The 60,597-nt window shown below is 50.5% G+C and overlaps 5 protein-coding genes and 1 long non-coding RNA gene across 19 annotated transcripts in view; 1 reads left to right on the forward strand and 5 right to left on the reverse strand.

Annotated features, from left to right (window-relative positions):
• KLK8 (kallikrein related peptidase 8) overlaps positions 1 to 6,111 on the reverse strand; it is a 6,889-nt gene extending 778 nt beyond the window's left edge. Inside the window, exons 1-7 of one of the 10 annotated variants that reach the window (XM_054464304.2) lie at positions 5,888 to 5,991; positions 5,430 to 5,492; positions 4,768 to 4,947; positions 4,334 to 4,411; positions 3,659 to 3,818; positions 3,231 to 3,493; positions 994 to 1,127 (exon numbers count right to left, since the gene is read on the reverse strand). In XM_054464304.2, coding sequence (XP_054320279.1) covers positions 994 to 1,127; positions 3,231 to 3,493; positions 3,659 to 3,818; positions 4,334 to 4,403 — 627 coding nt within the window. In that variant the 5' untranslated portion in view covers positions 4,404 to 4,411; positions 4,768 to 4,947; positions 5,430 to 5,492; positions 5,888 to 5,991. Of the gene's footprint in view, positions 1 to 993; positions 1,128 to 3,230; positions 3,494 to 3,658; positions 3,819 to 4,333; positions 4,412 to 4,754; positions 4,948 to 5,406; positions 5,493 to 5,686 lie in introns of those variants that run through there. The other 9 variants (XM_054464296.2, XM_054464297.2, XM_054464300.2 and 6 more) reach the window with 9 other exon arrangements.
• KLK9 (kallikrein related peptidase 9) lies at positions 5,787 to 12,227 on the reverse strand. 2 transcript variants are annotated; one of them, XM_054464308.2, is made up of 5 exons: positions 12,155 to 12,227; positions 11,833 to 11,989; positions 9,067 to 9,335; positions 6,980 to 7,116; positions 5,787 to 6,536 (listed from the first exon to the last, which is right to left on the reverse strand). In XM_054464308.2, the coding sequence occupies exons 1-5, from the start codon at positions 12,195 to 12,197 to the stop codon at positions 6,387 to 6,389; spliced, it is 756 nt and encodes a 251-aa protein (XP_054320283.2). In that variant the 5' UTR covers positions 12,198 to 12,227; the 3' UTR covers positions 5,787 to 6,386. The 2 variants fall into 2 exon arrangements, with proteins under 2 accessions (XP_054320283.2, XP_054320282.2); XM_054464307.2 differs by having other exon boundaries at positions 9,067 to 9,359.
• Positions 12,228 to 15,368: 3,141 nt separating this feature from the next.
• KLK10 (kallikrein related peptidase 10) lies at positions 15,369 to 22,361 on the reverse strand. Of its 2 annotated transcripts, none has more exons than XM_054466045.2 (6): positions 22,243 to 22,361; positions 21,659 to 21,755; positions 19,763 to 19,943; positions 18,568 to 18,842; positions 18,058 to 18,191; positions 15,369 to 17,592 (listed from the first exon to the last, which is right to left on the reverse strand). In XM_054466045.2, the coding sequence occupies exons 2-6, from the start codon at positions 21,744 to 21,746 to the stop codon at positions 17,440 to 17,442; spliced, it is 831 nt and encodes a 276-aa protein (XP_054322020.2). In that variant the 5' UTR covers positions 21,747 to 21,755; positions 22,243 to 22,361; the 3' UTR covers positions 15,369 to 17,439. The 2 variants fall into 2 exon arrangements, with proteins under 2 accessions (XP_054322020.2, XP_054322022.2); XM_054466047.2 differs by having other exon boundaries at positions 21,659 to 21,758.
• A 2,457-nt stretch (positions 22,362 to 24,818) lies between these two features.
• KLK11 (kallikrein related peptidase 11) lies at positions 24,819 to 30,688 on the reverse strand. 2 transcript variants are annotated; one of them, XM_054465528.2, is made up of 6 exons: positions 30,049 to 30,688; positions 28,197 to 28,271; positions 27,242 to 27,398; positions 26,649 to 26,914; positions 25,682 to 25,818; positions 24,819 to 25,277 (listed from the first exon to the last, which is right to left on the reverse strand). In XM_054465528.2, exons 1-6 carry the CDS (start codon positions 30,107 to 30,109, stop codon positions 25,125 to 25,127), a joined length of 849 nt encoding a protein of 282 aa, XP_054321503.2. In that variant the 5' UTR covers positions 30,110 to 30,688; the 3' UTR covers positions 24,819 to 25,124. The 2 variants fall into 2 exon arrangements, with proteins under 2 accessions (XP_054321503.2, XP_054321504.2); XM_054465529.2 differs by lacking the exon at positions 30,049 to 30,688 and adding an exon at positions 29,137 to 29,724.
• LOC134738792 (uncharacterized) lies at positions 28,981 to 30,789 on the forward strand. The gene is made up of 2 exons (XR_010124854.1): positions 28,981 to 29,203; positions 30,022 to 30,789. It is a non-coding gene; the product is annotated as an uncharacterized LOC134738792 (long non-coding RNA).
• A 1,064-nt stretch (positions 30,790 to 31,853) lies between these two features.
• On the reverse strand, positions 31,854 to 41,316 carry KLK12 (kallikrein related peptidase 12). 2 transcript variants are annotated; one of them, XM_054465531.2, is made up of 6 exons: positions 37,313 to 37,771; positions 37,104 to 37,159; positions 36,510 to 36,669; positions 34,421 to 34,680; positions 33,334 to 33,467; positions 31,854 to 32,211 (listed from the first exon to the last, which is right to left on the reverse strand). In XM_054465531.2, the coding sequence occupies exons 2-6, from the start codon at positions 37,138 to 37,140 to the stop codon at positions 32,056 to 32,058; spliced, it is 747 nt and encodes a 248-aa protein (XP_054321506.1). In that variant the 5' UTR covers positions 37,141 to 37,159; positions 37,313 to 37,771; the 3' UTR covers positions 31,854 to 32,055. The 2 variants fall into 2 exon arrangements, with proteins under 2 accessions (XP_054321506.1, XP_054321505.1); XM_054465530.2 differs by lacking the exon at positions 37,313 to 37,771 and adding an exon at positions 41,211 to 41,316 and having other exon boundaries at positions 31,893 to 32,211.
• Between the last annotated feature and the right edge of the window lie 19,281 nt (positions 41,317 to 60,597).

Consider the following 60,597-nt stretch of genomic DNA (forward strand, 5'->3'; position numbering starts at 1 on the left):
AGACAGTAGGGATTACTTGGAGAGGACTGAGCTGAAGTTTCTTCCATTCCTGGCCAATAGTGAAGGCATCATTGATTGCAGTTGCCAAACATAGAAGAAAGGGTCAAGATTCTTGTGGAGACACACACACACACACACACACACACACACACACACACACACACACACACACACACACACCATATCCCCAAGGGACCATGGCTGAAATATTTGTGGAAGAGACCACTGTCCCTATGGAACAATCCAGAGAGACTGGCTTTCATGGCAGTATCGCTGATGGAAATGACTCCATTCTTGGCCAATGGGGAAGAAAGCATTGTCTTTAAGGACCAGTCATTGGCAAAGGTGGTGGGGCTTCCAGGAAGCGGACAAAGCCAGGGGGAAGTGCTAGGAACAACGAAGTTGCAGTTAGAAGGGAGAGTTATATCTATGACAAATCCCAAGAGAAAGGGATTGGAGCTCATTGAGGAGGCACTGAAGTCAATGGCACCATTTACTCCAGCCAACTGGGAAGACACCATTGTCTCCCAAGGAACCAATCACAGGAGAAGGGAACCAGCCTTGGGATTCTAGCCCGGTCTCAAAGAAAAGTGGCTGACCACCGGGCCGGTGGTAAAGTCGGCACAAATTCCACGATGTAATGCTGGGAACCAGAGAGCAGGGAACTCGTCTAACCTCTAGCCTTCGACTCTCTCCTTGCTGGACATCTATGCCACCCTCTATAGCCCCCAACTCTGCATCCCATCCTGTAGGTAAGGGTTCGAAAGAAAACAGCAGCAACAATTCAATGCTCCTAATCCCTATGCGGTGTGACTTTCAGAGAGAGTTTGGCCTTCTCTGAACCTAGCTCCCAATCCGTAGAGATAGGGGCGACCACTCCGGGTGCTAAGTCTTTGGGGTCACTCCCCTTACCACCCCCACCCCCATCCAAGCCTTGAACCTCTAGAGGGCAATGAGGGATGTGTGAGGAGAAGGATTTCAGAAATTGCTTACCTGGCACGTGTCAGCCCCTTTGCTGCTGCCCGCACAGACCATGCCATCTGTGATCTGCCCTGGGTAGGCATCCTCACACTTCTTCTGGGGAAATATTTTTACTTCTGCACAGTTGAGAGTGTCAGGAAAATTCTCTGAGGGGGAAGAGGTTGTAAGTTTCCCTGAGAGAACAGCCCTTTGCCTCCATCCCTGACTGGATCTAACCCCCTTTCTTTCCAGGATGTAATGGGGAGTTTTCCAGCTGCATGGGGGAGTTTTCTGACATTGTGCACAGGGGACATCCTTCTCACCACATTAAATGAAGCTGTACTTGCTGCTATTGTGCTTTCTCCATCTAGAGAGGGGCCCTCAGATCTCACATGTTTTTTCTTGCCCTGAGCCATTTTCAAATCAAGGGGCTGGGGGTTACTTGGAGGTGCCCCTTTTTGATACCTCTGACCCTCTCTTTCCAGTCTTCCTGCCCTCAGACAGCCGGGTCCTCAATCTGTGCTAAATCCTGCTCCTTCCAAGTGTCACCTCCTCCTGGAAGTCTTCCCTGACCACTCAAATTAAAAAATACCATCCCTCCATTACTCCCTATCCTTTTATGCTCCACAATATTTCCTTAAAGCACTTAACTCTACCTAATATTTTATTTTATGTGTATTTGTTTATTGTCTATTTCTCCCACCTAGCTTGCAACTCCCTAACGACAAGGACTTTGTACGGTTTGCTCACAGCTGTATATCCAGCGCCTGCAACAGCACCTGGGGCATACTAGGTGCTCAGTAAATCAGAGTTGAATTAATGATTGAAGGTGGAATTGATCTTTTTTATTAACCTCTTTTGAGGAATAGACTTCTCCAAACCCTCTTTGAGGGGGAAAAACTTCCATCTGGCATCTCTACGTGCCAAAAGCAATATGCTCATAATCTCATTTAATCCTCACAACAGCGCTTTGAAGGAGAGATTCATTCATTCATTTCATTATTTATTCATCCAGCCATCCATTCAACAAATATTTATTGAGCATCTACCATGTAGCAGGCACCATTCTGAGCATTAGGAGAACATAATGAAGAAAACTGATGTAATCTGAACCCTCACGTAGCTAAAAAATCTATTGGTTAATGATTCCCATTCTGCAGATGAGGAAAGTGAGGCTCAGAGATGGAAAGGAATTTGCCCAGGGAGAAGGGGCAGAGCCATAGTTTGAACTGATCTACTTGATTTGCAAGCATGTGTGTTTCCACAGCCGCAAACTGTCTCATCCAAAGCATTCAGAGCAGGAGTGAGGCAGGCAGGGACCTGAATGCTGACTTTGCCACTTCCTGGAGAAGCTCCTTGACTCTCTGAGCTGAGTCCCAATGTTTTCACTGTGAAGGAAGGCGAGGGGCTGTCTGGACTCTGGAGTCCCAAAGGGACAGCTTCATTGGAGGTCCAGATTTTGGGGTCCAGAGTCAAGAGGGAGCTAGGACTGCTGGGTCCTGGGAGAAGAAGGGCCTAGACTCCCAGGTCTGAGGGAAGAGGGGACCAGGGCCCAGGTTTCCTGGGTTCAAGAAGGAGAAAAAGGCCGGGGGCGGTGGCTCATGGTTGTAATCCCAGCAGTTTGGTAGGCCAAGGCGGGCAGATCACTTGAGGTCAGGAGTTCGAGACCAGCCTGGCCAACATGGTGAAACCCTGTCTCTACAACAAATACAAAAATTAGCTCGTGTGGTGGCAGGTGCCAGTAATCCCTGCTACTCTGGAGGCTGAGGCTCGAGAATCGCTTGAGCCCAGGAGGCAGAGATTGTAGTGAGCTGAGATCATGGCACTGCACTCCAGCCTGGGCGATTGAGTGAAACTGTGTCCCCCCGCAAAAAAAAAAAAAAAAAAAAAAAAAAAAGGAGGGAGGTGGGGGAGAAGGTGCTTAGGAGCCTGTTTTCCTGGGCCTCTGAGAAGTCCAAATATCCCAAGTGTGTTAAGATTATATAAAATCCTATACAACCAAGGGTCTCATAGGATAGTGCTCTCTGCCATACAGGAGGGGCTTTTCTAGCCCTGCTTAACAATCTGCTAGTTGGTTCTCTTTCTCTCACCACTCTTGTTAGTAGTCTGATCTTCGAGGCTTCTAATATGACTCCCGCTTGTGAATCTCAACATCATGATCACTTTCCCTTCTTTGTCTCCCTCTGGGGGACCAAGCTTTGCCAATAGCTTGGGTTCCACTGGGCCAACCAGCTCCTCCTCTCCCTCCCATTAGTGGACAAGCCCACTACCTCGGGGACTGGTGACAGTGCCCCAGCCTGAGATGGTGCACTTCTGGCCAGGCTGGGTGCAATGATCTGCCAGGCTGATGGGCTTCACTTTGGACCCCAGGGATGCCTGGTCACGCAGTTGAAGAAGCATCAGATCATGGTTGTGGTCCTCCACATCGCTGCTGTTGTAGCAGGGGTGTGGGATGGACTGAACCACAGGTATTTCTTGCTCTGGGCCATCTTTATTCTGTAGGCTGTGGTCTCCCAGGCGTACTGTGTATTTCCTGTAACGGCGGGGATAGTTTGGGATCCAGGCAGGGGTATTGCCCCCAGCCCCCTCTTCCTTCAGACCCAGGAGTCCAGTCTTCAGCTCTCTCCTTCCGGAGTTGAAACCCCAGCCCCCTCTTTCCTTAAGCCCCAGCCGACCTCTGCCCCCATCATCCACTCACGGTTTTTTACAGTGGGCAGCCGTAAGGACCCAGTTGCCACCTATAAGGACACCGCCACAGAGTAGTTGCTGGCCCTGGAACAAGGCCGCCTGCCAAGGCTGCGAATGGGGTTGGCACTCTTGACCCCCCAGCACCTTGTCCTCCTGTGCCCTGGAGTGTCCTGCAGCAGGAGGGAGAGGGTTGAATCGCCACGCTCTGGGGCAGTGCAAGGACTGGGAAGGCCACTGTGGGTTCAAATGGACACACGGCAAGTTCTCCGCATACAACTTAGTGAGGAGGTCCAGGCATCCACACGCTGCCACACAGGGACACTCATTTCAGCGCACGTGTCATCATACAAAAGTCACACACCCAAGAATGCCCCCACATGCTTCCACATGAGTCTACAGGCCCCGTGTACTCCCAGGTGAATCTATGCCCCCAAGCAAGCAGCCCCCAACAGGATGTAGCTATTCAGACAATTTACAGCATCACGGAAACTACTGCTACCTGCTGCTACCTGTTTCTTGTCTCTATCCACCCTGAGGAAAGCCCACAGAGGCTCCTGCACCGTATCACACTCTTCACATCCGTGCACACGCACCCACATAACCACCGCGACATTCCCACAGACTCCCCAGTGCCACTGCTGCCTTCAGACCCCTCCCCTCCGGAGGCCTCCGCAACCCTCCTCACCTGCCCAGGCTTCCCCCAGCAAGAGCAGGAACATCCACGTCTTGGCTGCACGAGGTCGGGGGCGTCCCATGGTGAGGTCTGGGAGATGGGGAGGGCGGGGCCGGTAAACAGGAAGGAGGAGCCAGAGCTCCCAGTTCTGGATTTTGGCACTGGGGAGGGAGCTGAGAGTATCTGGGGCTGTTCTGGGCTTCTCTGGAGGAAGCGGGAGGCTAGGGGACTGGATTCCTACATTCCAAGGGAGGAGGGAGTCCTGGATGTCTGGGTCTGAGGGGACAGCGAGCTGGGAGCTGGGACTCCTAAATTTGGGAGAGGAGGAAGCCGGGGTCCAGACTGCTGGATCTCGAGAGAGAAGGGCATCTGAGGCTGGGGTCCTGGAATCTGGAGAAGGAGGGTCCGGGGCCTGATGTCTGTGTCTGAGTACCTCTGCACCTCACCTTCCAGAATCCAGGGGCGGGGTCACCTACTGATTCGGACCCAGTGGAGGAGGCCCCAGTACTTCAGTTCTCTCTGCCTGGCACACGTTTCTGGAGACTTTTAACTGGGAATCTCCACCTCCTGCTCCTCCTCCTTCTCCTCCTGCACTAGAGCCTGGGGAGCTTCTGGGAACTGGAACACTGGGTGTGAGTGAGAAGGGGCGGAGGGGACTGAACGTGAAATCTTGAGGGAGGAGGGGCTGGAATCTCAGACTCCTGAGGCTAGGGAGAGGAGGGACTCGGTGCTGAGACTCTAGGATCTGAAACGTAAAGGGCTGGGGGCCAAGATTTTAGTTCTGAGAGGGGAGGAGGCTGGGGGCCTGGATTCCTGGGTCTGAGGGAGGAGAGGCTGGGGGCCTGGACTCCTAAATCTAAGGGAGGAGGGGCTGGGACCTGGGATTTAGGTCTGACTGAGGAGGGGCTGGGGGCCCAGACTCCTGGGTCTGAGGGAGGAGGGAGCTTCTAGGGGCTGAGACTCCTGGGTCTGAGGGAGGAGGAGGCTGCTAGGGGCCAGGACTCCTGGGTCTGAGGGAGGAGGGGCTGGGGGCCTGGATTCCTGGGTGTGAGGGAGGAGAGAGCTGGGGGCTAAATTCTAAGTACTTTAAAAAGGAGAAGCTTGGAACCTGATCTTTTGTGGGAGGAGGCGGCTGCTGCCAGTAACCGGGAACCGAAGAAAGGCAGGTCTTCTAGGGTCAGAAACCAGAGGGTGGATCAGGCCCCGCCCGCTGTCCCCTGAGAGGTCCGGGATCTGGGAGGGCAGGTTTGGGAGGCACTGTGACCTGGTTTCCCCTTCCCCTGGAGGCGGCAAGACCAACCCAAGCAGAACCCAGGAGTCTTGCCGCAATAGGGCTGATGGACAGAGACTTCAGGCAGGACTTACTAGGGGTTTAAGGGGGAGTTGCAAGGCGGTACCGGTTCCCTCATCTGCCCTTCACCGCCCACCCGTTTGCCCTCCACTCATCTCACAGCTCAGGCAGAAAGAAGGTGCGGTTTCCCGCGTTTACTGAAAAATCATCCATTGGCTCTAAAGGTATCCAGACCCTCCCTCAATTTCCCCCCAGGTCCCCGCCAGGATTCAAACCCAGCACACGCCCAGGACGGGGCCACAAGGGGCTGAGCTCTACACTGCCCGAGCTCCACGTGGGCGGAGCTACTGCGCCCCTGACATCACGAGGGGCGGGATCTCTGGTGAAGGAGGCGGGGCCACAAGGGGTGGAGTCCCGAGGGGAAGTCCCATTGGGCAAAATTTCGAGGGGCGGAGCTATTTTGTATAAGTGGTTCCTTGGGGCGGAGCCACAGGCTGTGCAGTTCCGAGAGGGAGGGGATGGCTGTCGGTGACGTCATAGAGACGGGCTCTGAAGGGCGTGTCCCTGCTCCGTTCCGAGGGGGCGCGAATGTGTCTTGCTTGACCTCGTGAGGGGGCGGAGCCTCAGGGGCGGAGTCTCAGTGTCCAGAGGGGAGTCTCAGGGCAGCTGGCGGCAGAGGGCGGGAACCATTGAGGCTGGAACCCTACAAGAACCCCCTACCCCGTGCCCTTCGGTCTCTCTTGGTCTTCCAAGGTGCCCCCGTGGCGCGCAGGCTCAGTTCTCCATGGTTTCTTGGATCCAGTCAAGGTAGTGGCATACGCTGGTGTAGACTGCGGGGCGCCGGGGTCTGGAGCAGGGCTCAGCACCCCCAGACACCACGCCTGCCAAGGTTCCATTGCAAACCAGGGGGCCCCCAGAGTCACCCTGTACGCGAGAGAAGGGCAGAGGAACTGTTAGACCACTCTGTTCATGACAATTACACGGGCCACTTCCTCCTTCCCAGAAAGGCCCCAGCCTCTTCCTCCTCCAACATCCGAGAGTCCCCCATCTCCAGCCTCTCCTTCCTCAGACCCAGGAGTAAAAGCTCAGAGCCCCCACCTCCCCGCAGGACCTAACCTCCTCCTCCCCCAGGACTCAGACTCTGGACGCCCAGCCCACTCCTCCTGCAGATTCAGAAGTCTGGACCTCCAGACCTTTTCTCTTTTACACTAAGGAGTCCAGGCCCTGGTCCCGTCCTCTCCCAGAAACCGGGTATCCCAGTCTCCTTCTCATTTTGATCCAGGAAGGCTGGGGGCCGACCCCTCTGCTCCCCTAAATCCTAGAAAACTTGGCAGAACAGCCTCATTTTCCCCAGAGTAAGGTCTCACCTGGCAGGAACCTCGGCCCCCCTCCCACAGGCCCGCACAGAGCATGCTGTCCGAGATGTGGCCAGGGTATGCCCAGTGACAGAGTTTGTTCTCCAGGATGCTGATGTTGGCACACTGCAGTGTGACTGGAAACAGCGCTGTCAGGGAAGAGAACTGTCAAGGATCTGCAACTGTCTCTGACACACTCAGCACCCCACCACCCTGAGTCCTCCCTGCAGCTTTTCCAAAGGACCCATGGAGCCACATTTAGGACTCTCAAAGATAGAGACAAGAGACGGTGGACAGAGAGACAGTCATAGCACGCAAGAGAAACAAATAGGGACAAGGAGGAAGAGGGCCAAGAAGAGAGAGAGGCTGGCCGGGCACCGTGGCTCACGCCTGTAATCCCAGCATTTTGGAGGCCGAGGCCGGCGGATCGCTTGAGGTCAGGAGTTTGAGACCAGACCAGCCAACATGGTGAAACCCTGTCTCTGCTAAATATACAAAAATTAGCCGGGCATGGTGACAGTCGCCTGTAATCCCAGCTACTCGGGAGGCTGAGGCACGAGAATCACTTGAACCTGGGAGGTGGAGGTTGCAGTGAGCCGAGACTGGTCACTGCACTCCAGCCTGGGAGACAGAGTGAATCAGAGAACTTATCTTGGCTGAAGGGAGCAGCCTCCATTGACTCAGCCCAATGCTTGCTATTTTGGGAATGTGAGTTCTTCAAACTTTTTCAAGTGAATCCAGAAACCTGGCTTTTGTATAAAACTTTCGAAGTTTTAGATATTGGCAGCAACAAATTCAGACTGTTTTTCCGATCCACTGACCCAATTTGGCTAATGGGTCAGTGATCCGTGACTCTGAGAGACATGGTCTTATTCCCATTCTAAAATGAACGCATTTCACATGTAAACATCTCTGGGCCAGGTACAGTGGCTCACACTTGTAATCTCAGCACTTTGGGAAGCCAGGAGTTTGAGACCAGCCTGGACAACATAGCAAGACCTCATCTTTGCTAAAAATAATAAAAATTTTTATCATAAGGCTTAAGTTAAAGGAGGTCCCATCATGGAGCAATGCATGATGGGAAATTCCCACACAGCATCTCTTACCAGAATCCGTGTTTTATTCATGGAGGGAAGAAAATTGGAACAGTATGGATGGTCACTTTTCAGAGGCAATGGAGAGAGGATTCCTGCAGCAGGTGGATTCCAGGATACTATTAGAATGCCCAGAATCTAAGATTCTAGAATTCTCAGATTCTGACACACTATTATCCATGATTCTAGAATCTAGAGGCTCAAGGTTTAGAGTTTTATGAATCCAAGATTCTAATATTCCAGATTCCCCTGGATCAAAAAACTCCAGGATTCTAACATTATCTGAATTAAATCTAAGATTTGACTAGATTTAAAAAAGACTAGAATTTTGGCCGGGCGCTGTGGCTCATGCCTGTAATCCCAGCACTTTGGGAGTCCGAGGCGGGCAGATCACAAGGTCAGGAATTTGAGACCAGCCTGGCCAATATGGTGAAACCTCTGTCTCTACTAAAAATACAAAAAAAGATAATAATAATAATAATAAATAAATAAAAATGACCCGGGTGTGGGATGTAGTGGTGCAAGTCTGTAATCCCAGGTACTTAGGAGGTTGAGGCAAGAGGATCGCTTGAGCCCAGGAGTTCAAAGCTGCAGTGAGCTGTGATCACACCGCTGCACTCCAGCCTGAGCAACAAAGCGAGACCCTGTCTCAAAAACAAACAGATAAACAAACAAACCCTCTGAAATTAGAATGTGTCTTCCGGAAAATGGTGTTATATAATCAATGGGATCTAATGGGATCTTTCCTCCTCCTCCTCCTCCTTTTTTTCTTCTTCTCCTCCTCCTTCTTCTTCCCCTTCTTCGCAGTTCATGAAATAATGGCACATCTTAAAAATGCTAGTATCTTATATTTGATTAAATATATCGATTGGCAGATAGATAGACTGACAGAGAGAGAGAAGAGAGAGAAAAGGAGAAGACAGAGATGAAAAGGCAGAGACAGAGGGATGAGGGAGCCAGATCCCGGGCATGAAGTTTCAGAGAGAGTTCTGGGCCAGGTCATACCCTTGGGGCTGGACACGGCCCCCCAGCCTGAAATGAGACACTGCATGCCTGGGGAGACACAGGTCTGGCTGAGGTTGAGGGGCTGCACAGCAGGACTCAGACGTGCCTGCCTGGGCAGGCGGATCAGCATGATGTCATCATTGTGGTCATTGGCACTGAGGTCCTTGTTGAAGCCAGGGTGGGGGAAGAAGTCCGTAACCCGGAACAGCTGCTCTGGACCCTCCCATTTCCAGAGGTGGTGCTCTCCAAGGCGGACCCACAGATACCTGCTGCGACAGGACTCAGAGGTCAGGCTGCGGGGAAGGTAAAGGTCCTTTCAGCCCCAGCCCTCTTTTCCTGTCCATCAGAGAGCTGTGTGACCCTCCACAAGTCACACACCCTCTCTGCACCCTCATCATCTATGTCTGGCCCAGGGTACTGTGATTTTAAGCCAGGCACACACCTCCTCTGGGTCCCTGCTCCCCACTCTGATGTTTTGTGTGTCTCCATCTTTGTAGCTCTCCCCACAAAGCACCCACTCCTAGTCCCAGGCTGAGTGAGCCACCTTCCTCCATACTCACCTGGAGCCTTGGTGGTGACTTGGGTCCCTAGGAACGGTGTGGGCACGGGGGACCCCACCTACCGCATAACAACAGCCCCACCCCTGCCCCCACAGGTCTGGTGGCTTCTGTGGGAGCGGCTCTGTATGTCTGAGTGGTGTGTGTGTATATGTGTGCATGTGTATGAAAGGGGATGGGATATGGAAAATCCCCAAATTGGGGGTCATCTCTGGCCTCAGCTTTTCCTGTCTATCATATCCTTCACCCTTCAATGCATGTCTTCCTGGTGTCTAACCTTAAGCCCTCGCCACAGTCTCAGTGCACTTGTTCCACTTCTGGTCCATGCCCTAGACAGCTGGGATCCTTTCGGGGTTGACAAGCCCATTCCCCAGCCTCTGACCTCTGACATTAGGCAGCAGGCTAATGACTGCGAATTCAGGGTTGGGGAACCAGAAACATCTGTGTCTGTCTCTCTCTGTCATTCTTGCTGTCTTGGCTCTGGATCTGGAAAAGTAGTCCTCACCCCTACATCCCCTCATCCCCCTACTCTTCCGCTGCTTCTGACTCTCTTCCACCTTCATATCTCTGCATTTCTCCTGCTTCACTTTCGGCTGAAATCTGAACATCGTTCTCCCAGTCTGATGTATAGGCTTAAGTTAAAGGAGGTCCCATCATGGAGCAATGCATGATGGGAAATTCCCACACAGCATCTCTTACCAGAATCAGTGCTTTATTCATGGAGGGAAGAAAATTGGAACAGTATGGATGGTCACTTTTCAGAGGCAATGGAGAGAGGATTCCTGCAGCAGGTGGATTCCAGGATACTATTAGAATGCCCAGAATCTAAGATTCTAGAATTCTCAGATTCTGACACACTATTATCCATGATTCTAGAATCTAGAGGCTCAAGGTTTAGAGTTTTATGAATCCAAGATTCTAACATTCCAGATTCCCCTGGATCAAAAAACTCCAGGATTCTAACATTATCTGAATTAAATCTAAGATTTGAACCTAGAATTTTAATGTTCTGGGACAGAAAGACTAGAATTTTGGCCGGGCGCGGTGGCTCATGCCTGTAATCCCAGCACTTTGGGAGTCCGAGGCTGGCAGATCACAAGGTCAGGAGTTCAAGACCAGCCTGGCCAATATGGTGAAACCCCAGTCTCTACTAAAAATACAAAAAAAAAAAAAAAAATAGCCTGGCATGGTGGCGCATACCTGTAATCCCAGCTTCTCAGGAGGCTGAGGCAGGAGAATTGCTTGAACTCGGGAGGCGGAGGTTGCAGTGAGCTGAGATTGCACCACTGCACTCCAGCTTGGGCGACAGAGGGAGACTCTGTCTCAAAAAAAAAAAAAGACTAGAATGTCATCATGCTATAAATCTATAACCTTAGAAATTTAAGAGTCTGGGATTCAAATAGTTTAAGACTACAGAATTATCGGAATCTCAATATTCTAGGATACTGTGAATCAAAGATTCTAGTACTGTGAGTTTCAATATTCAATGAATCTAGATAGCTCTGAATTTAAGATTCTAGGATCACACTAGCCATTATGGCTATTGAACACTTGAAATGTGGCTAGTCCATTTTGTAACAGGCTATATGTGTAAAATACAGAACAGATTTCAAAGGCTTAGTACCAAAACAAAAGTAAACTGTACCATTCATACTTATTTAAAAATTGATTAAATGTCAAAATAAGTTTTTGGGTATGTCAAGTTAAATCTATTAGAATTAATTTTACTCATTCCTTATTTTTAAAATGTGTCCACTAGAAATTTAAACTTATACACGTGGCTGGCATCATAATTCCTCCGGGCAGTGCTGTCCCAGACTGCTAAGATTCTAATAGTCTGTGAATCTATGATTCTAGAATCTGCTGAGGCTATTGCAGAATTTCATAAATTCAACATTGTAGGATTCTACGATTCTGGATTTCTCTGGGTCAGTCTCGGATTCGAACAGCCTAAGTTTCAAATCTTAGACTCCTCAAATGAGATATTGTCGGTCTCTAGAATTTTAGGATTTGGGAGGCTACCCTTCCTAATTCTAAGAGTTGAACTTGTGGTATCAGAAGTGGGGGCTCTGCGCTTCTGGCCTATAGCACCCCTCACCCTCTCCTGACCCCCAGCCTCCGCCCCCCGCCAGCATGGCCTATAGCACCCCTCACCCTCTCCTGACCCCCAGCCTCCGCCCCCCCAGCGTGGCCAGCCCAGGTCACTCACGGCTTGCGGCAGTGGGCAGCTGTGAGCAGCCAGCGGTCACTGATGAGGGTCGCCCCACAGAAGAGCCGAGTAAGGTGGAAGAGGCCGGCCTGCCAAGGCTGGGAGTTGGGGCGACATTCCTCGGCCCCGATGGCACGGGTGTCTGCCCAGCCATGCCCTGGGGTGGGGACGAGGGACAAAGGGGTCAGCAAAGAGCAGGTTGGGAGGGCAGGGAGAGGATGCTGAGAAGCCTAGAGGGCAGGAGGCAGAAGCCTGGGACGGGAGGGAAGAGCAAGATGACCTTAGTAGAGTTGTGAAGGAGCAGCCAGCCCAGGAGCCTCACCTGCCAGCAGAGAGAGCAGGGCACAGAGGAGTCTCAGCTTCATGACCCCTGGGCACCTGGATCCTGGAACGTGCACCCGGCATCCAGTGCTTCTTTATGGTAAGCCATGCCATCTCCTTCCTCCTTCATGGGGCCGCCCCTGTGATTAATCGGGGTTGGGAAATGTCCCTGGGGGAGGGGGAAGCCCTGGGGCTGTGACAGGGGCCTTGGGAGAGGAGGTAAGTGCAAGGGAACCCCCCTTTTGGATGAACTGGTGGCTTGCTGGGCCAGAGCTTGACTGAATGGAGGAGGAGTGCTGGGGGTGTGGAGAGGTTGTGGGCACCTCCTCTGGGGTCTTCAGAGTGGTAGCCCTCATTCCTCATCACCTTAGGCTACAAGATACAGAATTTTTGTGTCCTGGAAAAGGAGGAAGATCCTTGAGGCCTAAGGTCCTGGGGTGCTGCAGGTTTATTTTGGATAAAGCAGTGGTGTGCAGAGACCAACCTCCCAGGGTAGGCTGGAGGGACGTGCAGGGGGACCCGCCCGGAAAGGAGGCTAGGGGTGGGACACAGAGTCAGGACTCAGACACAAGAGCAAAAGATACAAAGAGAGAGAGGTACAGGCACAGAAGGACCCAAGATGAGAGGAGGAGTGGGAGGAGGAGAGAGAACACGAGAAAGATTGAGGGAAGTCCAGGTGGAGCGAGGCAGAGACCACAGGCAGCTACACAGGTTTACACACCTCGCAGAACCTTCCCTGCCCTGGGGATTTGGGCCTCTTCCCACAAGGACAAGGCCCTCTCCTAGAATGTTGAGAAATCTGGTTCCATCTGGATTAACCCACTCTTGTCACAACCTGCCCCCTTTCGCACAGCTCCACTACCCAAGGACCCAGGTGCCCAACCTTCCAGGTAGCAAGTGCCCTGTGCTCTCTCTTAATACATCCTGATCTTTGCCAAATCCTGAGAACATTTGCTACATATTTTTTTCATCCATCTCCCTGCCCCCTACCCCATTGTCCTTTCCATCACCCCATCCTCCCTGCCTCTCTCCTCATCATTCCTTCTCACCAGGTGGACAGCTTCTGGAGGGCTGGGCCCAGGTCTGACTCATCTCTGTGTCCCCGCATCACCCTGTTCCAGGCGGAACAGGGCTTGCAGAAGTCCTCAGGAGATGTTCATTGAATGAGTGAATGTCTTTCTCCATATCCTTCTTTTCCTGGTGAACTTCCACTCATCCTTCAACACCCAACCTCAATGCTCCCTCCTCCAGGAAATCTCTGAGTTCCTCAGGCAGAGTCCATCTTTGCCTCCCCTGGGCACTTAAAATCCCATCCACTTTCTCCTGCCCACAGGCCTGGTTATGAAGCTGGGTCTGGGCTCCCCTTGAATGTTCTCTCACTATGTCATCATGGTTTGGAGCATGGACTCTGGAACTGAATCATGTGTGTCCAAATCTCAATGATTAGGTGTGATTAGTGATGAGGTGTGTGGCTTTGGGCAAGTCACAAGACCTCTCTCAGTTGCTCCATCTGTTTTTTGTTTGTTTGTTTTCCAAAAAGGAATATTTCTCTGTCACCCAGGCTGAAGTACAGTGGCGCGATCTCAGCTCATTGCAACCTCCGCCTCCCGGGTTCAAGCAATTCTCCTGCCTCGACCTCCCAATTAGCTGGGACTAAAGGCGTGCGCCAAAACGCCTGGCTAATTTCTGTACTTTTAGTAGAGACGGGGTTTCACCATGTTGGCCAGTCTGGTCTCGAACTCTTGTCTTCGTGATCCACCTGCCTCAGCCTCCCAAAGTGCTGGGATTACAGGTGTGAGCCACCGCACCTGGCCTGCTCCTTCTGTTAAGTAGCAGTAATAATGAGGGTTGTTGGGGGGATTAAGCAAATTTACACACATGAAGCACAACAGTGTCTGACACATGGTAAATGTTCAATGTCTCTTCATCCCCTGCAGAAACCTGCGGTGCCTTTATCATAGCTCATTTCACCCTTGCCTGCAGTTGTCTCACTCCCTTTCCAGACAGGGAAGTCCTTGAGATCGGGGACTGGGTATCCACTATGTGCTAAGTGCCACCTTAACTGCTATTAAGAGCATTTTAGACCAGGCGCGGTGGCTCACGCCTGTAATCTCAGCACTTTGGGGCGCCAAGGCGGGTGGGTCACTTGAGGTCAGGAGTTCAAGACCAGCCTGGCCAACATAGTGAAACTCCGACTCTATTAAACAAACAAAAATTAGCCAGGCTTGGTGGCAGGCGGCCTGTAATCCCAGCTACTCGGGAGGCTGAGGCAGGAGAATTGCTTGAACCCAGGAGGCAGAGGTTGCAGTGAGCCTAGATCGTGCCACTGCACTCCAGCCTGGGCAACAGAGCAAGACTCTTAAAAGAAAAATAAAAATAAAAAAAGGAGCATTTTAATAGCTACCTTTATTGACTGTGTTCTCAGTGCCTGGTGTTAGGTAAACTTTGCGTGTATATTATCTCATTTAATTATCCTTTTGTTGTTGTTGTTATTTTTTGTTTTTTGACACAGGGTCTCTGTTGCCAAGGCTGGAGTGCAGTGGCATGATCATAGTTCACTGCAGCCTCAACCTCCTGGACTCAAGTATTCCTCCTGCCTCAGCCTCCTGAGTAGCTAGGACTACAAGGTGTGCACCACCATGCGGGGCTAATTTTTTTTTTTTTTTATTAGAGACGAGGTTTCACTATGTTGCTCAGGCTGATCTTAAACTCCTGAGCTCAAGCATTCCACCCACCTCAGCCTCCTAAAGTTCTGGGATTACAGGTGTGAGCCACTGTGCCCGGCCTATCTCATTTAACTCTCACGAGAGTCTAATTAAGCAGGTGTCTCCATTTCACAGAGTGGAAACTGAGGAAGAGAGAGCATTCAAGTAATTTGCTCAAAGTCATACAGCAAAGTGATTGAAATGCATTTCCTTCTCTACCTGGTGAACTTCTACTTATCCTTTAAACCCCTGCACAAATTTCCCCTCATTGAGAAGCCTTTCCTGACTCTTTCAGGCACAGCCTGTGGACTTGGTGTGGTGCACCCCATACCCCCTTCTGTTACAGCACTGATCTATTTGTGTTATGTGTTCACACAGCAACGGGGGTGACTTCTGTGTGCCGGGCACAATACAGGTGCTTAGAAAATCACAGTGAACAAATATCTGAATCACCGGCCTCACGGAATTTGTGGGGAAGGGTGACGTAGACCATTATCTAGTAAACATAAATGAGATAATTTCAGGTATAATAGGTGCTATTAAAAAAAATAAACAGAGCATCAGGACTGGATGACCAAAAGTGGACTCCTATAGCCTGGGCAATTCAGGACGGCCTCCCGGAGGAGGTGACTTTTGAGTGGAGACCTGAATGACAGGAATGTAAGGCTGGCCTGTCTCCCCGACCTAACTAGCAGCTCCTTGAGGGTAGTGCCTGGTCTGATTCATCTTTGAGGCCTGGCATAAGACGTGGCTCGATAAACATTGTGGAGTGACTAAAGGGATGGGTGAGTTGCCTTTAAAAATGAATCGAGTTTTCAAATTTCCACTGACCTCGCTTCTGATCTTTGGATGACAAACTCAGCTGATATGCCTGACTGACATTTCCTGGGTGTGCTAATGGAGGCAGAATAGGAAAGATGCCACGGAAGGGAGCTGTGTACCAGACTCTGTGCTCAGACCTTGTACATCAACCTCCTGTAGGCTTTGCAGGGGGAGGGACCTTGTGATCACCCTTACGTATGTCCCCAGCACCCAGCACTGGGCCTGGCACATAATAGATGCTCCATAAATTGGTAACTGAAAGGACAAACAAACAAACAAACAAACAAAAAAACCCCATGCTGGGCAATTTCTGTTGTGCCTATATTCAGCTAGCTTATGTTACTGCTTCAAAGTTCAGGATAAGCTGAGACACTCAAACTTCTTTTTTTGAGATAGAGTTTCGCTCTTTCATCCAGGCTGGAGTGCAATGGTGCAGTTTCAGCTCACTGCAACCTCCGCCCCCCAGGTTCAAGTGATTCTTCTGCCTCAGCCTCCCAAGTAGATGGGATTATAGGCGCCTGCCACCACGCCTGGCTAGGTTTTGTATTTTCAGTAGAGATGGGATTTCGCCATTTTGGCCAGGCTGGTCTCGAACTCCTGACCTCAGATGATCTGCTTTCCTCGGCCTCCCAAAGTGCTAGGATTACAGGCGTGAGCCACCACACCCAGCGGACACTCAAACTTCTATTAGCTTTACCTGGATTCTGTGTATTAACTCCCCTCCCCTCCCCCAATTTCAGGGAGAGTCAAACAATTCCTCCTCCCAAGTTTTCAGGACGAAAATCTCACAGCCAATTAATAACAGACAAACCAAAGATTTTCCCCTAAATGTCAGAGGGAGGTTTCTTGGCACAAACTGGGCAGTTGAGGTGGCAAGAGTTCCCCAATCTTCACTACCCCCTCCGCCCTCTGGTCTTAGAGGTTGGGATGGAAGCAAGGTGAGGTCCCTTGAGATCCAGTGGCCCCATGAAGGCAGAGAAGGTGCTATATGACTCAGGGGCAGCCTAGCCCCTGCCAAGACAGGAGGAACTGGTGTTGGGTGGAACCAGAAGTGGGAAACAGTGGGAGATGAGAAGGAAGTGGTTAAAAGATGGTTCCTGGGTCTTGAAACTAGGGTGGAGAAAATGATTCTTCCATCATCCCTAAGGGATGGGGATGGAAGGTTGGGATTGGGGGCTACCCTGTGCACTTCTTTCCTGGACACATGCTCTCACCGGGATGTGGTCAGATCATGACAATAGGTAACCTTTAGTCAGAGCTCACCACCCACTGTGTTAAGCCTTACATGACAATCACCATGAAGATTTACATACACATGTTATATCATAGTCTCCTCACAACATGTCTAAGAGGTAGGCATGTCATTGTTCCCATTTTGCAGATGAGGAAACTGAGGTTCAGAGAGGGCACTTGGCTTGCCCAAAGTCACACAGCGGGGAGTGGCAGAGGAAGTCAGGTTGGGTGACCCCAGTAACTGCTCTCAGAGGCTGGGCGATGACCAGCTTCTTTGCTTCTCTGGAATAAACCTTTGCCACCACTTCCTGCATTTCAGCTTCAGTTCAGGCAGAGAATGGGGATGGGTGGGGGAATGAGGCGAGAGGGGAGATGTTTAGATGTGTGGAGGGCGGCAGAGGTTTGAGCAGTGCAGACAAGGGGAGAGTTCAGCCGACTGGGGAGGAAGAGGATGGACGTCAGAGCCTCTGGGCATCTGGATCAGTTGGAGCATAACATCTGGATCAGCTGGAGCGTAGCATCTGGATCAGTTGGAGCGTATGACTTTATTGATCCAGGACATGTATTTGCAGATCTGGGTGTAAACAGCTGGATGCTGGGCAGAACCACAGGGGTAAACACCCCACGAGAGGATGCCTTGGAGGGTCTCGTCACAGACCAGGGGGCCTCCAGAGTCACTCTGGGGGTGGCAGGAAGGAGAGATCAAATAAATGTGCCAACGTGAGAGCTGTCACTTTGGGATCTGGGGCAGTGGTGGGGAAGGAAGGGATTGGGTTGGGATAAAGACGAGGATCGGATGGGGTTGGAATTAGGTATGAGACTGGAAGGTAGGAATGGAGGTGGACTTCAGGTTATGGGAGGTTGGGCTGGGGGATGAGAATGAAGACGCAGTGAGACTGGGGTTGGGATTGTAGTTCATGGAAGGTGAGGGGATGAAGATGGGCTTGGAGATGGGAATGGGGTGGGGTTAGGATGGAAATGGGATTGAGGATAGGGATGAGGAGGAGGTTAGGTCTGGGTAAGAGTTGGGGTCAAGGATGGGTTTGGGAATGGAGTTGGGGAGTGGGCACAGGGGCTGCCCTTTTTCCATAACCTCCCTGTCCTCCCTCCCAGGAGTCAGAGACTCTCCCTGTTCAGACCCTACCTGGCAAGGGTCCTGGCCCCGGTCCAGTCCGGCACATATCATGTTGTTGGTGACCACGCCAGGGTAGAAGACCTCACACTCTTTAGGGCTCAGGATAGTGACATTGGAGCAGGTCAGGCCCTTGTTGTACTTCACTGAAGGGAGAATATGCCAGTAATCCCTGGGTCCAGCCCCCAATCCTTGGGGAGCCAGGAGTCCAGATGCAAGACTGTTTCTATCTAAGCCCCAGCCCCTCCTCCTTCAGACTCAAGAATCCTGGCCCCAGCCCCTCCCCACTTAGACCCAGGAGTCCAGGCCCCCAGCCCCTCCTCCCCTCAGACTCACAGACCCAGGCATCCAGGACCACAGCCACTCCTCCCCTCAGACTCACAGACCCAGGCATCCAGGACCACAGCCCCTCCTCCCTCAGATCCAGGAGTCCAGTCCCCAGCCCATCCTTCCTCAGACCCAGGGGTTCAGGCCCTCAGCCCCCTCCTCCTGAGGTTCCGGCCTCAGAGCCCCAGCTCTTGCCTCTCCGGGCAGCCGTGGTGCCCCAGCCGGCCACCTGGCACTGGTCTCCGGGCTGGGCACAGTGGTAGGGAAGCTGCAGGGCCCGGACGCGGGGCCCCGGCACTACGGGCCTGGCCAGCTTCAGCAACATAAGGTCATGCTCATCCGTTCGCCTTGGCAGGATGGGGCCTGAGCCCTGGTGGTACTTGGGATGGACAAAAGAGCGAGTGGTCCGGCGGAGCTGCTCGCCCTGAAGAAGCAGCAGGTGGTCATCCCCTACTCGAGCCCACAGTGGCCTGGGGGAAGGAAGAGGCATGTGAAGGCAAACCCTTCATAGGGACTGGGAAAGGGGGCGGGCAGTGGCGTGAGGGCAGATACCAGGGCCGGGAGATAGGAGGGGTCTGAGGGAAGAGGGCCTTGGGGGAGAAGGGGACCTCAGTGGACATGGGGAGGAGGAATCAGTTGTTTGAGCTCTGAGGATCTGCAGGAATTGAGGAGGGCTGGGGGCCTGGACACCTAGGTAAGCCTTTCACATTTTCTTTTTTGTTGAAACAGAGTTTCGTTCTTGTCACCCAGGCTAGAATGCAATGGCGCAATCTCAGCTCACTGCAACCCCCACCTCCCAGGTTCAAGCAATTCTCCTGCCTCAGCCTCCTGAGTAGCTGGGATTACAGGCACCTGCCACCACACCCAGCCTTTTTAAATTTTTTTTTTTTTTATTTTTAGTTGAGAAAGGTTTTCACCATGTTGGCCAGGCTGGTCTTGAACTCCTGACCTCAGGTGATCCACCCGCCTCGGGCTCCCAAAGTGCTGGGATTACAGGCGTGAGCCACCGAGCCCGGCCCTACTCCACATTTTCTCTGTGGTAATACCCAGCCCTTCCTCCTTCATTGGGGACTCACGAAGTGAACCTTTTCCTTTAGTTCTAAGTTCCTGACCACACCGGACCCTGGCTTCTATCCGTTGCAGGCAACCACCTCCTCCTAGAGCTCAAGGAGAATCAGCGGGACAGGGGTGACAGGCCCAGAAATGAGGAGAAGGACCACACCGCCCCCTGGCGGCCACAGCGCAAGCCCGGTCTCTCCTCCTGCTGGAAGGACACCAGGGACCGCACCTCCAGCTGTGGGAGTTCCGAGAGCCCCCGCCTTGCCCGCTCCTCCCTGGAGGCCGCCTCCACAGCCCCCCGTGGCGTCCTCGGGGATGGATCTCCTCCTACTTGTTTCCGCAGTGCGCGGCCGTCAGCACCCAACTCTGGTCCACCAGGACACCCGCGCAGTGGAACGAGAGGCCGTTGAAGAGCGAGACCTGCCAGGGCTGCGAGCCGCGCGCGCACGGGGCGCCATAGGCTTCGGGGTCCAAGCGCGTGTCGTTTTGGGGGAGCAGCACCGCCTCTGCGGCTGGAGAAAGAAAGGGGACGGGATCAGAGCACCAAGGGCAGGGGCTGGGTTTGGGGTCGGAGCTGGGCTTTGGGACTGGACTGCGTTCGGGGACGGGGGACGCAGCCAGAACGCGAGGGTGGTAGGGAAATATTGGGGGTTTCGCGTGCACCGAAGGGAATGGGAGGAGAAGAAGCGCGTGAAAGTGGAAGGAAGCTGGGATAGGGTAGCGTGGAGTAATGAGACAGAATAGGGTGGGTCTGGAGGGCAGGGACTGAACGCAGCGCGCCTGGAGAGCTGGCTAGAACGCCGCTGGTCCATAGAGGGGCGGGGATTGAACGCGGCGGGGAGGTAAAGGAGCGGGGATAGAACTCGGGGATGGGGGAGAAGAAGGGGTGGGAATAACAAAACGGGATTGAAAACCGGGAGAGGGGTGGGGCGCAGTGGTTTACGCCTGTAATCCCAGCACTTTAGGAAGCCGAGGCGGTTGGAACGCTTGAGTTCGGGAATTCAAGACCAGCCTGGGCAACACAGCGAGACCCAGTCTCTACAAAAACAAACAAACAAACAAACAACAACAACAAAATAGTCAGTCGCGGAGGCATGCGCCGGTAGTCACAGCTACCTGGGAGGCTGAGGTGGGAGGATCGCGTGAGCCCAGGAGGTGGAGGTTGCAATGAGCCGAGATTGGGCCACTGCACTCCAGTCTGGGCGACAGAGTGAGACGCTGTCTCAAAAAAAAAAAAATAAAAATAAGCCGGATGTGGTGGTGCATGCCTGTGGTACCAGCTACTCCGGAGGCTGAGTATCGCTTGAGCCCAGGAGGTCGAGGCTGCAGTGAGCTCTGATTGGGCCACTGTACTCCAGCCACGGAGACAGAGCACGGCCCTGTCTCAAAAAAAAAAAAAAAAAAAAAAAAAAAAAAAAAAAAAGAAAAGAAAAGAAAGAAAGAAAGAAGAAAAAATAAGAGAGAAAGTAAAAGCGAGAAAGAAAGAGAAAAAGAAAGAAAGAAAGAAAGAAAAAGAAAAGGGAAAGAGAAAAAAAGTGAGGGGAGAGAGCAAAAAGCGGTAAGGCAAGACTCAGGATAAAACACGGTAGTGTGGCCGAGCGTGGTGGCTCACGCCTGTAATCCCAGCACTTTGGGAGGCCGAGGCGGGCGAATCACGAGATTAGGAGATCGAGACCATCCTGGCTAACACGGTGAAAACCCATCTCTACTAAAAATACAAAAAATTAGCAGGGCGTGGCGGCGGGCGCCTGTAGTCCCACCTACTCGGGAGGCTGAGGCAGGAGAATGGTGTAAACCCGGGAGGCAGAGCTTGCAGTGAGCCGAGATCGAGTCACTGCACTCCAGCCTGGGCGACAGAGCGAGACTCCGTCTCAAAAAACAAACAAACAAAAAAACAAAAAAACCCAAAAAGCATGGTAGTGTAAAATGGGGCGGGGCCAGGATGGGGCGGCGTAAGAGGAGGAGAAAGAACGCGGCGAAGAGTCCACGGAAGAGCGAGGATCCGGGTGGCAGAAATCGGACGGGGCCTGAGTGGGGCGGGACACCCAGGGGCCGAGCCAGAAGACGGGCCCCAGATGATTTGGGGGCGGACCCTGCTCCGGAGCTCTGGGTGGGTGCTGGGGTCTCTGGGGAGGAGAGGTGCGCGGGGCTTGGTGACAAGAACACATTCTCCTCCCGCCTGTGCCTCCCACCGGCGCCTCTCGCCGCCCTCTGCCCCCCACCTCACCCCAGAGTTGCGCCATCAGCAGCGGCAGCAGCTTCGCCAGAGCCCGGGCGCCAGAGGCGGCGGAGAGGTGGAGGTGCGGGGCTCTCATGGCCAGGATCTGCTGGGGTGTGTGCGGGGGCGGGTTAAAACAGATGCTCCGTTAGAGACCCCCACCTCGCCGTGCTCCTCCGCCTAGCCTGGGCCACCCCAGCCCGCAAGCGCCCTTTTGACCTGCCGCCGATAACCCCAGGGGCTGGCAGACGGGAGATTCGGGCTGGAACAGCGGTAATGGGTACAATTACCCTAATGACGCCCCTCGCGGCATCCTCCCGTCCTCCCTGTGCCCGAGGGGAGCGCTCTCCGCGCCCCAGCTACCCCGGCTGCAGCCACGCCGCGCCCGAGGTTTCCCCCTCCTTCACGCGCGGGGTGGGGATCCAAGGCTCCGAGCCAGTGGGAGCCTCTTTCTCAACCTCACAGCGGGGGGACTTCCGCGTCCCGCAGGTGGAGAAACCGAGGCTCTAAGCCGGCTCCTGTGGCCCGGGGGTCCCCACCCATCCTCTCGCAATCCACCCCAACCCGGGTGGGTGGGGTGCAGCTAGCTTCACCTGGGAGTCGCCGATAGGAAGGAGGGAGGGGACCCAGACGTGCTTCTGCCCTGCCTGTGGTCCGCCGCTGGTATCCTCTGCCCAGGGACCCCTGGCCGGACCTTCCCTTTTAACCCAAGGAGTCCGGAAGCTTCTCCACCCTCCCCTACCCCCACCCCCGGGCTCCCTCCCTTTCCCTCTGTCTAATTGTACCGTGGGTGAGGCTGGCACTCCTGGGTCCCAGATTCCTGCTCTGGGAGGGGCCCTGGAATACAGGCTTCTCCCAGTGCCCGAAACACCCCCTTTTCATCCCTTTTGGAAATGGCTTCCGTGGGGATTCCCCGGGTCCAGGTGCCAAGAAGGCTTCCCAGGTGCGGGGAGAGGGTTCATGTCCCCAGGAAGGCTAGGGGTGGCGGGATGAGAGGCCACAGAGCAAGAGGAAATCAACGGGAAGTGCATACCTAGAGTGACAATGTGAGAAGCCAGACTGTGGAAGAGGAAGGAGGAAGGCCTAGAGATAAAGCGGGTTGAGTAGGAGGGACAGAGGCTGGCTTGGAAAGGGAGATTGTAACAAACCAAGGCTAAAAGAGGCAGAGACAGGGAGAGAGAGAGAGAGGGAGGGAGGCGCCGAGGCTAAGACAAACAGAAACAAGGAAAGAGGGAAACCCACGCCCACTCTGTGGCTATGAGTGAGCTCTGTGTGTCCCAGTGTGCGTGTTGGGGGGCTGTGGCTCTGCCTCATACCCATGTGTGGCCATCTCACACCCTCCCTGCCATCTGTGTGCCACCAGTTGACACACAGTCCCCTGAATCACAGGAGGTCAAAGCTGCGAGGGGCATCAGCATCACCTCAGCCAACTCCCTCATCTCAGGTGAGGAGTGAGAGGCTCAGAGAGGGCAGAGACTCACAGGAGGTCACACAGCAAGTCCACTTAACAACCAGAAGGCCTTGGTTCCACTCTGGGCTCCTATTGCTCATGCCAGCCACTTCTCCTGCGAAGTGAGCAGACCGTCCCAAAAGATCCTGAGCTGGCCGGGCGCGGTGGCTCACGCCTGTAATCCCAGCACTTTGGGAGGCTGAGGCGGGCAGATCACGAGGTCAGGAGTTCGCGACCAGCCTGGCCAACATAGTGAAACCCCATCTCTACTAAAAAGACACAAAAATTAGCTGGGGATGTTGGGGCGGGCCTGTAGTCCCAGCTACTAGGGAGGCTGAGGCAGGAGAATCACTTGAACCGGGGAGGCAGAAGTTGCAGTGAGCCGAGATCACACCACTGCACTCCAGCCTGGGTGACAGAGCAAGACTCTGTCTCAAAGAAAAAAAAAAAGATCCTGAGTTCTGGATTTTCTCCGTGGGACATCCTCTTCAGAGGCCGTCTAACTCAGTGCTGCTCAGCTGAACTTTCTGCAGTGATGTTTTATATGCACTAGTTAATCCAGCCACCATCAGCCATGTGTGACTATCCAGCCTTAGAAATATCACAAGTGAGACAGAAGAGTTACATTTCTGGCTTTATGTAATTTTAATTGGAAGAGCCAGGTGCGGTTAGTGGCTACCATATTGGCCAGCAGAGGTCTCCACTACCTAATTACCTATCATGGAAGTTGGAGAAAAACAATGATAAGCTCCATTGGTTAGGTCTTAGTATGTGCAGGCTGACTGACTTCTTTACTTACTGTGTTATACTTTTGCATGCACCGTTTTACAGGAAAGGAAACACACAGAGCCTTACTCTAGGAACATCACTTGGTAATTAAGAGATCGCCTTGCTTCAGATCCTTGCTCTCTCAGCCACGTGACTGTGAGCAAGTGACTTTGCTTCTCTGTGTCTGTTTCTTCATCTATAAAATAGGTATGAAAACAGTACCGACCTCATAGGGTTTTGTGAGGACTAAGTTGATACATTTAAAAGTGCTTGGAGGCCAGGCACAGCGACTCATGCCTGTAATCCCAGCACTTTTGGAGGCTGAGGAGGACAGATTGCTTGAGCCCAGGAGTTTGAGACTAGCCGGGGCAACATACTGAGACCTCTGCCTCTACGAAAAATACAAAAATTAGCTGGGCTTCATGGCATGTGCCTGTAGTCCCAGCTACTCTGGAGGCTGAGGCAGGACAATCACTTGAGCCCAGGAAACTGAGATTGCTGTGAGCTGTGATTGTTACTGCGCTCCAGCCTGGGCAACAGAGCAAGACTGTCTCATAAATAGATTAATTAATTTAATTTTATTTAATTAATAAATAAAAGCCGGGTGGGCACGGTGGCTCACGTCTGTAATCCCAGGAGTTTGGGAGGCCAAGGCGGGCAGATCATCTGAGGTCAGGAGTTTGAGACCAGCCTGGCCAACATGGTGAAGCCCCATCTCTACTAAAAAATACAAAAATTAGCCGGATGTGGTGGTAGGCACCTGTAATCCCAGCTATTCAGGAGGCTGAGGCAGGAGAATTGCTTGAACCCAGGAGGTGGAGGTTGCAGTGAGCAGAGATAGCGCCACTGTACTCCAGCCTGGGTGACAGAGCAAGACTCTGTCAAAAAATAAAATAAAATAAAAGCCTTTGGATCAGGGTCTAGCACATAGTAAGCACTCAGTAGATTCACTCATTTAGCAAATGTTTATTGAAACCTTGATATATGGCCAGGAGCTGTCTTTGGGGCTGGGGATACAACAGAGAACAAACCAGGTGTTATCATTCCTAGAGTCACAATAGTTCAAGGCAGAATTTGAATCCAGGTCTCACTGATTTCGAACCCCAGGTTGATTAAGTGACAGCATCTCCTGTAGTCCAGGAGGTCCAAAGAATGTTCATAGAGGGTCTTGGCTTAGGGTTTCTTATTAACAGAGTGAACAGGAACAAAACACCAAGTGGAAATGGAGGGTGTTGGGCTGTGGTGGGTGGGTCCAGTCTAATTGTTCTTCATCGTCTCCTGGATCCAGTCCACATATTTGCAGACTTTCGTGTAGACACCAGGCTTTCGGGTGATCGCACACGGATCCTGGCCCCAGGAGATAATGCCTTGAAGAGAATCGTTACAGACCAGAGGGCCCCCGGAGTCACCCTGGGCACGGGGAGAGAGAACATTGGTCAGAGAAAGTGTTGAGCATGGTGTTAGCCAGGGAGGAGATGGGGACGGTGCTTAGGAGTGGGGCCCAGACAGGATGGGTAGGCACCGGGAAAGCTGATAGGTTTAGCGATAAGGCTGGGATTATGGGTGGGATAAAGGATGGGGTTAGGCTCAAAAATGAGTTTGGGGATGGTTGGAGCTGGAAATGGTGTGGAAACAGGGATGGAGCTGAAGTTTGTGCTGAGGTCAGAAACGGGAACAGGGGAAGAGATGGATTGGGAGTTGCAGGGGGCGGCTGGTTGAGGTTGGGGATGAAGTTGTGGATGTCGGTAAAGATGTCATTGAAGCTGGGGATGGCGATGGGGCTGTGGTTGGAGACCCAAGCCCTGCCCACTGACCTGGCAGGAGTCCTTGCCCCCTTCCTGAACGCTGGCGCACACCATGGTGTCTGTGATGTTGCCGGGGTAGGCGTTCTCACACTTCTGGTGCTCAATGATGGTGATGTTGGCGCATCGCAAGGTGTGAGGCAGGCGTACTGTGGAAACAGCGTGAGGGGCTGTGGGAATGAGCCCCCTGCCACCTCCCCTAATGTAGTGCTTGCTGTGACCCCGCCTCTGGGGGAATCCCCGTCCTTAGATGCAGCCAACTCACCTCTCTTCTTGTAACGATAGCAACAGCAATGCAGCAATGCCATCCAGCTTTTTTTTTTTTTTTTTTTTTTGAGACAGAGTCTTGCTCTGTTGCCCAGGCTGGAGTGCAGTGGCATGATCTTGGCTCACTGCAACCTCCGTCTCCCAAGTTTAAGCGATTCTCTTGCCTCAGCCTCCCGAGTAGCTGGGATTACAGGCACACACAACCACGCCCAGCTAATTCTCGTATTTTTAGTAGAGATGGGATTTCACCATGTTGGCCAGGCTGGTATCAAAGTCCCGACCTCAGGTGATCTGCCCACCTCGGCCTCCCAAAGTGCTGGGATTACAGGCGTGAGCCACCATGCCCAGCCTTCTAGCCAATAAATGATTTATGCCAGTTGCTTGATATACATTATCTCTAATCCAATCCTGACAGGTGGGTATAATTATTCTCATTTTATAGAGAAGAAAATCAAGATTCAGAGAGGTGAAGCTGCTTGCCTAAGGTCTTACAACAGGAGGTTATGGATGTATGACTGCATATCCCGTCCGTCTGACTCCTAGGCCCCAACTTTTGTCCCCACCCTCCCCTGTCCTGACGTTTTCCACACATCCTCTCAACTTATCCCACCATCGTCACTGTGAACCGCATCTCTGATCCCCTGAACCCTTCCACAATCCTGACCACCCCCTCCTCACCACCCCCTGCCAGGTTCCCCTCTGGAGCTCCTACACTGGGGGCTGGATGTGCTGCCCCAGCCGGAAATGAGGCAGCTGGTGCCAGAAGTGACACAGTGTGAGGAGAGGGTGAGGGGTTGCACAGCCCAGGTGATGGAGACTGGCGATGCCATCTTCACCAGCATGATGTCATTGCGGTGGTCTTTGTTGGGGAGGCTGTTGTTGAAGCCGGGGTGGGGGAAGGACTCAGTGGCTGTCCGGGTCTGCTCACAGCCCTCCTCCTTCTGGAGGTTGTGTTCCCCCAGGTGAACTATGTAGTGGCTGAGGTGGGAGAGACAGCAGTTGGAGGAAGAAAGGTCGGGGGAGACATGGGTGGGAGAGGTGAGTGACACCTTTGAGGATGAAGAAACATCGCTTTGCTTCCCACCTCTTCCACATCTCCCACCGAAGCCCCCTTCCCAGCCATAGCCCCATCCCAACCCCTTTCATCCCCCCACCTTCAATCCCAACTCGAGCCCAGCAACCTTGCTGACACTACGCATCCACGTCTCTAATCCCCTTTCCCACACCCCTATCCCTGAGCTTCTCTCCATCCATGTCCCCATTCCCAGCCCCCCTCCCCGGCACCGCCCCAGCCCCCGCACCCACGGCTTGCGGCAGTGGGCTGCTGTCAGGAGCCATCTGGGGGAGATGAGGGTTGCCCCACAGAGCAGCCGCGTCTTCTCGAACAGGGCTGCCTGCCAGGGCTGGGAATGAGGCTTGCACTCGGACCCCTTGATGATCCTGGTCTCTCCCCCTACGAGCCCTGGAGGGGTGAGAGCAAAAGGAGGGGCTCAGGAAGGAGAGGCGGTAGACCAGGAGGACTCCCAGAAATCGAGGTGGGGAGGAGAGAAAGAGAGTGGGTGGTCTGGACCCTGGTCTGGTATCCCTCTGGGTTGCCCTGGATGCTGGGGTCGGGTATTAAAGGATGAAAATACTTCCACAGGGTTGGATGCAGTGGTTCACGCCTGTAATCTCAGCACTTTGGGAGGCTAAGGTGGGAGGATTACTTGAGCTCAGGACTTCAAGATCAGCCTAGGCAAACATAGTGAGACCCCCTCCCCCATCTCTACAAACAATTAAACAATTAGCCTGGCTTAGTGGCAGGTGCCTGTGGTCCCAGCTACCGGGGAAGCCGAGATGGCTTAAGGATCACTTAAACCCGGAAAGTCAAGACTGCAGTGAGCCATGTTGGCACCACTGCACTCCAGCCTGGACAACAGAGCGAGACCTTGTCTCTGGGGAAAAAAAAAAAAAAAGGATATACTTCCATACTGGTTGGTCAGTAGCCCCTGTCCTGTGTGCTTTGATGACTGCTCCCCCAACTCCGGCTTCCTCGGCCCCTCCACGGGGCCCTTTAGGACCCCCTTGACCTCTCCTCCTTTGGCATTTAAAGGGATTATCTGGAAGGGCATCCAGGCCCTCAGGACGGCTGCTACCAGTTCAGGTGCCTTATGGGTTGTTCTGTAATTTGGAATCAGCCCTGTCACTGTCCAGACACAGAGGGTTAGGAGATCCCAGAGATTCAAGAGGGAGGCTCCTGCCCTGCCCCACCCCTGCGTACCTGTCGCCAGAGCAAGCATGATTAACTGCAGAATCCTCATGGCCTGGAGGGGGGAGGAGCGGGCCCCAGGTTCCTCTGGGAACAAGGAGGGACATGGGGCCGCATCACTTTACGGGGAAATCGGGGGGCTGGCTCATGCCCTCTCCTCTCTCCCTCACCTGCTCCCGCTCCCCACTTGGGAGAAACAAGGTTGGGGAAATCCCCTGTTTCTCACAGCACTCGGATCTCCAAACACTTAAAATATATCTTAGGTGTCTAGGGTGGCCTTGGAGAGGGCCTGGTCACAGCTAGAAGCTTCCGAGATACCAAGAACCACGTGGAAGTTGTTGGGAGGGGCTTTGAGCCGTCAAGCCATGGGCCGGCCCCCTTCAAGTCAGCCATGGGACCTCCCCGGCACATGTCAGAGGATGTTTTCCTTCTTGCCTTGAGAGCTGGCCAGGCCCCAGCAGCTTGGGGTGGAAGGACAAGGGGAACCAGACCCCGTTCCGTAGCCACCCCTTTTTCGTTGTCTTCGCAGCAGAGCAATATGGAGCCTTTGAGGTCTGCTGGGGGGGAGTAGGGGGCTCAACCCCAGACAATGTCTGGGACCCCCATCACCCGGCTTGCTGAACCCCTGTCTGCCAAATCCCTGCCCTTTTGAAGGACAGCCAAGCAAAGCTGGGCGGGGCTGGTCGAGGGGAGGGCCAGTACCCTCAGCTGCCCTGGCCAGTGGGGGTGGGAGCAGAGGGCGGGCTCAGCAGCTGAAGTCATGGAGATTAGAGGTAACTGAGGCTGGGGACAGCCATCGGAGGTGAGAGCTGTAGAGAGAGGCCAGGAACCCCCAACCAAGCAGAGAAGGACAGAGCAGAGGGAGAAATGGGCGCCCGAGTGGGACAGATGTCCTTGGGGAGGGCTGACACCTGGATGGGGAGGGACGGCTTCCCTTTCCTCCTGGACTCACGGGCTCTGGGGCTGGGGCTCTGGGGGCCCAGTGGCGGCGGAGGCGGCAGTGGCGGCAGCTACAGCAGGTAGGCTGGGTTGGAGCGCCAGGTGCCAGGCACCAGGCAGGCAGGCTGGCAGGCGGGCGGCCCCGGGCGGGCCCAGGATGACTGGCCTCCAAGCCCTGCCTTAATGCCCCGGGGCGGGGTGTGTGTGAGGGCCCTCCCCGAGGCCTCTGAGGCACTGGCTACCTGCCTGTGCCGCCTCTCCAAGCCCCTCTTCTCCCTGCGTCTTGGCCTCCCTCTGTCTGTCTGTCTGCAGCCTTCCTTTCCCTGCCCTGAGTCTCTGAATCTGTGTCTCGCTCTGTGTGTCATTCCCTGTCATTCAGTAATTCTGATTTTGTGTGATTTTTCTCTTTCTGTCCCTACGTGTCTGTCTGCCTTTCTCTGCCCTCGTCCCTGTCTCCATCTCCGCTCTTCTCTCTCTGTCTGGCTCTGTGTGGCCCTTTCTTTAATTCCTTCTATCTTTGTGTCTCTCAGTCAGTCTCTCTGACTGCATCTCTGGCAATTTGTCTCGAAATCCCTCTCCTTCCATCTAATCTCCAGCTCTCTTTTTCCTCCCGTCCCAGGCACTCCCTCTCCACAGCCCCAGCCCAGGTGGGCCCCTGGCCTCCCCTAGGCCGCTCCCTTCTCCTTTGCAAGGAGGGGGGGGTGTGCTGGGGTGTCACACAGGTGGGGCTGCTGCCAGGCACGGGGCAGGACCGGAGGGTGGGGGAGGCAGGTCAGGGCCTGTGGAAGCCGAGTCCAGGAAAGGGAACGGAGCCCTCGGCTACGCTCCACCCCAGGGCTCCTCTGGGGCCTTGCTTCTCTGCTGACCCTTCCCCTGCCCGCTTCTCCGTGCCTCCCAGGCAGCCCGAGTCCAGCTGTTCACTTACTGGCTGCTGTGAGACCTCTGCCCGATGACTTCCAGTCCTGCAGCCACCTCAACCTCTGCATCTGCGGAACCCGAGCGCGGATTCCTGCTTCTCCCAGCTTGTTTGTTTTCAGTTAGGTCCCTTCCCTTGGCTTTCCTCCCCTCTCTCCCCTAACCAGATGTGGAGTAAGGCAGGGGAGGGCCTAGGTTCTGACAGCAGCCAGCCCTGGCCTCAAACCTAGGTGCTTCCTCTTCCTGCTACTATGACTACCCTTATGACGTGGGGACAAGGGACTCCACCCCTGTGAGGCTCAGTTTCTTCATCTGAGAGATGGGGGTGACAGATCTGCGTGCAGGGGAGGTTGGGATCAGGCTTCCAAGAGGGTCCATTTGGAAAGAGCAGACTGCAGGGGAGCTCAGCAAATGTGCCTCCGCTGGTATGATCACCCCTCACTCCCTCCCTCCTCCAGTTCCCCTTCAGTGCATTTGGGGAGATGTTCTCTCCTCGCCTCCTGAGTCCCAGTGGAGACAGACTCCAAGGGGTGGGCAGGAGGATTAAAGACGTCGGCTGAGCTCTCCTGCTTTCCAAGGCTGCACTCCACCCTTCGTCTTATTAGAACAAAGCCACGTCCCACATTAAAGATACAATGTATGCTTCATTACAAGATACAATGTATGCTTCACTACAAGAAAGTAAACTGCAGTTGGCTAGTGGAAAGAATGTTACGTTTTATGGACATTGGATTAAATGGTCATAAATGTTGACTTTGCAGCTTTCATCTGGTATTTTGGAGCTAAGAATTTTCTTTTTCTTTCTCGGGTCTTTTGTGGACCCTTGAAAAGCTTATAAGCTCTGGGCACTATTTCTATCGTGCCGGATGAAGAAACATGTGTCTTATTTATATTGCTGGGTTTTTGTTTTTGAGACAAGGTCTCACTTTATTGCCCAGGCTGGAGTGCAGTGGCATGATCTCGGCTCTTTGCAGCCTCCACCTCCCCGGCTCGGGTGATCCTCCCACCTCAGCTTCCCAAGTAGCTGGGACTACAGGTGCGCACCACCACACCCAGCTAATTTTTTGTATTTTTGTAGTGACAAGGTTTCACCATGTTGCCAGGCTGATCTCGAAATCTGAGCTCAAGCCATCCTCCCAGCTCGGCCTCCCAAAGTGCTGGGATTACAGGTGTGGGCCACTGCACCCGGCCTATATTATTATAAGTAACTTTTTCTACTCCATTTCTGAGTAACTACTCAGGGAAGACCCTCATCCTATTTGAGCTCTGGGTTTTTTGTTTGTTGTTTTTGAGATGAAGTCTCGCTCTGTCCCCCAGGCTGGAGTGCAATGGTTCAATCTCGGCTCGCTGCAGCCTCTGCCTCATGGATTCATACTATTCTCCTGTCTCAGCCTCCCGAGTAGCTGGGATTACAGGCATGCGCCACCATGCCTGGCTAATTTTTGCATTTTTAGTAGAGATGGGGTTTAACCATGTTGACCAGGCTGGTCTCGAGCTCCTGACCTCAGGTGATCCACCTGCCTCAGCTTCCCAAAGTGCTGGGATTACAGGTGTGTGCCACCATGCCCTGCTAATTTTTTTTTTTTTTTTGTATTTTTGTAGAGATGGGGTTTCACCGTGTTGGCCAGGCTGGTCTTGAACTCCTGATCTCAAGTCATCCACCCGCCTCAGCCTCCCAAAGTGCTGGGATTACAGGTGTGAGCCACTGCGCCTGGCCTTATTTGAGCTCTGTTTCTACTCCTATGAGATAGGGAAACTGCTGAGTCCTTCTTCCAGTCTCAACCAGCATGAGAACTTCAAATGGACAGACATGGCCCCTCCTTCATTTATATTTATTCCAGACTATTGCACACTTCTCTCACCCCGCTCGTGGGTCTTAGAAGGGCTGGCAGGAGTTAAAATTCCAAGAAGTTCTCAGGCCAACAAGAGTGGAGCTGGGGGAAGTGATGGAGGAGACATTGGTGCTCTGAGGGCCAGAGTGGTACCCAAGCTAAGGGGTGGAGGTGGAGGAAACAGGTCAGTTGTTCCTCATGATCATCCGGATCCAGTCCACATACTTGCAAATATAGGTGTAGACTCCAGGGATGCCATCTTGTCCACAGGGCCCCACAGACCCCCAGGACACCAGACCTTGAAGGACTCCCCCACACACCAGGGGACCCCCAGAATCACCCTGGAAGGGAAGAGAAGTACTGTCTGAACAATGGAGACATCTTATTTCTGTTTTCCTCCCCAACCGTCCAACCCAGTCCTGGGCCTTGGGGAGGGCTCCAAGTCTGGTCATCAGACAAAAGAGTATAATCACTTTCCTGGAGGACAATGGCAACGGCTAACCAAAAGAGAAGAGCCGCTGTCTCTAGGGGCCAATCCCAGGGGAGGAGGGTGGGACTCCATAAAGGGTAGAGGTTCTCTCAAGGACAATGCCTGGGGTTCTGACCAATGAGGGGAGAGAGTGTCATCAAAAATGACCAGTCCCAGGGAAGGTGGGCAGGACTCCATCAAAAGCACAGAGTTCTCTCAATGACAATGGCTGGGGCCCTGACCAATGAGGGGAGAGACCGCCATCCTCAAATCTCTCTCAGTCTGGGACACCACCAACTGGAGGATGGTATGGGAAAGACTTAGAGCCCCAGAAACAGCTGGTTCCCTGTCTGGGCTCCCAGTCCTCTCTGTCTGTTTTGCTGCCTCTCTCTGTAACCCCTGCCCCATCTTTCTTTCTCTGTTCCCTTCCCCCCCTTCTCTCCCTGCCCCTCCCCCTCCTCCATTCCCCAGTCCTCCCTTTTACTCCCTGTCTCTCTCCCTCCCTTATCCTGGGCCTCTCCTCCATCATTTATTATTATTATTATTATTATTATTATTATTATTATTTTGTTTTGAGACAGAGTCTGGCTCTGTCACCCAGGCTGGAGTGCAGTGGCGCCATCTCAGCTCACTGCAACCTCCGCCTCCCGGCATCAAGCGATTCTCCTGCCTCAGCCTTCCGAGTAGCTGGGGCCATAGGCTTGCACCACCACCCCCGGCTAATTTTGGTATTTTTAGTAGATTCAGGGTCTCACCATGTTGGCTAGGCTCGTCTTGAACTCCTGACCTCAAGTGATCCGCCCGCCTCGGCCTCCCAAAGTGCTGGGATTACAGGTGTGAGCCTCCGCGCCCAGCCTCTCCCTTCCTTTTTGACCCCATCTCTCTCCAGCATTCCCTTTCCCTGATTCATCCTCCATCAGTTCCCCTCCTGCTTCCAGCGCCTCCCCTTCACTTGCTGTCCTGGTGACCACGCGTGCTGCCTGCACTGGCTCACCTGGCAGGCATCCTGCCCCGGGACGCCGCCTGCGCACACCATGTTGCTCGTGATTCTCCCGGGATACACATCATGGCAGGTGGCATGGGAGACGATGGAGAGGTTGAGGCACTGGAGCAGATCCGGGAATGGGTCTGGAGAGAGAACATGCGTGCGGCAGGGTCCCCTAAATCTCCCCACTTTGAGGCCACGTTCCTCTTCCCTGGACGTGGCCCATCCAAGTCAATACCCCTGCCCCTCACCAACCTGCGCTACAATCCCAAAACCTCCAAGTTACATATTTATGTCTTAATTTCATATGAATTGTGACCCCAGATGATTGATGGTCTCTTTGATCTTTGACATTTGACTTTGAGTGGCATAACTCAAGAACTTTCTTCTCTCTCCAGCCTCAGAGACAACGAATCCAGACCTGACCCTCTTCAATGCCAGCTACTGTGATCTTTGACCTTCTGTCTTATTACCTCATGATCCCAGCTTGATCTCATATCTTCTGTCTCCTGACCCCATGTCCCTGTCTTTACCTTAACCTCCAACCTCAGCTCTGCACCTTCCAAACCTCGCTGCTTCCAACGCCAGTGTCCCCTGATCCTAGTTTATTCGGCCTCAGCCTCCATGACCCCAAACTTCGGGCCCCACACCCCAAACGCTATGACCTCCAATCTCAGATATGTGATTTCGGATAGAATCCCAGTTTCCATCCTCAGATTCTGACCAGATTGTACAACCTCTGGATCCCATGACCTTAATTCTACAGTGACCTCTAACCCCAGACCCATGACCCACAATGCCATATCCCATATATATATATATGTCTTTTGCGCCAGTGTGGTGACCCCTGACACACTCTGACCTCTGACCATGTCTCTGACCTCTGATCCCTGACTTCATACCCAGTCCTTTAACCCCTTTGACTCCCAAGACCCCAATCCACTATAATCTCTGACTCCAAACCATGATCCTGGTGTCCCATCCCACACCCTGACCCTTTACCCATCCTTCCTCTGAGGTCATGATTCGACCTCTCGCCCTGCATCCCAGACTTGTACCCATCCTGACCCCTGACCCCTGGCCCCGGGCCCCTTACTCCATGGGTGGTTGGTGATGCCCCAGCCTGAGATGTGGCACTCGGTGCCAGCGGTTGCACAGTCGTTGGGCAGGGGCAGGGGTTGAACGCTGCTGGTTATGCGGACGGGCAGGCGCAGCCGCAGAAGCCGGAGGTCGTGCTCATGGCTCGTCGAGGCTCCCAGGTAGCCGGGGTGGGTCACAGAGAAGCTGCTGCGCCGGATCTGCTCGGTCCAGTCGAGCTGGCTGAGGCTGTGTTCCCCCAGGCGCACCCAGTACCTGCTGCCGGTGGCGATGGCTGAGCGGTTGGCAGGCAGGCAGCCCCCACCTTGCACCCCTCCATGGACACTCCCAGGCACTCCTGCCGCTCCCCACTGCTCTGCCTCTCACTGTCTGTCCTCTCACTCGTGCCTCTCATTCTCCAAGTGTCTCTCACAGGCTCTTATTCCCAACCTCCATCACCCTCTTTCCATCTTGGGTGTTCCCTGTTTCTCCTCCCATGTCCCTGCATCTGTGTCTCTCTCTCCTTTTTTTTTTTTTTTTTTTTTCAAGACCGAGTCTCGCTCTGTCACCGAGGCTGGAGTGCAGTGGCACCATCTTGGCTCACTACAACCTCCGCCTCCCGGGTTCAAGCAATTCCCCTGCCTCAGCCTCCCAAGTAGCTGGGATTACAGGAGCATGCCACCATGCCCAGCTAATTTTTGTATTTTTAGTAGAGATGAGGTTTCACCATGTGTGTCAGGCTGGTCTCAAACTCCTGACCTCAAGTGATCTGCCCGCCTCGGCCTCCCAAAGTGCTGGGATTACAGGTGTGAGCCACCACGCCGGGCCTCTCTTTCTGATTCTCTCGGCTGGTGAAGCCCACGAAGGCAGGGACATCAGTGGGCCTTGTTCACTGCCTTATTCCCACCTCCTGGAATGGAGCATGTGCCATCCACGCTGCTGACTGAATGAGTGGGATGCTGACTCTGCATCCTGCTGCTGGCCCTCTCTCTCCCTGAGTCTCTGTTTCTTTGCATCTGAGCTCCCCTTTCACAAAAAAAGTTCCAGGCCAGGTACAGTGGCTCACACCTGTAATCCCGGCACTTTGGGGGAGGTCAAGGCAGGAAGATCGCTTGAGCTGAGGAGTTTGAGACTAGCCTGGGTAACATAGCAAAACCCTGTCTCTACAAAAAACATTTAAAAATTAGCCAGGGGTGGTGGCGCAGGCCTGTAGTCTTAGCTCCTTGGGAGGCTGAGGTGTGAGGATCACTTGAGCCCAGGTGGTTGAGGCTGTAATGAGCCAAGATAGCATCACTGCACTCCAGTCTGGATGACAGAAAGAGCAAGACTCTGTCTCCAAAAAAAAAAAAAAAAAAAAAAAAGAAAGAAAGAAAGAAAAAGAAAAAAATTCCAGAACATCAGTCCACTGAGGCCCAGAGAGGTGCCAGGCATAGATTCTGAGGTTGCACAAAGAGTTTAGGTCATGTTGGCCAGGCGCAGTGGCTCACACCTGTAATCCCAGCACTTTGGGAGGCCAAGGCGGGCAGGTCATTTGAGGCCAGGAGTTCGAGAGCAGCCTGGCCAACATGGCAAAACCCCGTCTCTACAAAAAATACAAAAATTAGCCGGGCATGGTGGCGGGTGCCTGTAATCCCAGCTACTCAGGAGGCTGGGGCAGGAGAATCACTTGAACCTGGGATGCAGAGACAGCAGTGAGCTGTGATCACACCATTGCACAGCAGCCTGGGCAACAGAGCGAGACCCTGTCTCAAAAAAAGAAAAAAAAGAAAAAGAAGAGCTTGGGTCAGACCTGGGCCCCGGGCCCAGACTGGGTCAAGGAATGGCTGGGGTGTGTGGCAGATGTCATATAGGAAAGAAAGGGTACATGCAGGAATGGGAGAGGGCAGGTTCCAGGACCCTTCCCGGCCCAACACACCTCACCCTGCCCAGCACCACCCCAGGCCCACTGCTAAGGAAGTTCCACTCCTGGTCTAACCTCAGACTTTCTTGTTGCAGGACCAGCTTCTTCCCAGTGGGCACCACTCTCCCTTGTGATCCTACCCCCAGCGCTTGCCTTCCCATAGTCCTCCCTTAGCCCACCCCAGCAAGGGACTCAGCCTGGGGCTTACCTGCCGCTGCAGTGAGCCGCTGTGAGGACCCACTTGCGGTCTATAAGGACACCCCCGCAGCGCAGGCTGGTGCCCTCAAACAGCCCCACCTGCCACGGCTGTGAGTTACGCCCACACTCGGTGCCATTGAAAATCTTCGGTGTGGCTGCCTGGCTGAGTCCTGGGGACAGACAGGGCCATGGGTCAGAGAGAGGAAGAAAAGATACAGAGATGGAGACACACACACACACACACAGAGAGAAACAGGCAGGAGAGAGAGAGGAGAAAGAGAGAGAAAGAGAGAGAGACCCAGTGATAGAAAAAGACCATGAAACATCAAAGAGACCCAGGGAGAAAGATGCTTACACATAGGAGGGAAATGGAGAGACAGAGATTCAGAGAGGGACAGAAGGGAAGAGGGATCAAAAGATAGGGGAGACTGAGGTGAGCAGTGCCCTGAGAGCTGCAGGTAAATGGAGGCACAGAGAAAGCCCCTCTCCTCCTCACCACCAGGCTGGGGGCCAGAGCTGAGATGGGGAGGGGGGTGGGGCCTCCTCATGGGGGTGGAGGGATCCAGTCGCAGTCCTGCCCTCTCCGTGCTCCGGGAGAACTCACCAAGAACACACAGGAGCAAAAAGATGCTGGGCCCCATGGTGGGTCACCTCCGAAGTCTGGGGGAAAAAGGGGAATCTCAGAGGTCACGCTTTCCCCGTGCCCCCACCTCTGCCCCTCTGCTTCTCTTTGAAGGTCACCAAGGGGATGACCTGCTTGTCCTCTCTCTACCTGCTCCCCTGTGTGTCACTCCCTCATTGGCAGTCGCTTACCTCCTTCTCACCTTGTCTCTTTGTCTGCCAGATCCTCTACGTGGCTGTCACTGTTCGGCCTGTCCGCGTCGCTGCTATCTCTCCGTCCACCTACCTGCTTGTCGTCTCATCTGCTGGCCACTCCGCCAGCCAACTCTACTACTCTGCACCTGGTTCCTCAGCCACCTGTCATGTTGCTCAACCGGTCCCTTTCCTTCCATCTGTCGCTCCAGACAGACCACTGACAAAGCTCTTAACTCTCTTTGTCCTGGCCCATCCAATTTCCGGGTTAAGGGAAGGGGACCAGGAAGACAGGGGTGGGGGCGTCCTCTTAATTCTCCAGAAACTCTTCTCACCTAATCACACTTAATTGAGCTTTACAGCTAAACGGAGTGGGGAAGTAGGAAAGGACCCAGGGTGGGAAGACCCAGCCCCACTCCCTCTCTCCTCTGCAAGCCCATAAGCAGCCCCGGGACTTATGACTCAAGGTGACTAGGGAGCTGGGTTCTAATCCTGACTCCAGTGACAAAGGAGGGTGGGGAGACCTTGGACACCTGGGGCCCATCCCCATGCAGTGCAGGGGAGGGACAGGGGGAAGGAGAGGCTGTGAAAGCAGGAGAGTGGACGGGAGGGGCAGGAAGCCCAAGCTAGAAAGAGTCCCAGAAAGAGAACAAGAGATGAAGGAACAGACTTCCAAATAGTTGATCAGGCAGGGGTAGAAGAGAGTTTCTGAACTGGGTTCATATATATACATATGAAGTGGATCAATCTAATTCCATAAAGTTTTTCTTTGCATAAGAACTTCTATTGCTTAAATAAAACCCAGAGAAAAAGAAACAGACACAGGGAAGGAGAAATGGTAGAAAGAGAGAGAGAGAGAGAATGAATCATAGGACAAGGGAACTTTGTGCTGTTTTTTATTTTTCGTTTTGAGATGGAGTCTCACTCTGTCGCCCAGGTTGGAGTGCAGGGGTGTGAAATCCACTCACTGCAACCTCCACCTCCTGGGTTCAAGCTATTCTTGTGCCTCAGCCTCCTGAGTACCTGGGATTACAGGCATGTGCCACCATGTCCGGCTAATTTTTGTATTTTTAGTAGAGACGGGGTTTCACCATGTGGGCAAGGCTGGTCTTGAACTCCTGGCCTCAAGCAACCTGCCTGCCTTGGCCTCCCAAAGTGCTGGGATTACAGGTGTGAGCCACCATACCCGGCCTCTGTGCTGGTTTATCTGAGTTTTTGCTTCATCTAGGAGGAATGGAAGGAGAGAAAGAAGGAGAGAGAGAGGGGACAGAGAGAGAAAATGAGAACAAAAAGGGAATTAGACTCAGAGGAAGGGGGATTGAGAAACCAAGAGAAAAGCAGTCAGGGCCAGGCGCGGTGGCTCACGCCTGTAATCCCAACACTTTGGGAGGCCGAGTTGGGCAGGTCACTTGAGGCTAGGAGTTCAAGACCAGCCTGGCCAATATGGTGAAACCCTGTCTCTACTAAAAATACAAAAATTAGCTGAGTGTGGTGGTGCGTGCTTGTAATCCCAGCTGCTCGGGAAGCTGAGGCAGGAGAATCCCTTGAACTCGGGAGGCAGAGGTTGCAGCGAGCCAAGATTGTGACACTGCACTCCAGCCTGGGAGGCAGAGCAAGACTCCATTTCAAAAAAAAAGAAAAAGAAAAGCGGTCAGACAGACAGAGCCCACAAACAAACAAAAAAACCCAGAACAAAACAGAGGAGAGCAAACTCCCACCCTATGACTGTCTTTTAGTCGTTCAATTTCTCTCTGGGTCTCCAGTCTCTGTCCGTGTCTCATTTTCCGAATCACAGAACCTTAGCTTTGGTTTGCTCTTAGAAACGACCTGACTGCTTTAACACATCATTGGTCAGCGCGATTGGCGTTGATAACGCTGGTCCCTACAAGCCTCCTGCTGGCTGTTAAGAGCTTTCCTTCTTTGGACAGAGAGGATAAAAAAGCACCATGACTGTCCTTTCTCTGGAAATGACACACTTCACATGCTCACAGCACAAAAACGCCACTTCTTCCTTTTTCTAGTGTCAAGTTTTGCAATAAACCTCAACTGAATAAGCAAAGAAACAAAAACAAAAGTACCAACAACTACCCAACTCAACCTCTCTCTCTTTTTTTTTTTTGTAGATTTTTAAGAGAATCAGGTTTACTGATGTGGAATTTATATTCAATAAAATTGAATACAAAAAATAAGGCAGGGTCCCTGATTTTAAGGAGCATTCATGCAAATTAAAAATTACCATGTATATAGTTAGTGACAATGTATTGTGTACTTGAAAATTACTGACAGAGTAGGGTTTAAGTGTTCTCACTACAAGTAAATACAAGTATGGGGCCGGGCATGGTGGCTTGTGGCTATAATCCTAGCACTTTGAGAGGTTGAGATGGGAGGATGGATTGAGGCCAGGAGATAGAGGCCAGCCTGGGTAACATAGTGAGACCCTGTTTCTATAAACAAAAACTAAAAAAATTAACCAGGCATTATGGTGACACAGGCCTGTAGTCTTAGACGTGTGGGAGGCTGAGGTGGGAGGATCACTTGACCCCAGGAGTTTGAGGCTGCAGTGAGCTATGATTGTGCCACTGCACTCCAGCCTGGGTGACAGAGTGAGACCCTGTCTCAAAGAAAAAGACTAAATGTAAGCATATGAGACAATGCATATATGAATGAGCTTGATTTAACCATTCCACAATGTTATATATTTCAAATTTTTGTGTTGTGCACCATAAATATATACAATTTTAGTGTTGATTTAAAAACAAACATGTCATTTTTATTTGAAAAATTTCACCCTTCAGGTTCAGTTGCGTCTCAAAAGATGAAGTCAGTCACCCAAAGTGGCAGCACTGGAGGCTGAACCACTCCAGAGCCTGTATTCTTTATCATTATCCAAATATACGAATGAACAAATAAACGACTAACTGAACTAGTAAGTACAGACACGAGTAGCTGAACATATATTTAAATTTAAATTATATGTTTATTTTTAAATTAACACATCAAAATTGTATATATTTAGGGTGCACATCACAAAATTTTGAAATCTCTAACATTATGGAGTGGCTAAATCACGTTAATTCATATATGCATTGTCTCATTGGATCAATGTTTCTACAGGTTTAAAAGAAAGAGAATAGCTTTTGGAATCATACAGACCTAAGCTGAGACCTGAACTTATCTCCCATGATTCTCCGGAAGAGAATGGGCCACTCTCTTTTCCTAACCTCAGTTTTTCACCCATCTGGAAAATGGGGCCAGGAGGAGGCGAAATGCCCATTGCGTCAGAGATGCAACAAGGCAATCAAGATGAACAAGGAAATCAGAGATGGATGGGAATATTAAGTAGATAAGTATAGACACCACCGAAATGGCTCTTATCAGTTTATTTCCGTATAAAGAAGGAATTTGCAAAGCTGACTTAGATGATAGAATCTTTTTTTAGAGAGACAGGATCTCACTCTGTCACTCAGGCTGGAGTGCAGCAGCGCAATCATAGCTCACTGCAGCCTCGACCTCCCGGGCTCAAGTGATCCTCCCACCTCAGTCTCCTGAGTAGCTGGGACTACAGGCATGCACTACCATGCCTGGCTAATTTTTTAATTTATTTGTAGAGACGAGGTCTCACCATGTTGCCCAGGCTGGTCTCAAACTCCTGTGCTCAAGCGATCCTCCTGTCTCAGCCTCCCAAAGTGCTGGAATTACAGGAGTGAGACACTGTGGCATGAAGAAGTAACAGTGACAGCTTGTCCTTTGTTCTGTCTCCATCTTTTTCTCTCTCTCTCTCTCTCTCTCTCTCTCCATGTCTCTGTCTGTCTCATGTATTCATTCATTTACTCATTCTTGTTTGGATGCTCAGAGACCTCCCTGTTTTCCAATCTAGTGGCCACCCCTCTGCTCTCACCTTACTGACTTCTGAGATGGGGTCTCACCGTGTCGCCTAGGCTGGACTGCAGTATGCAATCACGGCTTATTGCAACCCTGAACTCCTGGTCTCAAGTCATCCTCTTGCCTTGACCTCCCAAAGTGTTGGGGTTACAGACATGAGCCATCATACAACAAGCCATTATGATGCTCTGTGAGGCCTGTAGCCTGGATCCAGTGAGGGAGGTGAAAATTCCATTGAATGCCTTGTTCAAGAACTCAGCATTGAGCTTCCTAAGAGGTGAAATGAGTACCTTGTTCACTATCAATAATGTATGGAACTCCACAGGGAAAAAGGAGAGGCTTGCATTGTGTTTTTGGTATGTGCAGAGACATGCCTGAACTTGATTAATATTTGGAGTATCTGTGAGGCAAGAGATTCCCAGAGTTCGTTACCCCAAAGGGGGCTACCATAAATGAGGAATTATTAGTGCTGCCATTGGGCAGAACCACATGGCCAGATCATTGGCAACGGCTCAAGAATCTTTCGAAATGTGTACACGTGGCCGATTGTTGACCTGGGCATCTGGTGCTAAGACGGCTGCCTGAAGCTCAGCTAATTTTGCTGACCCGTTCTTGGTCAGGGACACCCTAAGTAAGGGATGAGAGGCAGCTACTCTCCAGAAAGCTCCATCCTCTGTGATGGTGGCATCATCACCCACAAAGTGTATGAATTCCCCTTGCTATTCACTCAGTTATTCCCACGGGGCTCCCTAGGTAGCTAAGGGGGCCAGGAAAGAGGTGATCTCCTCCAGCACCATGGAATCTGGCAAGAAACTGGGGATAGGGAGGCCGCCCTCTGCTGCAGGTGAGATATACTGGGAGGCTCAGGCTGGCTGCCTCCTGTGTTAAGAAGGCGTCACAGCCATGCTGAGCATGTGGGGTGCTGCTTCCAGGACCCAAGGCATAACGGGCAGCTGGGTACACAGGGACACAGGCTCAGGCTCTCCTATGTTTCCAGGAAAACCCAATATGGGACCAGCAATTGCCTTTCTAATGACATATAGCGTGGGTCCAAGAGGGGCAGTCTCTTGCATCAGAAACTCATGGAGGCTGGGCACAGTGGCTCCCACCTGTAATCCCAGCACTTTGGGAAGCCGAGGCAGGAGGATCACCTGAGGTCAGGAGTTTGAGACCAGCCTGGCCAATATGGCAAAACCCTGACTCTGCTAAAAATACAAAAATTAGCTGGGCGTGGTGGTGTGTACCTGTAGTCCCAGCTACTAGGGAGGCTGAGGCAGGAGAATCGCTTGAACCCGGGGGCAGAGGTTGCAGGGAGTCGAGATCGCACCACTGCACTCCAGCCTGGGCGACAGAGCGAGACTCTGTCTCAAAAAAAAAAAGAGAAAGAAAAAAGAAACTCATGGAAATCTATGGTTGTTTTGGATAATCCAGAGACCCCAGGAAGCATGAGAAGGGTTGCTAAAGCCTCTATAGTAAAGGAGTCCGTAGGAGGTTGGGAGGTGGAGCCCAAATGGGGGTACCTGTTGTGATGCAATTTGGGCAGATTCTAGAGCTTTTGGGTGAAGAGGGGCCCATTCAAATTGGACTGATTTGAAAGTAGCAACATAAATGGGCTTAAGTAAAATTTGTCGGCCAAGCATGGTGGCTCACACCTATAATCTCAACACTGGGAGGCTCAGGCTGGAGGATCGCTTGAGCCCAAGATATTAAGACCAGCATAGGCTGGGCGTGGTGGCTCATGCCACTGGGAGGCCGAGGCGGGTGGATCACGAGGTCAGAAGATAGAGACCATCCTGGCTAACATGGTAAAATTTTGTCTCTACTAAAAATACAAAAAAAATAAAAATAAAAAATTAGCTGGGCGTGGTGGTGGGCGCCTGTAGTCCCATCTACTCGGGAGGCCGAGGCAGAAGAATGGCATGAATGTGGAAGGTGGAGTTGCAGTGAGCCAAGATTGTACCACTGCACTCCAGCCTGGGCACTCCAGCCTGCACTCCCATCTCAAAAAAAAAAAAAAGAGGAAAAAAAAAAAAAAAGACCAGCATAGGCAACATAGTGAGACCTCATCGCTACAAAAAGTAAAAAAAAGTTAGCCTGGTGGAGTGGCATATCTGTGGTCCCAGCTACTTGGGAGGCTGAGGTGGGAGGATCGCTTGAGCCCAGGGGTTGAGGCTGCAGTGAACCATGATCACACCACTGCACTCTAGTTTGGGTCACAGAGCAAGACCCTGTCTCTCTTTAAAAAAAAAAATAATAACTTTTATTAAAAAATAAAATAAAATAAATTTGTAGATGAGGGATATGTTGCCTCCAGAACTCAATGAGGCCTAAAATGTTTTGCGTTTGTTTTAATGCTGTGGGTGCTAAAAGACTCAATAGCTGTTTCCTGGCAGTGTCTCAGCTGGAGGGGTCCTCACTTTACCAAATGATTTTTAGAAATTTAACCAAGGTGGGGCCGGGTGTGGTGGCTCACGTCTGTAATCCCAGCACTAGGCCGAGGTGGGCAGATCACTTGAGACCAGGAGTTCGAGACAAGCCTGGTCAACATGGTGAAACCCCTTCTCTACTAAAAATACAAAAATTAGCCAGTTATGGTGGCGGGCACCTGTAATTCCAGCTACTCGAGAGGCTGAGGCAGGAGAATCACTTGAACCTAGGAGGCAGAGGTTGCAGTGAGCTGAGATCGAGCCACTGCACTCCAGCCTGGGAGACAGAGTGAGACTCCGTCTCAAAAAATAAAAGAAAAAAAAAAGAAATTCAACAAAGGTAGGAGGCCTCATACTCTGTGTGGGGCACTGACTGGCCCATCCCATTGTGTGAGTTCCTCTTGAGTATTTGTGAATCTAGAATGTGTGTATCCCATGGCTTCCTTTGGACAAGGGTGTTTGTCACCATATGACGTCATGCCTGTGCTTTTGGAGAAATGTGGATGGAGCTGGGGTTTTGCCTGTGTTGCATCTCAGAACGTGATATCCCAGAGTCTGGAACTCCGGCATGCTGAGTGCTTTGAGCTGAAGGAGATTGAAAGACCTCAGGAACAAGAGGTTCTCTCGGACCTTCTCCTGCCTTCCTCTCCCCTTACTTCTCCTTTGAAGCAGTCACAGACACTAGAATTCCTTTTCCCCTGAAGACCCGCATGTGACAGGTGTCCTGCAGAGGAAGGAATGCAACACAGAGAGGCCCAGAAGAATCTCAACAAACGGGACCTGCTGGGATCCCCCCCTCAATTTATGACCAAGAGATCACACCTGTTTTTGGTTTTTGTTCGTTTGTTGAGTTGGTTGGATTTGTTTGAGATAGAGTCTCACTCTGTTGCCCAGGCTGAAGTGCAGTGGCACAATCTCAGCTCACTGCAACCTCCGCCTCCTGGGTTCAAGCAATTCTTCTGCCTCAGCCTACTGAGTAGCTGGAATTACAGGCACCCGCCACCACACCCAGCTAATTTTTGTATTTTTAGTAGAGATGGGGCTTCACCATATTGACCAGGCTGGTCTCGAACTCCTGACCTCATGATCCACCTGCCTTGGCCTCCCAAGATCGTACCTGTTTTTTCACATCACATGTCTACATGCCAACGCCTTCTTCATTGAACCTCAAAATGACACAGTTTTCCCTGAGTTTTTGGGTCTTCATTTCTGAAGGCTTTCATGTCACATAAAACTGTTAAATCCACTTGTTATGCTTTTCTCTCATTAACCTGTCTTTTGTTATAGGGGTGCTGGCCATGGACTTTGAAAAGGGTAAGAAAAAGGTATTGCCAGCCAAGCACGGTGACTCCTGTCTGTAATCCCAGCACTTCGGGAGGCCGAGGCAGTTAGATCACCTGAGGTCAGGAGTTTGAGACCAGCCTGGCTAACATGGTGAAACCCCGTCTCTACTAAAAATACAAAAATTAGCCGGGTGTGGTGGTGGGCACCTGTAATCCCAGCTACTTGGGAGGCTGAGGCAGGGGAATTGCTTGAACCCAGGTGGCGGATGTTGCAGTGAGTGGAGATTGCGCCACTGCACTCCAGCCTGGGTGACTGAGCAAGACTCCATCTCAAAAAAAAAAAAAAAAGGTATTGCACCTTTTCACTACTGCACCTGCAGTAGTGGCCAGGATTCAAGGTTCCCCAGGGACAGCCGGGTCAGCGTATTGTATCCTTTCCACGGTGAAGGCTAGCTGCAGCTGAGAGGCTGTTGAAATAGCCTTGGAACAGAGCATATTAGCCAAACCCAATGACAGTAACATATTTACCAGTTGCTGATTCTATGGAAAGTAATACTGAGTATGAGGGCCTTAATGGGTATGTGATATTTTGTTTTGTTTTTGACACAGGGTCTTGCTTTGTCGCTCAGGTTGGAGTGCAGTGGTGCAATTATAGCTCACTGCAGCCTTGATCTGAGCTCAAGCAATCCTCTTGCCTCAGCCTTTCAAGGAGTCGGGACCACAGATGCACACTACCCTAGGCTGGTCTTGAACTCCTGAGCTCAAGCAATCCTTGATCCTCTCACCTTGGCCTCCTAGAGTGCTAGGATTACAAATGTGAGCCGCCTCACTGGGCTGGTCCATGATGTTCTGAAATACATATACATTGTGGAATGACTAAGTTGAGCTAATTAACATATGCATCCCTCACATTCTTATTTTGTGTGCATGTGGTGAGAACACTTAAAATCTACTCTCTTAGCAATTTTTGAGCCCTGTAGTCCCCGCTTATCCAGGGAAAATACATTCCAAGATCATGGAGAGTACCTATCGTAAAATTTAATTTATAAATTAGGTGTAGTAAGAGATGAACCACAATAATGAATAATAATACAATAAAACAATTATAACCATGCACTGTAATAAAATTATGTGTTATGTGGTCTCTCTCTCTCAAAATATCTTATTGTACTGTATTGTACCCACCTATTGTGGGACTGCGGTTGACCACAGGTACCTGCACTGCAGAAAGGGAAACCTCAAATAAGGAGGGACTGCTGTCTATGGTACATTGTTATTAACTAGAGTTACCATGTTGTATTAATACAGTAAATCTCTTAAACTTATTCCTCCTGCACTACAGGTGCACACCACCATGTCTGGCTAATTTTTCAGATTTTTAGTAGAGATGAGGGTCTCACTATGTTACCCAGACTGGTCTCAAACTCCTGGGCTTAACCAATCCTCCCACTTTGGCCTCCTAAAGTGCTGGGATGATAGGTGTGAGCCACTGTGCCTGGCCATCAACTTCCTTTTTTTTTTTTTTGAGATGGAGTCTCGCTCTGTTGCCCAGGCTGGAGAGTGCAATGGCGCAATCTCGGCTCACTGCAAGCTCCACCTCCTGGGTTCACGCCATTCTCCTGCCTCAGCCTCCTGAGCAGCTGGGACTACAGGCGCCCGCCACCATGCCTGGCTAATTTTTTTTTGCATGTTTAGTGAAGATGGGGTTTCACCATGTTAGCCAGGATGGTCTCGATCTCCTGACCTCGTGATCTGCCCGCCTCGGCCTCCCAAAGTGCTGGGATGACAGGCATGAGCCACCAAGCCCGGCTAGCCATCAACTTCTTATAAAGTTAGATGTATGCTGTCCAGGCACAGTGGCTCACGCCTGTCATCCCAGCACTTTGGGAGGCCAAGGCAGGTGGATCACCTGAGGTCAGGAGTTCAAGACCAGCCTGGCCAACATGGTAAAACCCTGTCTCTACTAAAAATACAAAAAAGTGTCTGGGCATGGTGGCAGGCACCTGTAATCCCAGCTACTCAGGAGGATGAGGCAGGAGAATCGCTTGAACCTGGGAGGCAGAGGTTGCAGTAAGCCTAGATCATGCCACTTCATTCCAGCCTGGGCAACAGGAGCGAAACTCTGTCTCACACACACACACACACACAAAATGTTAACTATATGCTTATCATACAATTCAGCAATTCTGCTTCGAGGTGTCTTCCCAAGAGAAAGGAAAACATATGTCCACACGATGATTTGTACATGAATATTCATAGCAGCCTTATTTATAATTGCTGGAAACTGAAAGCAACCCAAATATACAACTGGTGAATGGATAAACAAGTTGTGGTATTCCATACTATGGAATACTGCTCAGCAATAGAAAGGAATGAACTTAGGGCCAGGCACAGTGGCTCACGCCTGTAATCCCAGCACTTTGGGAGGCCAAGGTGGGCGGATCACCTGAGGTCGTGAGTTCGAGACCAGCCTGACCAACATAGAGAAACCCCGTCTCTACTAAAAATACAAAATTAGCTGGGCATGGTGGTGCATGCCTGTAGTCCCAGCTACTTGGGAGGCTGAGATGGGAGAACCGCTTGAACCCGGGAGGTGGAGGTTGTGGTGAGCCGAGATCGTGCCATTGTACTCCAGCCTGGGCAATAAGAGTGAAAGTCCATCTCAAAAATAAAAAAAATAAAAGGAAGAAAGGAAGAAAAGAAACGAATGAACATAAACTTTTCATAGAGATGGTGGTCTCACGATGTTGTCCCGGCTGCTAAGCAGTTAATCTAAACCTGACCCATCTCAGAAAAAAAAGAAAAAAAGGAAGAAAGAAAAGAAAGGAATGAACATAAACTTTTCATGGAGATGGTGGTCTCATGATGCTGTCCAGGCTGCCAAGCAGTTAATCTAAACCTGACTTAACCCCTGGGGTCCTTAAACCCAATCAAGCCACCATTGCCATGGGGAAGGCCCCTAACCATGATAATACTGATTTGAGGCTCTCTGGAGGAAAAAAAAAAGTCGAGTATAAATATAAACAGGGTAGAGAGGACCCAATCTCACTCCAAAATATATCCAGTAAGCATTTAAAAAAAAGGTTAAAAAATTTCAGCATTGTATGGGTATACCACAACTTGTTTATCCATTCACCAGTTGTTGTATATTTAGGTTGCTTCCAGTTTCTGGCAATGATAAATAAGGTTGCTATGAATATTCATGTACAAATAATTGTGTGGACATGTTTTCCTTTCTCTTGGGAAGACACCTCAGAGTGGGATTGCTGGATTGTATGATAAGCATATGTTTAACTTTATAAGAAGTTGATAATACTGATTTGAGGCTCTCTGGAGGAAAAAAAAATCGAGTATAAATATAAACAGGGTAGAGAGGACCCAATCTCACTCCAAAATATATCCAGTAAGCATTAAAAACAAAAGATTAAAAAATTTCAGCATTGTATGGGTATACCACAACTTGTTTATCCATTCACCGGTTGTTGTATATTTTGGTTGCTTCCAGTTTCTGTCAATGATAAATAAGGCTGCTATGAATATTCATGTACAAATCATTGTGTGGACATGTTTTCCTTTCTCTTGGGAAGACACCTCAGAGTGAGATTGCTGGATTGTATGATAAGCATATGTTTAACTTTATAAGAAGTTGGTAATACTGATATGAGGCTCTCTGGAGGAGAAAAAATAGAGTATAAATATAAATAGGGTAGAGAGGACCTACTCCCACTCCAAAATGTATTCAGTAACCATCAAAAAAAAAAAAAAAAAGATAAAAAGATTGCAGCGTAGTATGGAATACCACAACTTGTTTATGCATTCACCAGTTGTATATTTGGATTGCTTCCAGTTTCTGGCAATTACAAATAAGGCTGCTATGAACATTCATGTACAAAGCATCATGTGGACATGTTTTTCTTTCTCTTGGGAAGACATCTTGAAGTGGGATTGCTGGATTGTACGATAAGCATAGGTTTAACTTTATAACAAGTTGCTGGCCGGGTGCAGTGGCTCACATCTATCATCCTGGCACTTTAGGAGGCCAAGGTGGGAGGATCGCTTGAGCCCAGGAGTTTGAAACCACTCTGGGCAACATAGTGAGACCCCATCTCCACAAAACATTTGAAAAATCAGCCGGTCATGGTGGTGTGCACCTGTAGTCCCAGCTACTCAGGAGGCTGAGGTAGGAGGATCACTTGAGCCCAGGAGATTGAGGCTGCAGTGCGACGTGACTGAGCCACTGCACTCCAGCTTGGACAACAGAGGGAGATCCTGTATCAAAACACTCCCCGCAAACGAAAAAACCTGCTGGTCCCAGAGCGCTCCCTGGAACAGAGAGCTAATGCCTGCTTGAGACCAAGCAATAGTCACAGAATGAGATCCTTCCTCTGAGAGCTGATGGTGTCATTAGGATGCGTGACTCAATTCAAGACACATAGAGAGGTCTGGGCCCAGATGCATGAACCAGGGCCACTGGAAACAGGGTTGCAGCTTCTTACTCCCGTTCCTAAACACCAGCTCTTGAAACTTCTGACTTAAGCCGGTTAAATCTGTAACAGAGGGTTCAGTAGGTCTCAGCAAATGCAGCATCCAGCTCAAAGAGCATGCCCCCCAGCCGGAGGCAGTGCAGTGAGCAGAAGGCAAGAGGAGAAAGACCCTGGTGCTGGTGCTGGTGCTGGTGGTGGTCATCACCTAGACCCCTGCTCACAGCACCGACTCTGCAGTCACCCCACAGAGGCAGAACAGGACCCTTCGGTGAGTGTGTGGCATCATCGGTCTTGACATCCGAACCAAATTTCGGATGGGGAGATCCATCCCATTTTTGCAGATGGCCACAGCATCAACCTTCAAGGCCCAACTAACTCCAAAGTCCCCTCCTCCAGAAAGCCTGACCTGGGTTTCTTGCCTCCTCATTGCTCCTATGAACTGTCTGCTTCTCTCTTTTTATCACTTAACTTCTTAGAATGGAAACTTGGGCTTGCTCATGGAAAAGCCAGACCGTAAAATATTTTAAAGAGGTTTATTCTGAGCCAGTAGGAGTGGTCATGGCCTGAGGAACACAATCTCAAGAGGTCCTGAGCAAGTGCACACTGAGTAGTTGGATTACAGTTTGGTTTTATGCATTTTAGGGAGGCAGGAGTTACTGGCAAAGTCATAGATCAATATATGGAAGGCATACATTGGTTTGGCCTGAAAAGGCAGGAGATCTTGAAACATGGGCTTACAGGTTATAGGTGAGTTCAGAGTTTCTTTGTTTTCTTTCTTTTCTTTTTTTTTTTTAGATGGGAGTTTCACTGTATTGCCCAAGCTGGAGTGCAGTGGCGCGATCTCGGCTCACTGCAACCTCTGCCTCCCGGGTTCAAGCGATTCTCCTGCCTCAGCCTCTGAGTAGCTGGGACTACAGGCCCCTGCCACCACGCCCAGCTAATTTTTGTATTTTTAGTAGAGACGGGGTTTTACCATGTTGGCCAGGATGGTCTCGAATTCCTGACCTTGTTATCCGCCCGCCTTGGCCTCTCAAAGTGCTGAGATTACAGGCATGAGCCACCGCGCCCGGCCTCAGACATTCTTTAATTTGCAATTGGTTAAGGGAGTAAAGCTGTGTCTAAAAATTCGGAGTCGGCAGAAAGGAGTGTTTATAGTTAACATAAGGAAATCTGTTAACCAAACCACCAGGTCAGAGCGACCTGCACGGTGCATGACTTAACCCTTACCTGGCATGGCCTCAGGTCCTGTGTATAACCTGGTATCTTGCTGTCACAAAGAGTTTGTCTCCTCAGCCGTAATCTCTATTTTAACATTAATGCTGGTCAGTTGTGCCTAAACCCCAAAAGATAGAGAGTACAATGAGGCATGTCTGACCTCCCTTCTCATCATGGCAGGGAATTAAGTTTTAAAGTTTTTTCTGGGGTCCCATTGGCCAAAAGGGGGTCCTTTCAGTTGGTGAGGGGCTTAGAATTTTTATTTATTTATTTATTGAGACAAGGCTGGAGTGCCATGGCGTGAACACAGCTCACTACAGCCTCAACCTCCGAGGTTCGGGCGACACTCTGCCTCAGCCTCCCGAGTCGCTGGGACTACAAGCACTCGCCATCACACCTGGAAAATTTTTTTTATTTTTTGTAGAGACAGGGTCTTGCTATGTTGTCCAGGCTGGTTTCAAACACCTGGGCTCAAGCGATCCACTCACCTCCGCCTCCCAAAGTGCTGTGATTACAGGTGTGAGCCACGGTGCCGTTATCTCATTTAATTGTCTTCACAATCCTGCTAAATAATTTTCATGCTCTCTGCTCCAGAATGAGGAAAACCAAAGCCTCTCAAATCACAAGGGACCGCCCTGAAGCTCCTCTAACCAGCCAGGGAAGAGCTGGAACTTGAGCTCAGGCCGCATAATTCTCCTCCGCCAAAGGGGAAAGACTGAGCTCAATTCAGTGGCTTCCAACCTGCTCCAGCATGAGGCCTCCATTTTCCCTTTGGAAATGATTGCCTAGGGTGGTCTCAAACTCCTGAGCTCAAGTGATTTTCCTCGCCTCAGCCTCCCCAAGTGCTGGGATTACAGGGGTGAGATACCACGTCTGGCCTAGGTTTTTATTTTTAGTTTACAGGTGTTAACGCAAACTAAATATGGCCTGAGAAGGACTGCGTACTTCTATATTTGAGTCCTTGTGGATGAACTGTAACCTAGCTTAATAGGCAGGCAGCATCGAAAACCTAACTTAGTAGTATGCACCTGTTACATCGGCTAAGTCTTGGCCAATCCCAGCAGCCATACTTCACTGCTGAGTGTTCAAACTGTGTTCAAATAAGACATATGCCGAGCTGTAACCAATCCAGCCATTCTGTACCTCACTACCAATTTCTGTACATCGTCTCTCTCTGTCTCTTTTTTTTTCTGTCTATAAGTCTTCTTCCACCACGTGGCTGCGCTGGAGTCTCTCTGAATCTGCTGTGATTCTGGGGGCTGCTCGATTCGGGAATTGTTCATTGCTCAATTAAACTCCTTTAAATTTAATTCGGCAGAAGTTTTCCTTTTATCACAGGCTTATATTCCCTACTGCCCTCAATAGCCTGGAAAGTTCCACGGGTACCCATCTACAAAGCCTCACCCTGGGGCAGTGGCTGAGCTTGGCCTGACCCTCCAGGCTAACAAGGTGAAGTCAGTGGGGCCATCGAAGATGCCGTTCCATTAACCAGGATAGGGTTAAATCACCAGCGATTTTCCTTAGTGTAGGCCCATTCTTCTGTAAGATGGAGAGGATGACATTCTACCCAGCTGACGCCTTGGGAGAATGGAATAAAAGGACTTCCAGTGCTGTGCCAACCTGGACAAATGCCAGAAAGCCTGGTTCGTCTTTCGACAAAATCCACCTTGATTCCCCATTTTGCTTTTCTCCCTCTTTTTCTTTCTTTCTCTCTCTCTTTCTTTCTTTTCTTTCTTTCTTTCTTCTTCTTTTTCTTTCTTTCTTTCTTTCTTTCTCTTTCTTTCTTCCTCTGTGTCTCTTCTTTCTTCTTTCTTCCTCTCTCTTTCTTTCTTTCTCTTTCTCTCTTGCTTTCTTTCTTGCTTGCTTTTTTTGAGACAGAGTCTCACTCTGTAGCCTAATCTGGAGTGCAGTGGCTCAATCTTGGCTCACTGCAAGCTTCGCTTCTGGGGCTCAAGCGAATCTCCTGTCTCAGCCTTCCAGGTAGCTGGGACTAGAGGCATGTGCCACCACGCTTGGTTAATTTTTTTGTATTTTTAGTAGAGACGGGGTTTCACCACGTTGCCCTGGGTGGTCTCGAACTCCTGAGCTCAGGGAGTCCACCCGCCTTGGCCTCCCAAAGTGCTGGGATTACAGGCTTGAGCCACTGCACCGGCTGTAACCCCTTTTTCAAGCCTTCTCCATCTCCTGGCTCCACCAGTTCTCTCCAAATTCTTCCCAGTGCAGGCTTCCATTGTTATTAAAATTCCCCTGGGCAAAAACAGGAAAAGGAGGGCAGGTGGCTGAGAAATCCCAGAAGAGGGAGGAGGGAGGGAACGCTGAGTAGCTCACCACCTGGCTGGCCTTTCTGAGTCGAGATGTTGTTGATAGTCAGAATCTCCAGCCCAGCTATGTCATTATTTTCTGTTCCATAGGAAGGATTTGGGTGGCTGCCTCCTACTCTCCAAAATCCACAGCTGTCACTCAAGGCAGCTTTCCTGGCACTGGGACCTTGGAGACAGCCTCGTAGTTACACTAATAATAACAGCAACAACAATAATGAAAATAATGACAGCTACCGCTTATTGAGTTCTCACTGTGCAAGGCGTTCTTCTGAGCTTTTCACAGGAGCTCAATTAATCCTCTCAAATGCATTCTGCAGTCAGTGCTGTTCTTTTTTATTTTAAAAAGTTTATGAATACATTTGGGTAGTCCCTAATTCTCCGGTGGAAAGAGTTGAATTCGTTGGGGTGGCATATTTTCATTAGTGATTTGGAGAGGATCCCTCTTTTGTTTTCCTTATTTATTTTGTTCCCTTTTATTTCCCTTCCCTTCTGCTATTGTCTTTATCATTGTGTACATTTTGCCATTATCTTTGTTAATGTGTATCCTTTGCTATTGTTTTTATTATTGTGAATCCTTTGCAATTATTTTTGCTATCTTGTCTCCTTTGCTATTATCCTCATTATTGTGTCTTTTGCTGTTGTATTTATTATTGCATAGCCTTTTATTAAGTTGAAATTCACAAATCATAAAATTAGCCATTTAAAGTGGACAGTTCAGTGGCATTTAGTACATTCACAACGTTATGGATCTTTTTATTAGTATATGTCCTTACAAATTGTGTGTTGTTTTGTGTGCATTTTAAATTTATATCAATGGTATTGTGGTACGTAGCTTATTCTTTTCTTCCCCCCGCCCCCCATGCAGAACTGTACTTTTTCTGGCTGGGCGCTGTGGCTTACGCCTGTAATCCTAGCACTTTTGGAGGCTGAGGCAGGCAGATTGCTTGAGGTCAGGAGTTCAAGACCAGCCTGGCCAACATGGTAAAACCTCATCGCTACTGAAAAAAAAAAAAGCATAAAAAATACAAAAATTAGCTGGGCATGGTGGTGCCTGTAGTCTCAGCTACTTGGAAGGCTGAGGCAGAATAATTAATTGTACCTCGGAGGTGAAGGTTGCAGTGAGCCAAGATCATGCCACTGCACTCCAGCCTGGGCCACAGAGCGAGACTCTGTCTTGAAAAAAAAAGAACTATGCTTTTTCATTTTCTAGTAAGACATTATTTACATAAAATAAAATTCATCCACTTTAAATGTTCAGTTCGGTGAATTTTGGAAATCGGATGGAATCATGTAACCACCTCCATAATCCAAACATAAACCAGCCCCTCCCTGTCTCCCTCCCTCACTGCCCTCATCCTTAAGCTGCCTGCCCTGTGCCCCTTTTGCAAAAACTCCCCGCAGGTGACACTGACGGGCACTCTGCCTCTATGGTTTTGCCTTTTTTAGAATGTTGTATACAGGTTTGTCTTCTTTTACTAGCATAATACATTTCAGATTCGTCCATGTTTTTGCGCTGATAAATACACTCATGGGAAAGACATTGTTTTGAACCAAGCTCTTGGACTAGGCCCTAGCAGACCAGGCCAAACCAGAATGGAGTCCCTTGTGCTAATTGTCATGTAATCAAACTGTTTTTGAAAATAACAAACAAACAAACAACCAGGAGGTTTACAGTAAGGAATCAGAAGGGGCCTAGTTGACCTGAGCTGGCAGGATAAGAGAGTTCCCTCTGTTTTAACCCTATAAAAAACATAACATTGGAAAGACCAATCCACATATTATTCCCTATTTCTGTTTCCTTCATCCCTTTTATGCCTATAAAGCCAAACTCTGCTCAGCTCACGGGAACACCATTCTATTTTGTGGAATGAGATGCTGCCCATTTCTAGAATTGCAACTCAAAGTTGATTAGATCTTGAAACTAAATGTGTTGTAATTTAGTCTTTTGACTGCATATCAAGAGTTCATTCCTTTCTATTGCTGAGCTGTATTCCATAGTATGGGTATACCACAACTTGTTTGACCATTCACCAGTTGTTGTATATTTGGGTTGCTTCCAGTTTCTGGCTATTATAATACAAATAAGGCTGATACAAACATTTATGTATCAATCATTGTGTGGACGTATGTTTTCATTTCTCTTGGGAAGACACCTCAGAGTGGGGATTGCTGGATTGTATGATAAGCATAAGTTTAACTTTATAAGAAGTTGCGGCTGGGTGCAGGTGGCTCACACCTGTAATCCCAGCACTTTGGGAGGCCGAGAAGGGCAGATCACTTGAGGTCAGAAGTTCTAGACCAGCCTGACCAACATGGTGAAACCCCGTCTCTGCTAAAAATACAAAAGTTAGCCAGGCATGGTGGTGGGCGCCTGTAATCCCAGCTATTCAGGAAGTTGGTGGGAGAATCGCCTGAACCCAGGAGGTAGAGGTTGCAGTGAGCCAAAATAAATAGCACCACTGTACTCCAGCCTGGGCAACAGAGCAAGATTCTATCTCAAAAGAAAAAAAAAAAGTTGCTGGCCGGGCACTGTGGCTCATGCCTGTAATCCCAGCACTTTAGGGCGCCAAGGCAGGAGGATCGGTTGAGCCCAGGAGTTTGAGACCAGCCTGGACAACATGGTGAGACCCCCATCTCTACAAAAAATTTGAAAAATTAGCCAGGTATGATGGTGTATGCCTGTAGTCCCAACTACTTGGGAGGCTGAGGTGGGAGGATGGCATGAGCCCAGGAGGTTGAGACTGCAGTGAGTTATAATTGTGCTACTGCACTCTAGCCTGGGTGATGGAGTGAGACCCTGTCTCAAAAACACACAAGCAGCAGCAACAACAACAACAAAAAGAAGTTGTCAAATGTTTTCTAAAGTGGTTGTACCATTTTGCATTGCCACCAGTAGTGTGGTTCCAGTTCAAGTTGGCCCATATCTTTCTCAACACTTAGTATTGTCAGTTTTTTAAATTTTCACCATTGTAGTTGGTAGCACTATACCTTTAAGATTTGATTCCTATTGCTGTCTCTAGTTTGTTGCTTTTAACTGCTGCAAAGTCCTCCATGGGGGAATCCACCACATTCTATCATCCACTCCCCCATTAATAGGTAACCAGGTTTCTTCTAATTTCCACCACAGCAAAATACTCTGTGACAGAGAGCTTATATCTCTGCCCCTTTGTGATGTGCATAATTATTGCCTTTGTGTAGACATCCAGAAGTGGAACTACTGGGTCTTAGGATGTACATATACTTAATTCAGCCAAGCAATGCCAAATTAGTTTCCGAAATAACCACACCAATGTACATTCACACCAGCTGTGCACAAGCATTCCTTTGTTTCCACATCTCTGCTAATACTTGGGGTTACTTAACTTTGAAATTTTCTTAAATCCATCTAACAAATGTAAAGCAATTGTTATTTGTATTTGTGTTTCTTGGATACCTAATGAGTGTGAGCATATTTTGTATGAGTTTTTTGGGTTTCCTTCTTTATAAATCTGTTCATATCCTTTGCTCATTATTCTCATCTTTTTTGCAGGACTTCCTTGCATATTTGGGTCAATATGTCAATCTTAAGTCAATAGTACAGACTGCAAATGTCACCTCTCAAGCTGTTACATGTTGATTTACCTTGTCCATTGTGTCTTTTGATGAACAGAAATCTTTAACTTTGATGTAATGAAATTAAACGTTATTTTGCCTTTAGATTTGTCTTTCTGAAGTTTTAAAAAATCCTTCCTCAGGCCAGGCACAGTGGCTCACGCCTGCAATCTCCGCACTTTGGGAGGCTGAGGTGGGCAGATTGCTTGAGCCCAGGAGTTTGAGACCAGACTGGGCAACATGGCGAAACTCTGTCTCTACAAAAAATACAAAAAATAGGTGGGTGTGGTGGCATGCACCTGTAGTCCCAGCTACTTGGCAGGCTGAGAGATGGGAGGATCACTAGAGCCCAGGAAGTTGAGGCTGCAGTGAGCTGTGATTGCATCACTGTACTCCAGCCTGGGTGACAGAGTGAGACCCTGTTTTTTAAAAAAAAAAAAAAGAAGAAGAAGAAGAGGAGGAGGAGGAAGAAAAGTCCTTCCTCATCCCCAAATCACAAAAATGTTATCTGCCATTATCTTCTTCTTTTTTTTTTTTTTTTTGAAACGGAGTCTCGCTCTGTCCCCCAGGCTGGAGTGCAGTGGTGCGATCTCCGCTCACTGCAAGCCCTGCCTCCCGGGTTCACGCCATTCTCCTGCCTCAGCCTCCTGAGCAGCTGGGACTACAGGCGCCCGCCCGCCACCACGCCTGGCTAATATTTTGTATTTTTAGTAAAGACGGGGTTTCACCGTGTGAGCCAGGATGGTCTCAATCTCCTGACCTCGTGATCCGCCCGCCTTGGCCTCCCAAAGTGCTGGGATTACAGGTGTGAGCCACCGCGCCCGGCCTCTACCATTATCTTCTATTAACTTTGTAGTTTGACCTTCTGCTTTTAGGTCTTAAAGCCATTTGGTGTTAAGCACCATTGTTATACGTACTTGAGTAATGGGAAAACTGAGGCACACAGAAGGTGAGTAATTTGAAGACTATACAGTTCAACAAGTGACAGAGCTAGTATTCAAACCGAGGCAGCCTGGCTCCCGAAACTGTGTTCCGTAGCTACTATGTCATGCTGCTTCTCCATTGACCAGGATCAGTGATTCAGAAGTTGCTGTGTGCAGAGCCTATAAATGCCAATCTTTCACTCTGTCCTCCCAACAGCCCTGAGCAGTAGGGCCTGTTATTACCAGATTAAAGAACTGAGGTTCCCAAAAGATAAAGTGGCAAAACCAGATCTTTCAGACTCCACCCTTTGTGTTTTTGAACACTAAACTATAGTCTCCCCTGAAATAACCAGGAATCACGCAGGAATCATCCTCAACATTCACCCTCACCCCCACAGATACAGTTGATCCTCATTATTCATGAAATTTGTATTTTCAAATTTACGTGCTTGATAAAATCTGCGGGTAGCCCCCAAACCGATACTCTTGGGACTTTTGCAGCTGTTTGCAAATATGCACGGAGTGGTGAACAATTTGAATTGCCCGAGGTGCATGCTCCCAGCTGAGGTCAATTAAGGCCATGCGCTGCCTTATTTCAGCTCTTATTCTGTAAACAAGTGTTCTTTTTGTGGTCTAGTTAGTGCCATGTTTTGCACATTTTTGTTGATTTCGCTGTTTAAAATGCCCCCTCAGGACAGTGGTAAAGTGCCGTCTAGTGTCCTAAGTGCAAGAAGGCTGTGATGTGCCTTATGGGAAAACACACAAGGCTGGGTGCAGTGGCTCATGCCTATAATCCCAATACACCGGGAGGACAAGGTGGGAGGATCACTTGAGTCCAGGAGTTGGAGACCAGTCTGGGCAAGACAGTGAGACCCCATCTCTACAAAAATAAAAAAAAAATTAGCTGGGCATGGTGGTACACGCCTGTAGTCCCAGCAACTCAGGAGCTAAGGCGGGAGGATCACTTGAGCCTAGGAGTTCAGAGCTGCACTGAGCTACGATTGCACCACTGTACTCCAGCCTGGGCAACAGAGCAAGATCCTGTCTCAAAAAGATAAAATGTATAAAATAAATTTTGAAAAATTTAAAAGGAAAATACACATGTTAGAGAAGCTTCATTCAGGCATGAGTTACACTGCCATCAGCTGTGAGTTCAATGCATATATATTAAGTTGTCTTTAAAGAGAAACACACCTAAAACAAGGTTATACATTGATCAGGTGACAAAAAGATTGTGACCAGAGGCTCGAAGGAACTTAACCCTATATTTCCCCCTAGAAGCAATGCTTTAATAGTTGCTAATTCAGTGTTAGAGGTGACTTTATAGAACATAACTACTGTGAATAATAGGATTGATTGTATTGCTAAGTTTCCTCAATGTGACTGCAAAACTCTCATTCTAATCCATCTTCATCTCTGTGGGCTGAGCCATCGTCTTACCCACTGATTACTGCAGTAGGCTTCAGGTTCATCTCCTCGCTTCCAATATTCCCTCCTGGCACCTTGTCTCCACCAGTAACCCAGCAACCAGAGTGATAATCCGATTTCAGATATGATTCCTCCCCTGTTGACACTCCCCAGGAGCTCCCCCACTACAATAGGAGAAAGACCACCTCCCTGACTACGGCTAAAAAGATTCCACATATTTGGCTCCAGCCAAATCCTCCAGTCTCATTCCCTACCCAGTCACTACTTCATCATTACTGTACAGTCATGCTGGCCTTCCCTCAGATCCTGAAGTAGGCTAAACTCAAGGACGTTGGCCCAGTGGCTTCCTTTTTCAGAGGTATTTCCCCCATTCTTTGCTAAACTGGCTCCCTTTAACCCTTTGGCCACATGCCACCTCCTCCAAGAAGCCCTTCTTGATCACCCTATTCAAAACAGCTTCCTCCTTTATTCTCTAACACAAATCCTTGTTTATATCCTTCACGGAAATGATTGCATTTATTATTATCATCACACAGAAATCATCACAATCTGCAGTTATGTAGTTTGTGTAGTTGTTTCTTTTCTTTCTTTTTGAGACAGAGTTTCAGTTTGTCGCCCAGGCTAGAATGCAGTGGTGCAATCTTGGCTCACTGCAACCTCCACCTCCTGGGTTCAAGTGATTCTCCTGCTTCAGCCTCTGAGTAGCTGGGATTACAGGTGCCTGCCACCACCAGCTAATTTTTTTATTTTTAGTAGAGACGGGGTTTCACCATGTTGGCCAGGCTGGTCTTGACTCCTGACCCCAAGTGATCCACCCGCCTCAGCTTCCCAAAGTGCTGGGATTACAAGTGTGAGCCTCCGTGCCTGGCCGCCGTAGTTGTTTATTTTCTATAAATTCTCAGAGAACAGTTTGTTTCCGCTTGAGTGTCTAATAAACAGTTCGAGACAAAAGTTCCTCATCTCTGCCCTAAAACATGTTCCTCTCAGTTTCTCGCACTTTTGTAAATGAAAGCTCCATCCTTCCTGTTGCTCAGGCCAAATTGCTGGAGTCATCTTTGACTCTTCTCTTTTTGACACACTCCCCCATCTGATGTTGGCAGATATGGTCCAACAGTCCTATCAAACAGATCCAGAATCTGACCTCTCGCCTCCTCTACAGCCATCACCTCGGTCCAGGAACCGTCACCTTTTGCCTGGGCTAATGTAGTCCCTTCCTCTCTGGCCTCCCTGAGTCTGTTCCCCATGGAGTAGCCAGAGGAATCCTGTGCACATTCAAATCAGTTCAAGTCCCTCCTCTGCTCAGAGCCCTCTCATAGCTCCTGGCTCCTTCAGAGGAAAACAAAGTCCTCATCGTGCCCCACAGGACCCGATGCAGTCTGCTCCGTTCATTCTCTGCCCTCACCTCCCAACCTCTCCTCCTCGCTCACTCAGCTCCAGCCGCACCAACCTTTTCACTGATCTTCAGACACACCAAACAGGCTCCTGCCTCAGGGCCTTTGCACTAGCTGTATCCCCTGCTCCAGCAGCTGCTCCTCAGATATGCGCTTTGCTCCTTCCCTTCATCCTTTCGGTCTTTCTTTAAATGTTACCATCTCAGTTAGGTCCTCTTCCCCGACCATGCTATTTAAATTGCAATGCCACCCCTTCCACATATACAACCCTACATTCCCAATTCTTAATCCTTTCTTCTACCTCTTCCTCTTCCTCTTCCTCTCCTTCCCCTTCCCCTTCC

The sequence above is a fragment of the Pongo pygmaeus genome, chromosome 20, assembly GCF_028885625.2.
Source record: "Pongo pygmaeus isolate AG05252 chromosome 20, NHGRI_mPonPyg2-v2.0_pri, whole genome shotgun sequence".
NCBI classification, from domain to species: domain Eukaryota; kingdom Metazoa; phylum Chordata; class Mammalia; order Primates; family Hominidae; genus Pongo; species Pongo pygmaeus.

Bases quoted from the DNA above. Each gene is read 5' to 3' on its own strand.
- KLK9 (XM_054464307.2), bottom strand. From the start codon at position 12,197: ATGAAGCTGAGACTCCTCTGTGCCCTGCTCTCTCTGCTGGCAG. The intron at 11,990-12,154 runs GTGAGGCTCCTG...TCCCCACCCCAG, and splicing joins CCTGCTCTCTCTGCTGGCAG to GGCATGGCTGGGCAGACACC. The intron at 7,117-9,066 runs GTATGACCTGGC...CTTCCCTGACAG, and splicing joins GGCCGTGTCCAGCCCCAAGG to CGCTGTTTCCAGTCACACTG.
- KLK10 (XM_054466045.2), bottom strand. From the start codon at position 21,746: ATGAGAGCCCCGCACCTCCACCTCTCCGCCGCCTCTGGCGCCCGGGCT. The intron at 18,843-19,762 runs GTAGGAGGAGAT...TCCTTCCCCCAG, and splicing joins GCCGCGCACTGCGGAAACAA to GCCACTGTGGGCTCGAGTAG. The intron at 18,192-18,567 runs GCAAGAGCTGGG...TTCTCCCTTCAG, and splicing joins CACCACGGCTGCCCGGAGAG to TGAAGTACAACAAGGGCCTG.
- KLK11 (XM_054465528.2), bottom strand. From the start codon at position 30,109: ATGCAGAGGTTGAGGTGGCTGCAGGACTGGAAGTCATCGGGCAGAGGT. The intron at 27,399-28,196 runs GTACGCAGGGGT...TCACCCCTCCAG, and splicing joins CATGCTTGCTCTGGCGACAG to GGCTCGTAGGGGGAGAGACC. The intron at 26,915-27,241 runs GTGGGTGCGGGG...CTCCCACCTCAG, and splicing joins GCAGCCCACTGCCGCAAGCC to CCACTACATAGTTCACCTGG.
- KLK12 (XM_054465531.2), bottom strand. From the start codon at position 37,140: ATGGGGCCCAGCATCTTTTTGCTCCTGTGTGTTCTTG. The intron at 36,670-37,103 runs GTGAGTTCTCCC...GTCTGTCCCCAG, and splicing joins TTTGCTCCTGTGTGTTCTTG to GACTCAGCCAGGCAGCCACA. The intron at 32,212-33,333 runs GTGAGCCAGTGC...CTTCCCTTCCAG, and splicing joins CGGGGCAGGATGCCTGCCAG to GGTGATTCTGGGGGTCCCCT.